This window comes from Glycine soja, chromosome 15, assembly GCF_004193775.1.
Source record: "Glycine soja cultivar W05 chromosome 15, ASM419377v2, whole genome shotgun sequence".
In the NCBI taxonomy this organism is placed as follows: domain Eukaryota; kingdom Viridiplantae; phylum Streptophyta; class Magnoliopsida; order Fabales; family Fabaceae; genus Glycine; species Glycine soja.
In genome coordinates this window covers 16,275,511-16,347,599 of record NC_041016.1, presented here as the reverse complement: position 1 = coordinate 16,347,599, position 72,089 = coordinate 16,275,511, and the positions used below count along the sequence as shown (strand labels likewise).

The following is a 72,089-nucleotide window of genomic DNA, read 5'->3' as shown; positions in this document are numbered from 1 at the left end:
ATTTTCAAGTTATTATAGAAGACTCTAACTAATTCAGGATAATGAAGCAGTTTTAGAGACAAAAATTTAGTTAAACCAGAGTTTCGAAACACTTGATAACAATCAAATGTTTCATCATCAATGAAAGCAAGGTCTAGGTACTTAGGGTCTCAAATGACTCGATTGGAAAATTGGGAAGAGTGCCTTTGGCGTTGATAATATGAAGAAAACAAGTTAGATGATCGTGGAGATGAAAGAGAAAAAGGAATTGGTGTTATGGGTGCTCAAGAAGGTTCGTGGCGGCGGTGGCCAGCAGCAGCGGTGGTGGAGGAAGATCCTTTGCGCTTCTTCGATGATTCTGTCATTTGATGAAGTATTAATGAATTTCAATTGGTGGGTTTAAAAGAGGAGTGAAAATGATGATGGTCGCCTGTTGGTCGGCCATGTGTCGTAGGCAACGCTCCAGCCTTTTTGTGGATGAGTTGAGGTGAACTTTGGAGGTGGTGGCGGTGCGTCTGTTGCCCACTACTATGATGCCTCACCCTGTTCCTGCCTGATGGTGTAGTACTTCTCGATGAAAGCCTTGTTAATAGGGGCCTCATGACCCTATTAGGGGCGACGGGCACTCCGTAGAACTGACGGAGGCTCGTAATCAAACCTGGAAACCCTAGGACCCTGTTGGACTTCTCTAGGCACACTGAGTGTCTTGTAGGCGTGATCCCTACAAACAGTAGATGGCATCAGAAATCAGTTGAGCCACGTGCATACTTACCTATGTCTTGATGGCATAAACCAACTGACATTTCGGCAGGGGGAGATCAGAGTGGTGGTCACTTCGTAGAACCGACAGAGGCCTGTAATCAGAGCTAGAACCCCAAGGCCCTATTGGACTTCTTCGGGTCCACTGGGTGTCTTGCGGGCGTGATCCCTACAAATAATAGATGGCATCAGAGACCAGTTGAGCCATGTGCATGCTTACTTATGTCATGATGGCATAAACCAGCTGACACTTCGGCAGGGGGAGATCGGAGTGGTGGTCACTGGGAAGAAGGTTGCTAAGTAGCAACATCATCCATATGTTGATGCACATGATCCACACTCGTCTCCTTGCAGCGTCTGGGTGAAATCTTGCCCCGGCATGCATAGTAGTTGTGCGATAGTCTCCTCTTCTGGTTGTGCTTGCACAGTTTGTCGCCCTCCAATATCAGGGGGTGGCCCAAGAACTGATAAAAGCAAACTACTAGCCCCTCACCCGGGAGCGCAAGCCTCGATTAAGCATTAAGGGCAGAGGACCTTGAGTTCTCTGAAGGCGCAGATGTGGAGCCCTCTAAAAGCGAGGATGTGCAGTCCTCTGAAGGCGAGGACGTGTAGTCCTCTGAAAGTGAGGGCGTGTAGTCCTCTGAAGGCGAGGGTGTGTAGTCCTTTGAAGGTGAGGACGTGTAGCCCCCTGAAGGCGAGGGCGTGTAGTCCTATGAAGGCGAGGACGTGTAGTCCTCTGAAGGCGAGGGCGTGTAGCCCTTTGAAGGCGAAGAGGTGTAGTCCTCTGAAGGTGAGGGCGTGTAGCCCCCTGAAGGGGAGGACGTGTTGTCCTCTGAAGGTGAGGGTGTGTAGTCCTCTGAAGGCGAGGACATGTAGTCCTCTGAAGGTGAGGATGTGTAGTCCTCTGATGGTGAGGACATGTAGTCCTCTGAAGGCAAGAGACCTGTACTCCTTTGAAGGTGAGGACCTGTAGTCCTCTGAAGGGGAGGACGTGTACTCCTCTGAAGGCGAGGACGTGTAGTCCTCTGAAGGTGAGGACGTGTAGTCCTCTAAAGGCGAGGACGTGTAGTCCTCTGAAGGTGAGGACGTGTAGTCCTCTGAAGGCGAGGGCGTGTAGCCCTTTGAAGGCGAGGGCGTGCAGCCCTCTAAAGGCAAGGGCGTGCAGCCTTCTGAAGGCGAAGGCATGTAGCCCTCTGAAGGTGAGGGCGTGCAACCCTCTGAAGGCGAAGACATGTAGCCCTCTGAAGGTGAGGGCATGCATCCCTCTAAAGGCAATAGGTACTAGTACCCAAGGGTCCACCCTTATGAGAAAGTAAGAGATTGACTCATCAAGAAGGCCGGTCATCCCAAATTCAAAAGATTGGACACTAGATGTAGGAAATCAATGTAGTTAACATGATTTTTAGGGATGCAGATGCATGCAACCTTTGTCTTGAAATGCGGACTTCGTATGCAACAATGCAATGTAATGGAAAGTTGTACAATGTTCATGACATTCTTTTCCTATTTTGTGATTTGATTTTTTGGAAGACACAGATTAACTGTCCTTTTGAAAGGGGTGATAATTCATGCAACCTCATCCTATCTTTGCAAATCTCTTCGGGAACTCCCTCAGAGTATATGTCTTGTTTGATTTATTCACTTGACAATTTTGGAGTGACGGCGATGGAGCCGTTTAATCAATCCACTGAAATCCCAGAGTTTGTCACTCTTTTTTTTGTTGTTTAAAAACATCGACGGGTGAGAACTTTTGACCTGCCTCTAGGTTCGCCTAAGGCTCATGCACAGTGCCCTTCATTGCCCCAATGTAGGGCTTTGAGATATCAATCGTTGTTTTATTTCCACTACCTTGTAGCAAGGAAGAATAAAAGAAGTGGCTGATTTTCCAAAAGGATTTTCAAGGATGAGAAACAGTTGAAGGATTTTTCAGTTGATGGATTAAGTCAAACGACTCCTATTTTTTATAACTCACTTCTCTCTCAAAAAGACAAACTTTCAGGAATGATAAAATGAGGTCACATGAATGTTTATATTTTTACTTGAAAACACAGTCAATCAAATGCTTTTTCTTTTTCTTTTTGAACTTTTTTGCTTTACTCGTTGTTTATGGCATCCTCACCCAATGTGTAGCACGAGTAATTTCTAATTGAACGGTCTTGGAAGTCCAAACTCAGGAGGGCAGGTCACTTGAGCAAACAAACCAATGGCTTACACTCATATTCTGGTGGAAGTTGAATAAGCAAAGATGTAATTGTGAGAGGATGAAAGAGACAAGGATGTCAAATTTATCCATATTATTTAGCATTGTAACTGTGGTTTACAATAATGGCATAAACTTGAAAATCCTAATAAGTCATTAGAGACATCTAGAATCAACCTTCAAATTGCCCCATGTGTGGCATCTCTTGTGAATGTCAGGATTCACAAGCGATTCTCCTCAAATTTCAGCCAGCCCGCATCAATTAGACCTTGCACCTTATGCTTTAGGGTCCTACAATGCTCAATGGAATGCCCCGGGGCCCCTCCATGATAAGCACATGTTGCATTCGAGTCGTATCCTCAGAAACATAGAGGTTGAGGAACCTTGGCTGGGATTATGGCAACCATTGAATTATCAAGTAGATATGGGAGCAAGTCAGCATAGGACATCGGAATTGGGGTGAATTCTACAGGCTTTTTCGCTACAAAATTTATTTCTTGGTTGGTGTTTTGGTTTGCGCTTGGCATTGGATGTGCGGCCAACAAACTTTGTGGATGATTTAGGGATAGCCTTTGTGGATGACTGGGTGGTGAGTAAGGAGAAAGGCCGATATTGGCTGAGCGATGACATTGTTGGGTTGGTGGGAAGTTTGGCCATGTAGGAATGGCTACCTCAACATGGGTTCCTTCCTCATTCTAATCCTCTTCATTTGCCCCAGTTTTCTCATTCATCAAAGCAACATGATCAAATTTTCCTCTTTTCAGACCTGCTTCGATCCTTTTGCCGACGAAGACCAAGTCTGCAAAGCTTGAAGGTGCGAACCCCACCATTTTTTCATAGTAAAACACGGGTAATGTGTCTACTATTATTGTGACCATCTCTTTCTCTGTCATTGGAGGTTCTTGGGGCAAGTAGTCCCCTTGTACTTGTCAAAGTCTGGCACCTTGAACTTGGGAGGGGTGATGATATTGGGTACTAGGAACAACTCTTCTAGGTTAGCAAAGGCATAATCTTTGCCTCCTTCAATGGCCCTGAGCCTTTCCTCATGATGATCCTACTTTCCCATATCTGCCATAGCATGAGAGTTTTTACCCGCTGTAGAATGTAAGGGGTGTGGTTGTGGGTGATACTAAGGGCCTTCCAAAGTGTTTTGCAGGGGTATACCACCAACTGCTTGCCCTTCAGTGGCATATCTGAAGCAAGGCTGGAAGTCGGCTAGATTATGGTGGCGCATTTCATGTGTCTCACCCATGGGTTGAGAGACATGTGCATGATCAGATTGAGGTTGTTGGCTCTCAATGGGTATAGAAGTGAAGTTATTGACATTCTCATTGGGTGAAGTATAGTTTGGAGGCAAACCATATGGCGGGAAAACCTGCTTGTTCTGGGCTTGCACAAAATGGGGGTCTCCCGTATCTGCGGTTGGATGATTTATTAGGTTGAGGCAAGATGGGGGAGTCGGGTCCACCCCAGAAACAACGCTAATAGCGGCAACTGCAGTCGCATTGACCTCCATTATCTTCTTCATGCTCATCATGGCCTCCATCATTGTGGCCATCTCTTCTTTCATGGCCTCCATGTCGGCCTTCATCCCTCTTGCACCTCGTCTACTTCAGCCATTACTCCAGCTCTAGCATGCATTCAGTAAGGGTGTCGTAAAGTGCATTCTTCCCTTATGATAACAATGATTAAAGTTTGGTTTTCAGGGAAAGAATGTAATGAGCAATGCAACCAATGAAAAGCACGGATGTATGCGAATGATGCATTGTTTGAGCTTTATCGTGACTTTCTTTGTTTTGCAGAGGAAAATGCAAGGATCATGCATGAGCGAACATGAAAATAGAAGGTGTACAAGAAACATGTTAGATGCAGATGCACGGTGAAGAAATGACTTATGCAAAATGCAATGCATGAAATGATAAGTGACAAATGCAGGAACGATACGTCTATTACGATGCCATGAAGAGATGCTTATGTAGAAGCAAGCTTCATGATGATAAACCAAACAATTTTGATGATGCCAAAAGCCTAAATGATTGATTCAAGACTTCAAGATCAAGCATCAAGAATCCAATCCAAGATTCAAGAGAAGAAATCAAGAAGCAATAAGTCAAGACTTCATATAGGATAAGTATTAAAATATTTTTTTTTCAAAAATCAAATAGCACAGTTTTGTTTTACAAAAGAATTTTCTCAAATTTTCTAAGATACCAGAGTGATTACTCTTTGGCAATCGATTACCAGTTATCAGTTATCGATTACCAATGACCAGTTTGTTTTTCAAAATATTTTCAAATGGTTTGCAACGTTCCAAAATGATTTTTAAATAGTGTAATCGATTACACTATATTAGTAATCGATTACAAGTGAATCTGAACGTTAGAATTCAAATCCAATTGTGAAGAGTCAAAGCTTTTCATAAAATACATTATGTAATCGATTACACCTTTGTGGTAATCGATTACCAGTGAACGGTTTTGAAGAAAAACTTAAGAGTTATAACTCTTAACATGGTTTTCTCTAAAGTCACAACTCTTCCAATGGTTTCTTTGACCAGATATGAAGAGTCTATAAAAGCATGACTTTAGCACACATTTAACATATGTATGATATTCTTCCAAACAATTCTTTTTCACAATCTTTCTCTAACCATTGCCCATTGCTTTTTTTTTTCCAAAAAGCTTTCTAAACTTCGTTTTTTCTGCTAGTAGAAATTCTGTAGAAAACAAAAGTGTGCTATCTTTTCTTCCTTCTCCCTCTTTCCAAAAGATTCAAAGGACTAACCGCCTGAGATATCTTTTGTTTCCCCTTACAAAGATTTAAGAGACTAACCGCCTAATAATTCTTTGTCATAACACATTGGAGGGTACATCCTTTGTGGTACAAGTAGAGCGTACATCTACTTAGGTTGTAATACTGAGAACAAGAGAGGGTACATCTCTTGTGGATCAGTTCAAGTGGAGTGTACATCCACTTGGTTGTTCAAAGAGAACAAGCGAGGGTACATCCCTTTTGGATCTTTGCTTGTAAAGGATTTTCCAAGGTTATTGGAAATCTCAAAAACCGATGGTTGCTTGGGGACTGGACGTAGGCACGGGTTGTTGCCGAACCAGTATAAATCTTGTGTTTGTTTTCTTCTTCCCTACACTCGTTATCTTTCCACTGTGTATTGTTTATTTCCGCTTTACTTTTGTCTAAGTTATTGTTTCTGTTCTTTACTTTCCCATAACGTAGTAGTAAAGCCTAACTGAATCTAGTAACATTAAGAAGGATAAATTTTTAATTAGTCAAGACACATTAATAATTAATTCAACCCCTCCTTCTTAATTATTTTGAGGCTACTCGTTCCAAAGGTTTATGCGATGCATGATATGAATGCATTTATGGACACGAGAGCCCGAAAAATCATCTCTTCTTACTTGCACATTTGGGGAAGCAGTGCCCCATGTGTGCAATTAAGAAGGTGATATGGTCCATTCGGCTTCCCGTGACAAAAGACAAGACCAACATACAACGCATGTGTGACGACATGATGCAGACGCGCAAAAGCACAACATGGGGATGTACACAGTATGGCAATATCCACAAATAATCATACAACAAAGACGTACATGACATTTAGGTTATATGCATAGCAGTGTTTAAAAGGCACACAGCGTGTTCGCTTCGTGTCCCTATTTTAGGGACCTAAACGGGAGGAACTAAAAGGCTTTTAGTGATAATTCCCAAGGTGGTCATATCTCTCTTGATGGTTTCTAGAGGTATCATCCCCTTCGAAAAACATATTGCGGCAGTAGGGACTACCAACAACAATATGTTATCAAAGAGAAAAACTCTAGATGAGGGTTCATTGTTATCAAGCAAGTCGAAGACCCAGCATGACCATAGATTCACTTCCACTCCTTATGTTTCCATGGACCCGGGTATAAGGCCCCTTTTCAACTCACTGTGTGTGCAAAAAGGTATTGGTGTTGTGTGCATCAAATGAATACATATTTATCTCATGCATACATTAAAACACGCTTACAACATCGAAAAAGTTTATACAAGAACATAAAGCAAAAGGGAAACCCATGAAAGGGAAAACACAACTTTTGCACAAAAGATTAATATGCCTAACTCTCTAAAAATAGTCCGCAGTGGAGTCGCTAACTGTCGCAACCTACCCTTCGGCGGAAGGGCGACGCGGGGCTCACGGGTACGTCTTCCAAGGGAGGAAGGCGCGCGGAGTCGCCACCTACATTTATTCGAGGAAAACGTTGGAAAAACCGGAATGTGTGGTCTACGAACTTTAAGTGTGAAAGGTTCGGGAGTTGTTTTTACGCACGGGAAAGGTATTAGCACCCCACACGTCCGTCACAAGGGACGACAACCTCTAATCAAGTGTGCAAGACATGACTTCAAAATTTGTATTTTTCCCTTTTTATGTTTTTTATCTTTTTATGGGCCTTTTTGTATTTTTTCCTTTTTGTGGTCGACAAGGGTGTTTCCCTCGCTCCTACGTATTCCTAATTGCGATGAGAAAATCATACCTACGTAGTTCTTTCAAAACAAAACGTTGGTTCAGTTGTTTTGATCTTTTTCCGCAAGATCGATTTAAATCGAACAAAAGTCGTTTTAAGGCGTTGGACCATTAAACAATCTTTTGATTTTTTTTGAAAGGAGAGAAACGTTAAGGCGTTGGACCATTAACGATCTCTTAGGGTGAAAGAAGAGAAACGTTAAGGCATTGGACCATTAACTGTGGAAGCAAGTTTCATGATGATGAACCAAGCAATTTTGATGATGCCAAAAGCCCAAGTGATTGATTCAAGACTTCAAGATCAAGCATCAAGAATCCAATCCAAGATTCAAGATTCAAGAGAAGAAATCAAGAAGCAACAAGTCAAGACTTCATATAGGATAACTATTAAAAGATTTTTTCAAAAATCAAATAGCACAGTTTTGTTTTACAAAAGAATTTGCTCAAATTTTCTAAGTTACCAAAGTGATTACTCTCTGGTAATCGATTACCAGTGACCAGTTTGGTTTTCAAAATGTTTTCAAATGATTTATAACGTTCCAAAATGATTTTCAAATAGTGTAATCGATTACATTATATTAGTAATCGATTACAAGTGAATCTGAACATTGGAATTCAAATCCAATTGTGAAGAGTCACAACTTTTCATAAAACACATTGTGTAATCAATTACACCTTTGTGGTAATCGATTACCAGTGAACAGTTTTGAAGAAAAAGTTAAGAGTTATAACTCTTAACATGGTTTTCTCTAAAGTCACAACTCTTCCAATGGTTTCTTTGACCAGACATGAAGAGTCTATAAAAGCATAACTTTGGCACACGTTTAACATATGTATGATATTCTTCCAAACAATTCTTTTTCACAATCTTTCTCTAACCATTGCCCATTTTTTTTTCTTTGCCAAAACGGTTTCAAAACTTTGTTTCAAAACTTTGTTTTTTCTGCCAGTGGAAATTCTGTAGAAAACAAAAGTGTGCTATCTTTTTTCCCTTCTCCCTCTTGCCATAAGATTCAAAGGAATAACCGCTTGAGAATTCTTTTGATTCTTCCATTTCCCTTTAAACAAAAGATTTCAAAGGACTAACCGCCTGAGATATCTTTTGTTTCCCCTTACAAAGTTTCAAGGGACTAACCGCCTAAGAATTCTTTGTCTTAACACATTGGAGCGTACATCCTTTGTGGTACAAGTAGAGCGTACATTTACTTGGGTTGTGATACTGAGAACAAGAGAGGGTACATCTCTTGTGCATCGGTTCAAGTGGAGCGTACATCCACTAGGTTGTCCAAAGAGAACAAGGGAGGGTACATCCCTTGTGGATCTTTGCTTGTAAAGGATTTTACAAGGTTATTAGAATTCTCAAGAACCGGTGGTTGCTTGGGGACTGGGCGTAGGCACGGGTTGTTGCCGAACCAGTATAAATCTTGTGTTTGTCTTCTTCTTCCCTACACTCTTTAATTTCCGCTGTGTACTTTTTATTTCTGCTTTACTTTTGTCTAAGTTATTGTTTCTATTCTTTACTTTCTCATAACTTAGTAGTAAAGCCTAATTGAATCTAGTAATATTAAGAAGGATAAATTTTAATTAGTCAAGACACATTAATCATTAATTCAACCCCCTTCTTAATTATTCTGAGGCCACTCGATCCAACATTAACGATCTCTTGTTTTTCTGAAAGGAGAGAAACGTTAAGGTGTTGGACCATTAACAATCTCTTGGGGTGGTCGACAAAAGTGGGGTTTTTGCTCCTACGTATCCTCAATTGCGATGAGGAACTCAGACTTACGTAGTTCTTGCAAAAGCGGTAAAGTTATGGGTTGATTTTATACTTTTGAATGGTCCATGATAACCGATAAAAGCAAAGAGGACCGTTTAAGGCGTTGGACCTTAAAACGGTTTTAAGTGACTTTTGCGGACAAAACTTGATTTGTGAGTTGATTTTAGCCTTAGTTTCACTTTGGTTATTAGTCAATTCATTCAAGGAAACTTCCAAAGAAAAATGTCCGATTGATTTTTTTGATTACTTTATTCAAAGATATTTTGATTATTTTATTATTATTTTACATTTTTTTTATTTAACTGAGGTTACAACATGAACGATCGGTTGGATTTTATTTTAACAGTGATTAAACGAGATTACAACACAAATGATCGGTTGAAATTCATTTTATTAGGCGAGATAACGACTTAAACGATCAGTTAAAGCTCGTTAAAAATGGAAGAAAAGAAAATCGAAAGTGAACGAGATAAGATGAAAGCAAACAAAATAAGAAATGAATTGAAAGTCTCAGATTCGAACACTTACCGATTGAAGACCGAAGAACGAACGAAGAACGGTGAAGAACGATGGAAAATCTTCACGGATTTGTTCACGAAAACGTCTCGGAACTGTTATGGAAGCACCTCGGCTTGGATTTTCTTCATGGAAACACATTTTTTTTCCACCAAAAACAGCTGAAATGCATAGCATAGGGGTCAGGGACCCTTGAAACTCAGCCTCCTCCCCCTATTTATAGGAGAAATGGGGAGGTGCTTGCCGCCCAGAGGCTTCTTGAGGAAGATTTCTGAGCGCACTCAATTACTAAGTTCACCCCCCTTTTCGTACTTTACAGAAAAGTTATGGAAGCCTTACGGAAGCATTTTGGACTTGATTTTCCTCTTTTTTCTCTTCCCTTTCACCAATATTAAGTGAAATATGTTAACCCAAGATTTTCGGAAATTTTACGGAAGCATTACGGAAGCCCCAAATGCCCCAGACGCCATTGTTTGAATAAATGGAGGTGGTTGCCGCCCAAAAGCTTCTTGAGAAAGATTTCTGAAAGCACCCCATAATTTATAAGTTCACCCCCCTTCTAGAATGTTCTGGATGAAGTTTCCTGAGTGCACCCCCATGTTTGATAAATTCACTCCCACTTTTGTGTTTTTGGCTGTTTTCTTTTTGAAAGGTCCCGAAACTTTACGGATCCCATGACAATGGGTATTAAACATTTTGAAGTGGTCAAACAGATGTCGCATGCCGACAAACAATGGTCCCCAGACGAAATTAGTGTATGACAACACCTTAGCTAACATCGGCTGAAAAATAATCCTGCCCGATATTGGCTAAAAAATAGCTTTGGCTAATGTTGACTGGAAAACCTAGTTAACCTTGGCTGAAAAGCTAGCCATGACCGATGTCAGTAGAAAAAATTTAGTCAATATCGGGCAAAACACCATTTGTCGACATCAACTGAAAAAACTTGGATGACAATGGCCAAAAAAATCCTTGGTCGACGTCAGCAAAAAATTCCCATGAATGACGTCAGCGAGAAAATAACCCTAACCAACATCATCTAAAAAAAATCTTAGTCGATATCGGCAAAAAATAGCTTAGGTTGACATGATACAAAAAAATTCTGACCGAAAAATCCTCAGCCAACGTAAGTGAAAAACAACTTATGTTGATGTCGACCGTAAAAAATTTGGTCACCCGTAGTTGCGAGTGTTGAGCGAGAATCAGTCGCAAGCAAGAACGTCGTGAGTTAGAGTGAGCATCTCCGAAAAAAGAATTTCAAATTCTATAATTTTTTAGAGAATTTAAAATCTCACTATTTTAGTCAATCAAATTGATTCATAAAAATACCAAAAATTAAATGTCCTTTCAAATATTCTATCCAAATCAGACATTTTATCATGAATCCTTTAAAATTCCTTGAAAAAATGAATTCTCCTGTTGAATTGCTCCATCCAAACACACTACTGAATTTATAATTCATGTTATTTTCTTCCATGAAAGTTGCTTATAATTTCATTTCTAATATATTTATTTCTTAAATTCTATAATTATAGTGCTTGGGGAGTCTAAATTGAAAACGGGATCAAAATAGCGCACCAAGTACACTGAAAAATATCACAAAAGGTTAAAATATTTAAATGTCTGATTAAATAAGGGAAATAAAATCCCATATTTAATAAAATAGAATGACCAAAAAATGCATTTTAGCCTTAATTCAAAGGAGGGTGTGTTAAGTAGAACGAAGAATCCGTGTAATATTTTTTCAAACAATAAGAAGAGATTTGTCCCAGAGTTACAAAAAAAAAAACAAAAATATTTGTATAATTTGACCAAATCTTAAAAATGTTATTATAATTTTGTTCATATTTAACTTATATAGTATACATTATAATTTTAATTTTGATAAATTATTTTAGGATTCTGGTCCTTGTCACTATTAACGGATTATGTGATAATCGTCTGTTAGAAAATACTAATACCACGTACGCATGATGTTTCTATAAAAATATATATGAGAACTAAAATGAAGTTCACTCGAATATGACAGTGTAAAGTTTTTACGTTACAAAAACTTCAAGCACCAGCAGCTTTCAACGTGTATAGTATACTTAGGACGACATACGTTTTTAGCTATGCAATATCTTTGTTCCATTGCTTTCATATTCTCGGAATAATAAGAAGAAAAATCAAGCTTTCCAAAGCTTTCTATAACCCATCAAACAAAATTGAGAACTTGAAGCTTCCAAAAGTGTATAGTAAAACTATGAAGACATGCTTATTTGCAGTGCAATATTTTTCTTGGTTTAATTTTTATATTCATGGGATAATAACAAGAAACATATAGAAGGTTTAAAATAATTTTCTGAACGTAAACTGAGCTAGGCAGCTCTACACGGCTGTTTCTCTACTTGCTCCCTCGTCTAAGCTTCTCAGGAGTGAAACAATATTTTGACATAATAATATGAATATGACATGGTAACTTTCCAAAGAAACTGGGCCACAAGGGACAATGGTTCAAAGAATATCACAAGATCCTGCTATGTTAATACAAATTCATTTCAATCATTAACACCCGGACAGAATTACTGGAAACAGTCTACATTGTAACTGAAAAACCACTGCTTTATATGGAGTCTCAATTTCCCCTTCCTGTTTTCTTTCCACAACTATAGGCCTCTAATGCTTACAATGGCATGGGTGACAGGAGATCCTCTAGGGTTCATCAGGTAGGTGGAAGTTAATTCATCTGGTTCTTCTCTTGAACAAAAGATGAAGATGTTGTCCAGACAGATGGAGATTATGATGAAGGCTCAGGTGTAGATGATGACACCCACGCCCCCACACTCCTCCAAAATATATGTATTGAATTACAATAACAGTAATGCCAAAATAATTGAATTACAATAACGATTTTTAACAAGTAAGAAAAACTATATTTTGGGTCGAACTTATATTTGGACTCCAAATATGTATTCTTTGATAATGATGGAAACAATTTGAAAACAGACTTCATTACAAACCATGTTACTTACAATAGTAATATATTTATCAAAGCAGGAGAAGATTACATCTGCTGGGAAGAATATAAAAGAATGAAATTGGTATTTCTATAAAATTGTCAATTTCTATACAATTGTTTTTACAGTGAATTTACGGCTCAGACAAATAAATTCATCCTTATCACCATCTGCTTCAAGAGGAAATAGATGGGATAATACAACTCCAACGTTGAAAGGAAACATGTCAAGAGGATGCCACCTTGGGTACCTCCAACCATTTCCACACCATCAGCAAACCACTCTCATCTCCAGTGAAGAAGAGGCCACCAGGACCTAACTCAATCAATGCCACATCTTTCTTGGCAAATAAACGTCCCCTCTCTGAAAATCTGTTGAAAAAACATCATCAGAGGATGCAACAAAAAAATAAGAAATATTACCATGACGGAGGTACAGTAAGAAAAAGAAACGTGAATAATTTAGATTTACTTACGATGGCAATTCATACATGTGAACTGAATTGTCTCTGCACGAGGAAAATAATATTGGCTTTCCCTCTGCATCAGGCATCCCAAAAAGTGAAACAACACCCTGTAATATAAAAAAATCATCAACTTAGGAGATTGACCAACTCGTCAGCAATATAAGAAATATCAGCTTGACTTCTTACACATGAAAATAAAACCAAATGATATTTCAACACATAAGATTAAGTCAACGCTTACATTTTCTTCGGTGTGTGTATATATCACTTCCAAAGATCCTGCTTCAATGCAAGCCCAGACTTTAATTGTGCGGTCAGATGAACTTGACAACAGATATTGATCCCAACAGATAAGGGATGTGACTGCGTCAGTATGATCATTTAGTGTCATTGTACACTGTAATGTATCCATGTCCCAGACCTGAAGAAGACAAAATAACAACATCCGGTCGTTATAGGACAGTTCAAAGAAAATTACATATCCTTTTCTCAGAAAAAATTCTCATGTTAATAAAGAAAAATAGAATCCTCAACAACAGACATACCTTTATGCTTTGGTCCATGGACCCGGAGTACAGCATCTTGCATCCAACCGCCAGACAAACCACTGCTTTAGTGTGGCCAGTGAGTGACGCAACCAGTTCAAAAGGAGAATCGGCTTTAGAGCTTCCTCTCCAAGCAAAAATGACACCATCCTGAAATTTTAAATAAAACAAATTTTAACTCACCGCAGAAAAAAAGAATTCGGTTAGGGGAATATCATTGGACAATATTAATAACATGGTTAGTTACCTCTGCACCAGCAAAGAGTGTATTGTTGCCAACAGTCATGGCACGGACTCGGCCTTTGGGTCCATCAAGAGTAAACTCTAACATGGTCTGGATATTCCAAGCCTTCACAACAACCACAGCCACATAATCAGTTTGCATGTACTACTCCTATGATTAGACATTATCATACATCAAAACAAAACAATGACAGATAAGAGCTTACCTTGACAGCATTTTGCAGACCAACAAAAATCCATGACCCCTCACTGATCAAAGAGGTAACCTCAGCACCAAGATTGATGACTTTAGCACATTGACCAGTATGGCAGTCCCATATCCTAACTGTCCCATCAGTGCTGCCAGAATAAAGTTTGTCGGATCCAACAGGAAGTGCGATGCCAGTGATAACCTGTTGTCAAAAGCTTTAATTTAACTACTACAAAAAATATTAACATGATGCGGAGGCTCACAAATTCTAGCATTTCCTAGGAAACTAGAGAAGAGAATGCTTTTTCAAAAAACACTTATTCCGTTATTCTAGCATATAGTTACATTATAAAACTCTATGACTGTAATCAATAATTGTTAAAACATTAGTCAATTATTAAGTCAGATATCAATTTTGATTTAATCATTATGCTAAAAATGAACTATGAAAGAACTTTAAATATAATTTTGGTGTGTTAAATACTAAATGGAGGTTCAAGAGTCAAGTACCTTCTTATGTTCTTGAAGTTTCGTTACTGTGGAAAACCCATCACCACGAAACCATGAATGCAGATACAGGCATTGTTCACCATGTACACAATTGTTGTTGATCCAGTATTTACATATCCTTGGTGATGATTTCTTGAAAGCCTTAGCAACCCTTGTTGCATCTCCTCTATCTCCATTATCTCCAAGCAATGCTTTCTTTGAACCATATTTCGGGGTATTCTCAGAGGAGGAATGGGGCTTTTTTCCGTAGCTATATGCAGTATTGCCATAACCACAAGCAGCAGGTGGAGATGGTGTCTCTATGTGCAAAAATCTGCATGGATTTCTGTTACATTTTCCAGCTCTCCTATAAGAGCATGTTGTTCTACCAATGCGCTCAGTTCTTCGTGCAAACTTTGTATCCATGATATTCTAAAAAACAAACATGGCATTGTAATGACATCCCAGATCAGGTACTGTATCCTATCAATAAAATTCTCCATGGCTCATGCTTTCAGTCATTAACTCAATGATTGAATCCCAGCCATAGACTTAATTCTTCATCCAAAACCCAAAACCTTTTGGCTCCCAAATTTTCCATTCCCAAAATAACAATCGTAAAGCAAGTGATGAACAGCAACAAAACTATGTTGATCGAGGAAGATCAACAACATCAATATCAAAACCCATTGAAGACTTGGATCAAAGACCAATAATTTAACCCTGATCAGCAACGTCAATAGAGACTCTCCCAAAACCCCAAATTATGGTATCGCCGATCCTTATGAAAACTACGATAATAAATAAATTGAAAGGAACCCTAAACGCGAAACCCTATATTTGCATCGTGGAAGCGCAGAAAACTTCACTGAGATAAATGAAGTTGGATAGAACATAGATTCTCGCAGATCATCCATCACAAACCCTAAAAGAAGTATTAGATTTTCGCGTTCGGAGAAACAAACCTGAGTGGTAGAAACGTAGCAAAAGCTTCAGAATTCAACTCTCTTGATTTGTTGGAACGATTGTTGAGAGAAAGAACAGAGAGAAAGAACAGAGAGCAAAATAAGGCTTCTATTTTCTTAATCAATCGTTGGTGTATGTTGCCAATGTTGTGTGCTTATTTATAGTTTCTCTGTTAGCTTGTAAAGCACGCAACAATAAGATGAGATATAGGATTTTTTTTTTGTTTTTTTTTTATAAAAAGACATTTGCAGTCATATAAGGAAAAATTAAGGCTTAAAAAAAGATAGTTATTTTCTTTCAAAAAAATAATTATTTCTGAAATTTAATATTTTGAAGATAGTTTGAATTTACTTATGAAAATATTTGTTGAGTTTCAATTTATAAAATTATTTCTAGTGTGTGAAGTTACCTTTTGTTTGGATTAAAAATTTTAAAATTCTAGGGATTTTGGAATGTCTAGAATTTAACTTGTTTTGATTTTAATTTCTTTTATTTTTTAAATGCTTTGTTTAGATAAATCAATTCATACTTCTTCAATTTTAAATTCTTTGTTTTGATAACGCAATTTAATTTTCTCCATATGCAAAATTTCAATTTTATATTTTAAATAGATGAAATTTTAATATTAAACTTTATAGAAAACAAACACAATCTAATTTTGAAATATTAATTAAAAAATATTTTTCAATTTTTAATAATTTAAAAATACAAAATATTTATAATTTTAACTATGGTTGTTTTGTCTGACCACAATCGGTGATGCTTTAAAATTGACATCAACCAAGACTATTTTTTGACTAATATCAACTGGGATTTTTTTGTCAAAGTATGCCGGAAATATTTGTCTGTTAGGCAAGTGACCTCAGATATCTTAAGAAGTGAGATTGAATTAAGATATCAAAAACTATTTCCCTAATTAAAATTTTAACTCTCCATTTTAAAATTCTCAATGTACCCTTATTATGAATTACTTAACAAGACAATTTAAAATAAACTTCTTTATTGCAAAAGACAAAAAAACAATAAATAAAAGAAGTTTAAGGGAAGAGAAAGTGCAAACTCAGTTAGTTTATACTGGTTCGGCCACGCCTTGTGTCAACGTCCAGTCTCCAAGCAACCCGCTTGAGATTTCAACTATCTTATAAAATTCCTTTTACAATGTCTGAACCATACAAGGACAACTCTTCCTTTGTGTTCAGATAACCTTACAACAAGAGACCCTTGGTCTCTTAATCAATTCTCGTGAATAAGAAAAGGAAGAAGAAGAATTATCTCTTTTAAGAGAAAAATGATATAATGAAGATCACTCAATGATTCCTTATTGAATTTGCAAGTGTTTTGGCCAAGGAATGTTTTAGAGGATAAGACAATTTTGTTTTTGAGAGGATGAGACTCTTTGTGTAGAAAAACTCTAAGGAAATTCGTGTCCCAAGTCACCTATTTATAGGCCTTTGAAAGCTATTAAAAAAACTCTTGAACAGATGTGACTCTTGAGAGTTATTTTCGAAAATTCCTCCTGGTAATCGATTACAAGCATTGTGTAATCGATTACAGGCTTTAAATTTTGAATTCAAATTTTTAATAGCTGTTATAAACAGTTTCAACTGCTGGTAATTGATTAAAAGAATTGTGTAATCGATTACATGCTTTCAAAAATATTTAAAAACATTTCAGAAAGCGTTTTGGCCACTGATAATCGATTACATCCTCTGGTAATCGATTACCAGAGAGTAAATACCATATTTTAAAATTTCAAACAAGCATCCTTTGGCCAAATCTTTGCATCATCAATTAGTGAAAGCTTTCTAAGACTCTTAAGGACTAACTTCAACATTTATATTGGATTTCTTGGAGTCTTGTCTTGGATCAACCATAAGAAGCGCGTTTCTTTGGCATCATCAAAACTTCATGATATATTTGCTTATACAATCTCCTCCTTTTTGATGATGACAATATCCTGAAATCAAGATAAACTACATACAATTGATAATGCGTTCACACAACCCTTACTCCCCCTAACTTTTGGAATTTATGCCTAAGTTTATAAATCTTACCCTTGTTCTCTCCCCCTTTGGCAACATCAAAAAGCCAAAAATGGTTAATGAAAAAAACTAAGTAAATATCTAAACAAAGCACAAGTCATTCATAAACTAAATCAATCCAGAGAATAATCCACACAAGTCTTAATTAACCAATTCAAAGTCTAGAAATAATCAAACACAAAGTCTAGAAATATCCAACACAATGGTAAAAGTCCAAGAGAACCATAACTAAAGCAACAAAAAGCCAAAATACACAACTGAAATAAATAACTACTTAAGATAGTAGAGATAACTAAGGGTTGGCTGGTGGATCGAAGCAACGCCTAATGAAGCTCATATCGTCCTCAAGTCGAGTAATCCTCGTATCCATCCCATCGAAGTGAGCATCCATGGCATCCAGGGGAGTATCCATAGCATCAAATCGGTCACCCACAAAAGCTCGAAGACTGTGGAGTTCAGAGAGAACATCGTTCAGAAGTGAAGAGGAATCAACCCTTTGCGGTGGAGGAGAAAGAGTACGTTCGTCAGGGATTGGCTGAGGTAAGTCATGTTTTCGAACCCACTGACCATCATCATCCTTACGATAACCAAACAAGATAACCGCACCAGCACCAATAGCAAAAGACCTTTTTCCTTGAACAAATGGTTCATCTTCCAAAGGAATTTTGAAATGATGAAGAAAAAGGGTGACGAGGTGAGGATAAGAGAGAGGTGCATTGGCCCGTAATGCCTTATGCATCCGGTACCGAAGCAAGTGAGCCCAGTCGATCTGACGACTGGTAAGAAAAGCCCACATAAGAATCAAATCCTCCTCGAAGGCTTGAGCAAGGTTAGAAGAACGGAAAAGTAAAATACGAACAATAATATAGTGCATGATGCGACAATCAAAGGTTAATGACCCAACAAGTAATTTGCCGGTCATATCAGCCTGGTCATTGCAGACCATACACCGAGCATCATGACTAGAATAATCAAACTTCCAGTCATCAACAATGGTGCCCTCAAAAGGAACACCTTCACTGGGTAATTTTGTCAATGAAAAGAACAAAGATTGATCAATAAACCAGCTGACACTTCGGTAGGGGGAGATCGGAGTGGTGGTCGCTGGTAAGAAGGTTGCTAAGTAGCAACATCATCCATATTTTGATGCACACGATCCACGCTCGTCTCCTTGCAGCGGCTGGGTGAAATCTTGCCCCGGTATGCATAGTAGTTGTGCGATAGTCTCCTCCTCTGGTTGTGCTTGCACAGTTGGTCACCCTCCAATATCAGGGGGTGGCCCAAGAACTGATAAAAGTAAACAACTAGCCCCTCACCCGGGAGCGCAACCCTCAATTAAGCATTAAGGGCAGAGGACCTTGAGTTCTCTGAAGGCGCAGATGTGGAGCCCTCTAAAAGCGAGGACGTGTAGTCCTCTGAAGGCGAGGACGTGTAGTCCTCTGAAGGTGAGGGTGTGTAGTCCTCTGAAGGTGAGGACGTGTAGCCCCCTGAAGGCGAGGGCGTGTAGCCCCCTGAAGGCGAGGGCGTGTAGCCCTATGAAGGCGAGGATGTGTAGTCCTCTGAAGGCGAGGGCGTGTAGCCCTTTGAAGGTGAAGATGTGTAGTCCTCTAAAGGCGATGGTGTGTAGTCCTCTGAAGGTGAGGACGTGTAGCCCCCTGAAGGCGAGGGCGTGTAGCCCTATGAAGGCGAGGACATGTAGTCCTCTGAAGGTGAGGATGTGTAGCCCCCTGAAGGCGAGGGCGTGTAGCCCTATGAAGGCGAGGACGTGTAGTCCTCTGAAGGCGAGGACGTTTAGCCCTTTGAAGGCGAAGAGGTGTAGTCCTCTGAAGGTGAGGGCGTGTAGCCCTCTGAAGGGGAGGACGTGTAGTCCTCTGAAGGTGAGGATGTGTAGTCCTCTGAAGGCGAGGACATGTAGTCCTCTGAAGGTGAGGACGTGTAGTCCTCTGAAGGTGAGGACATGAAGTCCTCTAAAGGCAAGGGACCTGTAGTCCTTTGAAGGCGAGGACCTGTAGCCCTCTGAAGGGGAGGACGTGTACTCCTCTGAAGGTGAGGACGTGTAGTCCTCTGAAGGCAAGGGCGTGTAGCCCTTTGAAGGAGAGGGCATGCAGCCCTCTGAAGGCAATGACGTGTAACTCTCTGAAGGGGAGGATGTACAGCCCTCTGAAGGCGAGGACGTGTAGCCCTCTGAAGGCGAGGACGTGTAGTCCTCTAAAGGCGAGGATGTACAATCCTCTGAAGACGAGGACGTGCAATCCCATGAAGGCGAGGACATGCAGTCCTCTGAAGGCGAGGGCGTGTAGCCCTCTAAAGGTGAGGGCATGCAGCCCAGAAACTGATAAAACCTGCGGTCACAAAATGGGGGGAAAACCTGCTTGTTCTAGGCTTGCAGAAAATGGGGGTCTCCCGTATCCGCGGTTAGATGATTTATTTGGTTGAGGCCAGATGGGGGAGTCGGGTCCACCCCAGAAACAGCGCTAATAGCGGCAACTGTAGTCGCATTGACCTCAATTATCTTCTTCATGCTCATCATGGCCTTCATCATTGTGGCCATCTCTTCTTTCATGGCCTCCATGTCGGCCTTCAACCCTATTGCACCTCGTCTACTTCAGCCATTACTCCAGCTCTAGCATGCGTTCAGTAAGGGTATCATAAAGTGCGTTTTTCCCTTATGATAACAATGATTAAAGTTTGGTTTTCTTGGAAAGAATGCAATGAGCAATGCAACCAATGAAAAGCACGGATGTATGCGAATGATGCATTGTTTGAGCTTTATTGTGACTTTCTTTGTTTTGCAGAGGAAAATGCAAGGATCATGCATGAGCGAACATGAAAATAGAAGGTGTACAAAAAACATGTTAGATGCAGATGCATGGTGAATAAATGACTTATGCAAAATGCAATGCATGAAATGATAAGAGACAAATGCAGGAACGATACGTCCATTACGATGCCATGAAGAGATGCTTATGTAGAAGCAAGCTTCATGATGATGAACCAAACAATTTTGATGATGCCAAAAGCCCAAATGATTAATTCAAGACTTCAAGATCAAGCATCAAGAATCCAATCCAAGATTCAAGAGAAGAAATCAAGAAGCAACAAGTCAAGACTTCATATAGGATAAGTATTAAAATATGTTTTTTCAAAAATCAAATAGCACAGTTTTGTTTTACAAAAGAATTTTCTCAAATTTTCTAAAATACCAGAGTGATTACACTCTGGTAATCGATTACCAGTTGGCAGTAATCGATTACCAATGACCAGATTGGTTTTCAAAATATTTTCAAATGTTTTACAACGTTCCAAAATGATTTTCAAATAGTGTAATCGATTACACTATATTAGTAATCGATTCCAAGTGAATCTGAACGTTGAAATTCAAATCCAATTGTGAAGAGTCACAATTTTTCATAAAATACATTTTGCAATCGATTACACCTTTGTGGTAATCGATTACCAGTGAACAGTTTTGAAGAAAAAGTTAAGAGTTATAACCCTTAACATGGTTTTCTCTAAAGTCACAACTCTTCCAATGGTTTCTTTGACTAGACATGAAGAGTCTATAAAAGCATGACTTTAGCACACATTTAACATATGTATGATATTCTTCCAAACAATTATTTTTCACAATCTATCTCTAACCATTGCCCATTGCTTTTTCTTTGCCAAAAAGCTTTCTAAACTTCATTTTTTCTGCTAGTGGAAATTTTGTCGAAAACAAGAGTGTGCTACTTTTAACCGCCTAAGAATTCTTTGTCTTAACACATTGGAGCGTACATCCTTTGTGGTACAAGTAGAGCGTACATTTACTTGGGTTGTGATATTGAGAACAAGAGAGGGTACATCTCTTGTGGATCAGTTCAAGTGGAGTGTACATCCACTTTGTTGTTCAAAGAGAACAAGGGAGGGTACATCCCTTGTGGATCTTTGCTTGTAAAGTATTTTACAAGGTTATTGCAAATCTCAAGAATCGATGTACCCACCATAGTAGATGCAAGTACAAGCACAACAACAGAAAAACCTATAGATAAATGGACTGAAGAGGATAGAAGAAGATTCCAATATAATCTTAAAGCCAAAAACATAATCACTTCTGCCCTAGGAATAAATGAATATTTTAAAGTGTCAAACTGTTCAAATGCAAAGGAGATGTGGGATACTCTCCAACTTACACATGAAGGCACCACTGATGTGAAAAGATCTAGAGTCAATACCCTTACACATGAATATGAATTATTTAGGATGAACACTAATGAGAACATCCAAAGCATGCAGAAAAGATTCACACACATAGCCAATCACCTTGCCTCCTTAGGAAAAACCTTTCCTAATAAAGTTTTGAGATGCTTAAGTAGGGAATGGTAGCCCAAGGTAACTGCCATTTCTGAAATTAAAGATCTTTCTTCTATGTCTCTTGCCACTCTTTTTGGCAAACTGCAGGAACATAAAAATGGAACTTCAACGTCTCAACCAAAATGAAGAGACCGACAAAAGGAAAAAAAAGCATAGCACTCAAAGCCTCCTCCTCAATGCAAGAAGAAGAAGAAGAAGAAGAAGAAGAAGAAGAAGAAGAAGAAGAATCTGATGATGAAGAAGACTTCTCACTCTTTGTGAAGAAGTTTCAGAAATTCATCAAAAATAGAATGTAAAAGCAAAGCTTCATGATGAATCAAGAGTGATTCAAAGATGTTTTGATGATAACAAAAGATGATGACAAAGGTGATGACAAAAAGCTCAATGGTCAATCAAAGAATGAGTTCAAGATATTCAAGATAGAATCAAGAAGACTTCAAGATTCAAGAGGAAAGTTGAAGAACACTTCAAGACTCAAGAGGAAAAGTTGAAGAACACTTCAAGATTTAAGAGGAAAGTTGAATTCAAGAATCAAGATTCATGGATCAAGCTTCAAGAATCAAGATCAAGATTCAAGACTCAAGATTCAAGAATCAAGAGAAGACTTAATCAAGATAAGTATGAAATGGTTTTTTTCAAAAACGGAGTAGCACATGGATTTTTCTCAAAACAAGTTTACCAAAGAGTTTTTACTCTCTGGTAATTGATTACCAGATTGTTGTAATCAATTACTAGTAGCAAAATGAATTTGAAAAAGTTTTCAAATGAATTTACAACGTTCCAATTGATTTCAAAAAAGTTGTAATCGATTACAATGTTTTGGTAATCGATTACTAGTGCCTTTGAACGTTGAAATTCAAATTCAAATGTGAAGAGTCACATCCTTTCACATAAAAGCTTTGTGTAATCGACTACACTGATTTGGTAATCGATTACCAGTGATTATTTCTGAATAAATCAAAAGATGTAACTCTTCAAATGGATTTTGACTTTTTCAAATTGGTTTTAAGTTTTTCTAAAAGTCATAACTCTTCTAAATGGTTCTCTTGACCAGACATGAAGAGTCTATAAAAGCAAGGCTTTGTTTTGCATTTTCAATCAATCTTTCTATCAATCCAATCAATTCATTACAATCCTTTACAAGCCTTGAATCTTTGTGAACTTCATCTTCTTCTTTGTGCCAAAAGCTTTCCAAAGTTTTCTGGTTTTCTAAACCTTGAAAACTTGTGCTATTCATTCTTTTCATCTCTTCTCCCTTTGCCAAAAAGAATTGGCCAAGGACTAACCGCCTAAATTCTTTTTGTGTCTCTCTTCTCCCTTTCCCAAAAGAACAAAGGACTAACCGTCTGAATTCTTTTGTGTCTCCTTTCTCCTTTGTCAAAGAATTCAAAATGACACAGTCTGAGAATTCTTTTGATTCTTCCCATTCCCTTATACAAAAGTGTTCAAAGGACTAACCGCCTGAGAATTCTTTTGTATCCCCATTCACAAAGTATCAAAGGTTTAACCGCCTGAGATCTTTGTCTTAACACATTGGAGGGTACATCCTTTGTGGTACAAGTAGAGGGTACATCTACTTGGGTTGTTGAGTGAGAACAAGAGAGGGTATATCTCTTGTGGATCAGTTCTAGTGGAGGGTACATCCACGAGGTTCAAAGAGAACAAGGGAGGGTACATCCCTTGTGGATCTTTGCTTGTAAAATGATTTTTACAAGGTTGAAAGAAATCTCAAGGACCACAGGTCGCTTGGGGACTGGATGTAGGCACGGGTTATTGCCGAACCAGTATAAAAACTTTTGTGTGTTTGTCTCCTTCTTCCTTACTGTTTTACTTTCCGCTGTGCATTTTAATTTCTGCTTTTACTTTTGGTTAAGTTTATCTTCTACTCTTTATTCACTTAACAACATAGTAAAAGCCTTAGAAGAGTAATTTTTTAATTAGTAAATGTTTAGGAATAATTAATTCAACCCCCCCTTCTTAATTATTCTGAGACCACTCGATCCAACATAGAAGAATGGAGAGACGCCATAACTTTGACAATGGGAAGAGATCTCAAGAAGGTTCCCCAACACTTAAATGCTATAAGTGTAATCGACCCGGTCACATACATAAAGGCACACTGCCCCACAAATGAATCATGGCCAGAGAAGAAAAGTCATGAAGAAAGAAGATCCAAGAAGGCATATATTGCTTGGGATGACAATGACTCATCCGATGGTTCGGAGAAGGAGATCAACCTTCTATCCAAGGACTATGAGATTGATGAGAACATCTCTCAAGAAGATTAAGCAAAAAGCAAAAGTCTGACTTCCATCTTTGAAGATCTAAGCACTTAAATCATGAAAAAGGTAACATCAAAATCATTCTCTTTTAAATTAAGTTGGTTGAAACTTTCCTTTCAATTAACTTGTTTATATGATGACTAACAAAATTTTATTTGTTTGTCTTAATTGATTGCTATTATAAGTATGTGCTTATATGTTTGATTGAGTTATTTTCTTTCTCGAAGCATGAAGTTTATTATTAAAACAAATACTTGGTAGTGCCTATGATTCTTGCATGATTTTTAGTATGATATGTGAATTACTTGCTTAAAAGTTATTCATAAAGCTTTTTCAAAAATCTATTATGTAATATATATATATATATATATATATATATATATATATATATATATATATATATATATATATTTTCGTATAAGAGTTTTTAGATATAAAGTATTTTGACCCCCTTTCAAATCTGTTCACCCTATGAATTCATTCAACACTTAGTTCTCCTAAAATGCTCTCTGGTAATCGATCACCACAATGTGTAATCGATTATAACAAGGCACACTAAGTGTAATCGATTACAAAAAAATGTAATCAATTACAACACGTCCCTGATGCTTATAAATTCAAATTTAAGAATTCACGAAACTGCAACTTCGTCTTTCTCGCGAAACCCTTATTCCCAAATTTTCTTTCTGCCATAACTAACTCATTTCTTATCCAAATCACGTCCCACAAAGCCCAAAATTCATCTTTTTTCATTCTCTTTCATTTCAACTGATTGAAATTTCGAATAAGTCTCTCAAATGGAAGAACCATCAAAGAAGTGCAAATGTTCTTCGAGTAGAAGCCAACGACACTCTAAGGCTCAGGATACTCCAATTCCTTCCTCCATTTCCTCCTCCTCATTGTTCTCATCGGAAGAACAACGTACACGATACACTAACCTCTTCTCCTCTCGTTCTATCATTGACCCTAAGTTCATAGATATGGATTTCTTTTCTGATGAGAGTTTCAAATGCATTCAAGCATTTCATAACTCAAATCTCATTCCCTTTATGTCTTTAAAACTGCCTGTGTATTCTGAATTGGTAAAAGCCTTTTATTCTAACCATGAAATTCAAGAAAGTACCTTGATTTCTAAGGTCTATGGGATAAAGATGGTCATTGACCAATCCCTCTTTTATGATTTGACCCAATTGTCTAGTGACGGTGTACCATTTGAAGGTGCACTGGATGATGATTGGAAGTTTGATTTTCTGTGCATGATGCCCGTCGGTTGGTTTGCACCAACCAAGCGGATATGATCGGAAGGCTGTTTGCCGGTTCATTGGTTCCTGAAAGCTGCATCCTCCATTATCTAATTGTCTGTATCTTACTCCCCAGATCTTCAAACCTTGCACATGTTTCTGAAGAAGATCTAATAGTAATGTGGGCCTTTCATACCGGCTGACAAATTGATTGGGCACATCTAGTCTGGTATCGCATGCTTAAGGCATTGCGATTAAATGCTCCTTTGCCCTATCCTCACTTAGTTACTTTGTTCCATCAACATTTTAACACCCCTATTGATTCTGAACCTTATGTTCCAATCAAGAGATCTTTCTTGATCGGTGCTGTTGTGGTTTCCTCCTTTGGTTACCGCAAAGAGCGTGATGGCTCTTTGGTAAAAAATGGTGCTCAACCAAATGATGATGAAAGACACTAACCGGTTGAAGGAGACTCTTCTCTCCTTCAGAGTATTTTGGACAGGTTTGATGGACTTCAAACCTATGTTGGTGAGAGGTTTGACTCCTTGGAACGTCAAGTGGACACACGATTCGAGGAGATGAACTCAAGGATTGCAAAGGTTGAAGAAGATGTCACCATCATTCGTGATTGGCTTGATTTACCTCCACCACCACCATCAGTTTAGACATTACTATTATTATTAGTATTTTGATTTCTAGCCGTGTATTTGGCTATGTTTTGAAACACTTATTAGTATGTTACTTTCTAATTTAGTTGTTTTAATTAAGTTATCTTGGATGACTCTCTAAATTATCTGACATTATAGTTTATGAATGAATTATTATCATACTTGCTTAGTTTATGTATGCATTATTGTCTTCCTTGCTTGGATGATTATGGATGAATGTATGATTTTATGTCTCTATACGCACTTTGGCTTTTTGTTGATGCCAAAGGCGAAGAGAAAGTTGGGATTAAATCAAGAACTCATATAATTAAATAACTTAATTTCAAGTAAAGCTTAAACTCAAAAACAAAGGGGGAGAATTATGTGAGTGATCGATTAGAAGATAGAGCTTGCATGTGTTTCTTGATTTCAGGTTTGTCATCATCAAAAAGGGAGAGATTGTAGAAGCAAGTTTCATGATGATGAACCAAGCAATTTTGATGATGCCAAAAGCCCAAGTGATTGATTCAAGACTTCAAGATCAAGCATCAAGAATCCAATCCAAGATTCAAGATTCAAGAAAAGAAATCAGGAAGCAACAAGTCAAGACTTCATATAGGATAAGTATTAAAAGATTTTTTCAAAAACCAAATAGCACAGTTTTGTTTTACAAAAGAATTTTCTCAAATTTTCTAAGTTACCAGAGTGATTACTCTCTAGCAATCGATTACCAGTGACCAGTTTGGTTTTCAAATGATTTATAACGTTCGAAAATGATTTTCAAATAGTGTAATCGATTACACTATATTAGTAATCGATTACAAGTGAATCTGAACGTTGGAATTCAAATCCAATTGTGAAGAGTCACAACTTTTCATAAAACACATTGTGTAATCAATTACACCTTTGTGGTAATCGATTACCGGTGAACAGTTTTGAAGAAAAAGTTAAGAGTTATAACTCTTAACATGGTTTTCTCTAAAGTCACAACTTTTCCAATGGTTTCTTTGACCAGACATGAAGAGTCTATAAAAGCATGACTTTTGCATACGTTTAACATATGTATGATATTCTTCCAAGCAATTCTTTTTCACAATCTTTCTCTAACCATTGCCATTGCTTTTTCTTTGCCAAAAAGCTTTCTAAACTTTGTTTCAAAACTTTTTTTTTCTGCAAGTGGAAATTCTGTAGAAAACAAAAGTGTGCTATCTTTTCTTCCTTCTCCCTCTTGCCAAAAGATTCAAAGGACTAACCGCCAGAGAATTCTTTTGATTCTCCCTTCTCCCTCTTGACAAAAGATTCAAAGGAGTAGCCGCTTGAGAATTCTTTTGATTCTTCCCTTTCCCTTTAAACAAAAGATTTCAAAGGACTAACCGCCTGAGATATCTTTTGTTTCCCTTTACAAAGATTCAAGGGACTAACAGCCTAAGAATTCTTTGTCTTAACACATTGGAGCGTACATCCTTTGTGGTACAAGTAGAGCGTACATCTACTTGGGTTGTGATACTGAGAACAAGAGAGGGTACATCTCTTGTGGATCAGTTCAAGTGGAGCGTACATCCACTGGGTTGTTCAAAGAGAACAATGGACGGTACATCCCTTGTGGATCTTTGCTTGTAAAGGATTTTACAAGGTTATTAGAAATCTCAAGAATCAGTGGTTGCTTGGGGACTGGACGTAGGCACGGGTTGTTGCCGAACCAGTATAAATCTTGTGTTTGGTTTCTTCTTTCCTACACTCTTTAATTTCCGTTATGTACTTTTTATTTCCGCTTTACTTTTGTCTAAGTTATTGTTTCTGTTCTTTACTTTATCATAACTTAGTAGTAAAGCCTAATTGAATCTAGTAATATTAAGAAGGATAAATTTTAATTAGTCAAGACACATTAATCATTAATTCAACTCCCCTTTCTTAATTATTCTGAGGCCACTCGATCCAACATTAACGATCTCTTGTTTTTTTAAAGGAGAGAAACGTTAAGGCGTTGGACCATTAACGATCTCTTGGGATGGTCGACAAAAGCGGGGCTTTTGCTCTTACGTATCCTCAATTGCGATGAGGAACTCAGACCTATGTAGTTCTTGCAAAAGCGGTAATGTTATGGGTTGATTTTATACTTTTGAACGGGGCTTTTGCTCCTACGTATCCTCAATTGCGATTGATTTTTTTGATTACATTATTCAAAGATATTTTGATTATTTTATTATTATTTTTTTCAAGATATTTTGATTATTTTATTATATTTTTTTTCAAGATATTTTGATTATTTTTTTATTATTTTGCATTTTTTTATTTAACCGAGGTTACAACATGAACGATCGGCTGGATTTTATTTTAACGGTGATTAAACGAGATTACAACACAAATGATCGGTTGAAATTCATTTTATTAGGCGAGATAGCGGCTTAAACGATCGGTTAAAGCTCGTTAAAAACGGAAGAAAAGAAAATCGAAAGTGAACGAGATGAAGATGAAAGCAAACAAAATAAGAAATGAATTGAAAGTCTCAGATTCGAACACTTATCAGTTGAAGACCGAAGAACGAACGAAGAACGGTGAAGAACGACGGAAAATCTTCATGGATTTGCTCACGAAAACGTCTTAGAAGTGTTACGGAAGCACCTCGGTTTGGATTTTCTTCATGGAAACACATTTTTTTTTCACCCAAAACTGCTGAAATGCTTAGCATAGAGGTCAGGGACCCTTGAAACTCAACCTCCTCCCCCTATTTATAGGAGAAATGGGGAGGTGCTTGCCGCCCAGAGGCTTCTTGAGGAAGATTTCTGAGCGCACTCAATTACTAAGTTCACCCCCCTTTTCGTACTTTACAGAAAAGTTATGGAAGCCTTATAGAAGCATTTTGGACTTGATTTTCCTCTTTTTTCTCTTCCCTTTCACCAATATTAAGTGAAATATGCTAACCCAAGGTTTTTGGAAATTTTACGGAAGCATTACGGATGCCCCTGATGCCCCAAACGCCATTGTTTAAATAAACGGAGGTGGTTGCCGCCAAGAGGCTTCTTGAGAAAGATTTCTGAATGCACCCCATAATTTATAAGTTCACCCCCCTTCTAGAATGTTCTGGATGAAGTTTCTTGAGTGCACCCCTATGTTTGATAAGTTCACCCCCCACTTTTGTGTTTTTGGCTGTTTTCTTTCCGAAAGGTCCCGAAACTTTACGGATCTCATGGCAATGGGTATTAAACATTTTGAAGTGGTCAAACAGATGTCACATGCCGACAAAAAATGCTCCCCAGAGGAAACTAGTGTATGACAACACCCTAGCTAACATCGGCTGAAAAATAATCCTGCCCAATATTGGCTAAAAAATAACTTTGGCTAATGTTGGCTGGAAAACGTAGTTGACGTTGGCTGAAAAGTTAGCCATGACCGATGTCAGTAGAAAAAATCTAGTCAACATCGGGTAAAAAAGCATTTGTCGACATCAACTGAAAAAACCTGGATGACAACGGCCAAAAAAATCCTTGGCCGACGTCAGCAAAAAATTCCCATGAATGACGTCAGTGAGAAAATAACCCTAACCAACATCATCTAAAAAAAATCTTAGTCGATATCGGCAAAAAATAGCTTAGGTTGACATGATACAAAAAAAGTCTGACCGAAAAATCCTCTGCCAACGTCAGTGAAAAATAACTTATGTTGTTGTCGACCGTAAAAAATTTGGTCACCCGTAGTTGCGAGTGTTGAGCGAGAATCAGTCGCGAGCAAGAACGTCGTGAGTTAGAGTGAGCATCTCCGAAAAAAGAATTTCAAATTCTATAATTTTTTAGAGAATTTAAAATCTCACTGTTTTAGTCAATCAAATTGATTCATACCTAAAATTAAATCTCATTTCAAATATTCTATCCAAACAAGACATTTTATCATGAATTCTTTAAAATTCTTTGAAAAAATGAATTCTCCTGTTGAATTGCTCCATGCAAACACACTACTGAATTTATAATTCATGTTATTTTCTTCCATGAAAGTTGCTTATAATTTCGTTTCAAATATATTTATTTCTTAAATTCTATAATTATAGTGCTTGGGGAGTCTAAATTTAAAACGGGATCAGAATAGTGCACCTAGTAAACTAAAAAATATCACAAAAGGTTAAAATATTTAAATGTCTGATTAAATAAGGGAAATAAAATCCCATAATTAATAAAATGGAATGACCAAAAAATGCATTTTAGCCTTGATTCAAAGGAGGGTGTGTTAAGTAGAATGAAGAATCCGTGTAATATTTTTTCAAACAATAAGAAGAGATTTGTCCCAGAGTTACAAAAAAAAACAAAAATATTTATGTAATTTGACCAAATCTTAAGAATGTTATTATAATTTTGTTCATATTTAACTTATGTAGTTACATTATAATTTTAATTTTGATAAATTATTTTATTATCGTTGTTGTCACTATTTATTATTTTACGATTCTGGTCCTTGTCATTATTAACGGATGATGTGATAATCGTCTATTAGAAAATACTAATACCACGTACGCATGATGTTTCTATAAAAATATATATGAGAACTAAAATGAAGTTCACTCGAATATGACACTGTAAAGTTTGTACGTTACAAAAACTTCAAGCACCAGCAGCTTTCAACGTGTATACTATACTTAGGACGACATACGTTTTTAGCTATGCAATATCTTTCCTCCATTGTTTTCATATTCTCGGAATAATAAGAAGAAAAATCAAGCTTTCCAAAGCTTTCTATAACCCAACAAACAAAATTGAGAACTTGAAGCTTCCAAAAGTGTATAGTAAAACTATGAAGACATGCTTATTTGCAGTGCAATATTTTTCTTGGTTTAATTTTTATATTCACGGGATAATAACAAGAAACATATAGAATGTTTAAATAATTTTCTGAACGTAAACTGAGCTAGGCAGCTCTACACGGCTGTTTCTCTACTTGTTCCCTCGTCTAAGCTTCTGAGGAGTGAAACAATATTTTGACATAGTAATATGAATATGACATGGTAACTTTCCAAAGAAACTGGGCCACAAGGTACAATGGTTCAAAGAATATCACAAGATCCTGCTATGTTAATACAAATTCATTTCAATCATTAACACCCGGACAGAATTACTAGAAAAAGTCTATATTGTAACTGAAAAACCACTGCTTTATATGGAGTCTCAATTTCCCCTTGCTGTTTTCTTTCCACAACTATAGGCCACTAATGCTTACAATGGCATGGGTGACAGGAGATCCTCTAGGGTTCATCAGTTAGGTGGAAGTTAATTCATCTGGTTCTTCTCTTGAACAAAAGATGAAGATGTTGTCTAGACAGATGGAGATTATGATGAAGGCTCAGGTGTAGATGATGACACCCACGCCCCCACACTCCTCCAAAATATATGTATTGAATTACAATAGCAGTAATGCCAAAATAATTGAATTACAATAACGATTTTTAACAAGTAAGAAAAACTATATTTTGGGTCGAACTTATATTTGGATTCCAAAAATGTATTCTTTGATAATGATGGAAAGAATTTGAAAACGGACTTCATTACAAACCATGTTACTTACAATAGTAATATATTTATCAAAGCAGGAGAACATTACATCTGCTGGGAAGAATACAAAAGAATGAAATTGGTATTTCTATAAAATTGTCAATTTCAATACAATTGTTTTTATAGTGAATTTACTGCTCAGACAAATAAATTCATCCTTATCGCCATCTACTTCAAGAGGAAATAGATGGGATAATACAACTCCAATGTTGAAAGGAAACACATGTCAAGAGGATGCCACCTTGGGTACCTCCAACCATTTCCACACCATCAGCAAACCACTCTCATCTCCAGTGAAGAAGAGGCCACCAGGACCTAACTCAATTAATGCCACATCTTTCTTGGCAAATAAACGTCCCCTCTCTGAAAATCTGTTGAAAAAACATCATCAGAGGATTCAACAAAAAAATAAGAAATATTACCATGACGGAGGTACAGTAACAAAAAGAAACGTGAATAATTTAGATTTACTTACGATGGCAATTCATACATGTGAACTGAATTGTCTCTGCACGAGGAAAATAATATTGGCTTTCCCTCTGCATCAGGCATCCCAAAAAGTGAAACAACACCCTGTAATATAAAAAAATCATCAACTTAGGAGATTGACCAACTCGTCAGCATTATAAGAAATATCAGCTTGACTTCTTACACATGAAAATAACACCAAATGATATTTCAACACATAAGATTAAGTCAACGCTTACATTTTCTTCGGTGTGTGTATATATCACTTCCAAAGATCCTGCTTCAATGCAAGCCCAGACCTTAATTGTGCGGTCAGATGAACTTGACAACAGATATTGATCCCAACAGATAAGGGATGGGACTACGTCAGTATGATCATTTAGTGTCATTGTACACTGTAATGTATCCATGTCCCAGACCTGAAGAAGACAAAATAACAACATCCGGTCGTTATAGGACAGTTCAAAGAAAATTACATATCCTTTTCTCAGAAAAAATTCTCATGTTAATAAAGAAAAATAGAATCCTCAACAGCAGACATACCTTTATGCTTTGGTCCATGGACCCGGAGTACAGCATCTTGCATCCAACCGCCAGACAAAGCACTGCTTTAGTGTGGCCAGTGAGTGACGCAACCAGTTCAAAAGGAGAATCGGCTTTAGAGCTTCCTCTCCAAGCAAAAATGACACCATCCTGAAATTTTAAATAAAACAAATTTTAACTCACCCCAGAAAAAAAGAATTCGGTTAGGGGAATATTATTGGACAATATTAATAACATGGTTAGTTACCTCTGCACCAGCAAAGAGTGTATTGTTGCCAACAGTCATGGCACGGACTCGGCCTTTGGGTCCATCAAGAGTAAACTCTGACATGGTCTGGATATTCCAAGCCTTCACAACAACCACAGCCACATAATCAGTTTGCATGTACTACTCCTATGATTAGACATTATCATACATCAAAACAAAACAATGACAGATAAGAGCTTACCTTGACAGCATTTTGCAGACCAACAAAAATCCATGACCCCTCACTGATCAAAGAGGTAACCTCAGCACCAAGATTGATGACTTTAGCACATTGACCAGTATGGCAGTCCCATATCCTAACTGTCCCATCAGTGCTGCCAGAATAAAGTTTGTCGGATCCAACAGGAAGTGCGATGCCAGTGATAACCTGATGTCAAAAGCTTTAATTTAACTACTAACAAAAATATTAACATGATGCAGAGGCTCACAAATTTTAGCATTTCCTAGGAAACAAGGGAAGAGAATGCTTTTTCAAAAAAAAACTTATTCCGTTATTCTAGCATATAGTTAGATTATAAAACTCTATGACTGTAATCAATAATTGTTAAAACATTAGTCGATTATTAAGTCAGATATCAATTTTGATTTAATCATTATGCTAAAAATGAACTATGAAAGAACTTGAAATATAATTTCGGTGTGTTAAATACTAAATGGAGGTTCAAGAGTCAAGTACCTTCTTATGTTCATGAAGTTTCGTTACTGTGGAAAACCCATCACCACGAAACCATGAATGCAGATACAGGCATTGTTCACCATGTACACAATTGTTGTTGATCCAGTATTTACATATCCTTGGTGATGATTTCTTGAAAGCCTTAGCAACCCTTGTTGCATCTCCTCTATCTCCATTATCTCCAAGCAATGCTTTCTTTGAACCATATTTCGGGGTATTCTCAGAGGAGGAATGGGGCTTTTTTCCGTTGCTATATGCAGTATTGCCATAACCACAAGCAGCAGGGGGAGATGGTGTCTCTATGTGCAAAAATCTGCAAGGATTCCTGTTACATCTTCCAGCTCTCCAATAAGAGCATGTTGTACTACCAATGCGCTCAGTCCTTCGTGCAAACTTTGTATCCATGATATTCTAAAAAACAAGCATGGCATTGTAATGACATCCCAGATCAGGTACTGTATCCTATCAATAAAATTCTCCATGGCTCATGCTTTCAGTCATTAACTCAATGATTAAATCCCAGCCATAGACTTAATTCTTCATCCAAAACCCAAAACCTTTTGGCTCCCAAATTTTCCATTCCCAAAATAACAATCGTAAAGCAAGTGATGAACGGCAACAAAACTATGTTGATCGAGGAAGATCAACAACATCCAGATCAAAACCCATTGAAGACTTGGATCAAAGACCAATAATTTAACCCTGATCAGCAACGTCAATAGAGACTCTGCCCAAACCCCAAATTAGGGTATTGCCGATCCTTATGAAAACCCCGAAATAAATAAATTGAAAGGAACCCTAAGCTTCACTGAGATAAATGAAGTCGGATAGAACATAGATTCTCGTAGATCATCCATCACAAACCCTAAAAGAAGTATTAGATTTTCGCGTTCGGAGAAACAAACCTGAGTGGTAGAAACGTAGCTTGATTTGTTGGAACGATTGTTGAGAGAAAGAACACAGAGCAAAATAAGGCTTCTATTTTCTTAATCAAACGTTGGTTTTTGTTGCCAATGTTGTGTTAGGCTTATTTATAGTTTCTCTGTTAGCTTGTAAAGCACGCAACAATAAGATGAGATACAGGATTTTTATTTTTTATTTTTTAGAAAAAGGACATTTGCCGTCATATAAGGATAAATTAAGGCTTAAAAATAGATAGTTATTTTCTTTCAAAAAAATAATCATTTCTGAAATTTAATATTTTGAAGATAGTTTGAATTTACTTATGAAAATATTTGTTTTGAGTTTCAATTTATAAAATTATTTCTAGTGTGTGGAGTTACCTTTTGTTTGGATTAGAAATTTTAAAATTTTAGAGAATTTTAAATGCGTATAATTTAAATTGTTTTGATTTTAATTTATTTTATTTTTCAGATGCTTTGTTTGGATATATTAATTCAAATTTCTTGAATTTTAAATTATTTGTTTAGATAAGGCAGTTCAATTTTTTACATATGCAAAATTTCATTTTTATATTTTAAATCGATGAAATTTTAATATTAAACTTTATAGAAAACAAACACAATCTAATTTTGAAATATTAATTAAAAAATATTTTTTAATTTTTAATAATTGAAAAATACAAAATATTGATAATTTTAACTAGGATTGTTTTGTCTGACCATAATTGGTGATGTTTTAAATTCAACATCAACCAAGACTATTTTTCGGCTGATATCAAATGGAGTTTTTTTTTTGTCAAAGTATGCTGGAAATATTTGTCAGCTGACGTGAGTCGGGATTATTACATTTGAAAGCTTGAATGACCTAAACATTATGGTACTTATCTATGAAAGCTTAAGTATTTTGGTTTATGGTGTGAAAGCTTATGGTACTTAACTAGCATGCAGTGGTGCGTGTGCGCATCATATGCTTTAGTCTGAAATGAAATTATGGTCGTGTCATGTTGGTTCTTTGGTTTAGGAAGTGTCAAATGAAATTTGCTAGTAGTTTTCTGCTCAGGTGTTGGAGCTTTTATGCAGACTTTGGAGGAATTCGTGCTAGCAATTTTCTCTGCATTTGTACAATTTCCATAATAGTAAGGAACTATTCATATGGACCAGGATCACTGTTAAACCTTAAAGCAGCTTGTAGTGTTTGAAAAATAATCACATGATTTAATGTCCTATTATTCTCTTTCTCTTGTAATTTACACATTGTTTTGGAGCTGGTATTTGAACTTTGAATTAGAGAGAACAAGGAATGACCATTACTAAAAGCAAAAAAATATGTCAGCAAAAAGATCGTTGAAAGTATCAAGAGAGAATTGGAACGATGTGAAGCAGAAAAGAAGGCATTGGAAAAAAAGAGACTGCGTGCAAGGAATCACTGGCCATAGCACAGGATGAGTCTACCAAGATATCTGAAACTATCACAAATGCTAAATCTAAAGTGAGACACTTTTATAATTGCTCTCTGGTGGATGGTTTGCTTTAGTTTTATCATTTCTTCAACCAATTTGTAGGCTTCTTCCATGGTAATGATTTTAGGATAATTTAATGACTTATATAGATTTTTTAGATAATTATGCTTTAAATGTATGCAATCAACACCAGAAAAGTATAACCAATTATATGATATTTGATCATGTTGAGAATCACTCTATTGTTCTGCAAAGTAATTGACAGTAGATAGACCCAAATCAAATTTCAACTGAAAAACTTGAGGAACTGCAAAGTAATTGACAGTAGCAACAAAACCTTGAGGAACTTCATTCACAATATTTCTTCAGCAAAACAACACTTATAATATCAAAAGATGTTACTACAAATTTTTCCTAAAATATATTTCCCCTAAAACTAACATTATAATTAAAATTGAAAAACCTAACAACACAATGTTTGCTAAATTTCTCATTTTCTTCTGCAATGCTTCAATTTGTAAGTTCAAATTAGTCACTATCATTGATTCTCTTGTGACAGAAGAAGGATTAGAAACTTAGTTTTCTTCTTGGGTTTCTCCTTGTTCTTGCAGTTAGAATAGCTGTACGTCTTCCATGGTGGCAACGACGAATGATTCTACCAGAAAATGTAGAAGAACTGTCACTTGCAGACATGGAGAAATCAAAGCCCACTAGGAAAAAAGATGAAGTGAGGAGAGGAAAAAGATGGAGCGAGGGGAACAAATAAGACTAGGGAGAAACACACACTTAAGACTCCACCATGTTGGAATTGAGAGGAGAGAAGCTTTAGAAACCCTAATTTGAGGAAGAAGAAGCAAGTGAAGAAGAAAATATTGGACAACTTTTTAAATTTTGTATCAAAGTCCAGTCTACGTGTCACAATCTGAGATAATTTGTCACGTTGGATAGTCTATGTGGGATTAAAATTGCCAATAATGTACCTCACTAACGACGTTACTTTCAAATTTAATGGCAATGACTATTTTGTAAAACTTATGCAAAGATAGGGACTATTTTTAACATTTCAAAAAGATAGGGACTGCAAAAAGGGTCAAAAGTCAGGAACCAAAATGTCTATTTATAAAATTATTTCTAGTGTGTGACGTTACCTTTTGTTTGGATTAGAAATTTTGAAATTCTAAGGAATTTGAAATGTTTAGAATTTAACTTGCTTTGATTTTAATTTCATTTATTTTTTACATGCTTTGTTTGGATAAATCAATTCAAATTTCTTCAATTTTAAAGTTTTTATTTGGATAAGACAATTCAATTTTCTCCACATGCAAATTTTCAATTTTATATTTTAAATAGATGAAATTTTAATATTAAACTTTATAGAAAACAAACACAATCTAATTTTGAAATATAAATTAAAAAAATATTTTTCAATTTTTAATAATGTAAAAATACAAAATATTTATAATTTTAAGTATGATTGTTTTGCCTGACCATAATTAGTGATGTTTTAAAACCTACATCAACCAAGACTATTTTTCGGTCGACATCAAATAGGTTGCATCAACTGAAAAAACCTGGATGACAACGGCAAAAAAAATCATTGGCCGACATCAGCAAAAAAATTGTTGGACAAGTGGCCTCAATAACTTAAGACGGTTGGTGAATTAAGTCTCACTAACACACTTTTAATCCCCTTCTAAATGAAAGGCTCAGAATGCAGAAGAAGAAGAAGCAATCAATTTAAAAATGTTCTTTAAACATAAAAGGAAAAATTGATAGCAATAACATAAATGAGATAAGGGAAGAGAGAAATGCAAACTCGATTTATACTCGTTCAACCACTTCCCTTGCCTACGTCTAGTCCTCAAACAACCCACTTGAGATTTTCCACTATCTTTGTAAAAATCCTTTTTACAACTTCTGAACACCCAATGAATCTCTTTCCCTTGTGTTCAAGAAACTCATAATTCAAGAAACAACCAGTCTCTTGATTACAATTGACTTTTTGAGAAGAACAGAAAGATTGCTCTCCTTTAGAGTGGATAATACAATTTGAAGTTCCTGGATAAACTTTCAATAGATTTGCAAGTGTTTGCCCAAGAGTTGTTGAGAAAGCATTTGACAATGAAGTTCTCTTGGAATATCTCTTACTTTTTTATGTCAGACACACATATATATAGGCCCTTCGTACCTTTTCAAAATGCTTTGAAGAGATATGTATTTTCAAAAAGCTTTTTCGGAAAATTTTCATTGGTAATTGAATACACAGTTATATTTTGAACGGTTATGACTTTTGAATTTGAATTTCAAGAATTTTGTTTCCGGTAATCGATTACAAACATATGATAATCGATTACAGGTTCAAAATTCAAATTCAAAACCCTTTCTAACAGCTATTTTCCAAAATTGTCTTTTGGTAATCGATTACACTGCCTAATAATCGATTACCAGAGTCTTGGATGTCTTGAAAACACTTTATTTTGAGGCAAGGCTTGATCTTGAGTTAATCTTGAAGCAAGACTTTTTTTGTTGGAGAAACCTTGTATTAATATTGAAGCAATTCTTAACCTTTGAAGCAACCTTGTTTGATTCTTTTTTGGCATCATCAAAATCATGTATTCATATATTCACATTCTCCCCCTTTTTGATGATGACAATCATTATCAAGTGATTTCTTTTTAGCATCATCAAAACATCCATGATTCACAAAATTCCCATGATTGACGTCAGCGAGAAAAAATATTCTTACCGAAAAAACATCGGGCAACGCCAGTGAAAAAAAACTTATGTCGATGTCGGTCGTAAAAACATTAGTCACCTGTAGTTGCGAGTGTTGAACGCGAATGAGTTGCGAGCAATAACGTCGTGAGTTCAAGTGGGCATCTCCGAAAAAAGAATTTCAAATTCTATAGTTTTTTAGAGGATTTGAAATCTCACTGTTTTTGGTCAATCAAAATGATTTATAAAAGTATCAAAAATTAAATCTCATTTCAAATATTTTATCCAAACAAGTTATTTTATCCAAACAAGTTATTTTATCATGAATCCTTTTAAATTCCTTGAAAAAATGGATTTCCTTGCTGAATTGCTCCATCCTAACACACTACAAAATTTATAATTCATGTTATTTTCTTTCCATGAAAGTTGCTTATAATTTCATTTCAAATATATTTATTTTTTAAATTCTATAATTATAGTGCTCCAAACGGGAGTCTAAATTTAAAACGGGATCGAAAGAGTGCACCAAGTACACTTAAAAATATCACAAAAGGTTAAAATATTTAAATGCTTAAGTTATTATATATTATCATTTACTAATATTTTTAAAAAATAAAAACAAATTTATTATTTGAAAAAGCCACACACATATAATTTAGTCAATATGAACGTCACGGGCTATATTTTGTTTTTATATATATTAGTAATATATTAATATATTGATGCCACGTACACAAAAATTTGAGTGTTGAAATTACTCAAATGAGTGAAAATAGAATAGAATGGTAAATGAAACTAAAAAACTGAAAATAGCGACGGTCGAAATTTGAAGTGGACCATGAAAAAAAAAACTATGATAACTCATGATAGGTTCCTTCAACAAGTTTTTCTTTTAAGAGAAAAAAATTATAAACTTAAATTAATTCATTGACCATCATATCAAATTGTCAAGTAGTATTCCATAAATAAAAGTTATTATTCCCACAAGAACTTGATAATACTTAACAAATATTAGAAATTTTTACTAATTAAACTAAAAAATGAACAATGATGATTTGAACACGATATTCAATAATAAAGATAAATTAAAACAAAGGTACAAGTTATAATATTTTTGGGATTTTTTTACAAGCACTCAATAAAATGATATGAAATTCCAATGACAAAAATTATCGGAATTAGATTTCACCAAATCAAACTCTCCTTGCACTAAGATAACATACTCAACTTGTTATTCAATGTTAATATAAGACATAGTTCAAAAATGATATTTTAATCCTTAATTCCTTAGGTGATAATATCTAAGTTCTTCCATTAAAAGTCAATCTCTTGCATATTTAACAAAGAAATTGTTTTAAGTTCCATGACCAAAAGATAATCATTATCCTTCATCATATTCCTAGCTCTAAGGTTTAATGGATATTTTACCACAGTTCAAGTTCAAGATAAAAGAAAACATTTTTCAATCGCAATCTTATCTAAAAATTAAGGTACGGGTCACCAACCAATCGATAACAAGCATAAAACATAAAAGTAAAAGGCTAACATTGAAGAACAATGAAATATATAACAATATTTCAATAAAAACATAAAAGAATAAGGGTCAATACATAGATGAACATTTGAAATTGGACAAAAGACTAAAATTGTGAATCTTTTAAAAGTTACTGATGAAATATCTCAATTAAGAAATAAAAGACTAAAATAACCAACATTTTAAAAGGAGATGAAATGTCTAATTAAACAAGGGAAATAAAATCCCATATTTAAGAAAATGGAATGACCAAAAAATGCATTTTAGCCTTGATTCAAAGGAGGGTGTTAGAATGAAACATCCATGTAATATTTTTTCAAACAATAAGAAGAGATTTGTCCGAGAGTTAAAAAAAACAAAAATATTTGTATAATTTGACCAAATCTTCATAATGTTATTATAATTTTGTTCATATTTTACTTATATAGTATACATTATAGTTTTAATTTTTATAAATTATTTTATTTTCGTTGTTGTCACTATTTATTGTTTTACGATTCTGATCCTTGTCACTATTAACGGATGATGTGATAATCATCTATTAGAAAATACTAATACCACGTACCCATGATGTTTCTATAAAAATATATATGAGAACTAAAATGAAGTTCACTCGAATATGACAGTGTAAAAGTTTGTACGTTACAAAAATTTCAAGCACCAGCAGCTTTCAACGTGTATAGTATACTCAGGACGACATACGTTTTTAGCTATGCAATATCTTTCTTCCATTGCTTTCATATTCTCGGAATAATAAGAAGAAAAATCAAGCTTTCCAAAGCTTTCTATAACCCAACAAACAAAATTGAGAACTTGAAGCTTCCGAAAGTGTATAGTAAAACTATGAAGACATGCTTATTTGCATTGCAATATTTTTCTTGGTTTAATTTTTATATTCACGGGATAATAACAAGAAACATATAGAAGGTTTAAAATAATTTTCTGAACGTAAACTTAGCTAGGCAGCTCTACACGGCTGTTTCTCTACTTGCTCGCTCGTCTAAGCTTCTGAGGAGTGAAACAATATTTTGACATAGTAATATGAATATGACATGGTTACTTTCCAAAGAAAGTGGGCCACAAGGGACAATGGTTCAAAGAATATCACAAGATCCTGCTATGTTAATACAAATTCATTTCAATCATTAACACCCGGACAGAATTACTAGAAACAGTCTACATTGTAACTGAAAAAAGAAAAAACCACTGTTGCGGAGTCAACAAAATATGGAGTCTCAATTTCCCCTTCCTGTTTTCTTTCCACAACTATAGCCCTCTAATGCTTACAATGGCATGGGTGATAGGAGATCCTCTAGGGTTCATCAGGTAGGTGGAAGTTAATTCATCTGGTTCTTCTCTTGAACAAAAGATGAAGATGTTGTCTAGACAGATGGAGATTATGATGAAGGCTCAGGTGTAGATGATGACACCCACGCCCCCACACTCCTCCAAAATATATGTATTGAATTACAATAACAGTAATGCCAAAATAATTGAATTACAATAACGATTTTTAACAAGTAAGAAAAACTATATTTTTGGTCGAACTTATATTTGGATTCCAAATATGTATTCTTTGATAATGATAGAAAGAATTTGAAAACAGACTTCATTACAAACCATGTTACTTACAATTGTAATATATTTAGCAAAGCAGGAGAAGATTACATCTGCTGGGAAGAATATAAAAGAATGAAATTGGTATTTCTATAAAATTGTCAATTTCTATACAATTGTTTTTACAGTGAATTTACTGCTCAGACAAATAAATTCATCCTTATCACCATCTGCTTCAAGAGGAAATAGATGGGATAATACAACTCCAATGTTGAAAGGAAACACATGTCAAGAGGATGCCACCTTAGGTACCTCCAACCATTTCCATACCATCAGCAAACCACTCTCATCTCCAGTGAAGAAGAGGCCACCAGGACCTAACTCAATCAATGCCACATCTTTCTTGGCAAATAAACGTCCCCTCTCTGAAAATCTGTTGAAAAAACATCAGAGGATGCAACAAAAAAATAAGAAATATTACCATGACGGAGGTACAGTAACAAAAAGAAACGTGAATAATTTAGATTTACTTACGAAGGCAATTCATACATGTGAACTGAATTGTCTCTGCACGAGGAAAATAATATTGGCTTTCCCTCTGCATCAGGCATCCCAAAGAGTGAAACAACACCCTGTAATATAAAAAAATCATCAATTTAGGAGATTGACCAACTCGTCAGCATTATAAGAAATATCAGCTTGACTTCTTACACATGAAAATAAAACCAAATGATATTTCAACACATAAGATTAAGTCAACGCTTACATTTTCTTCGGTGTGTGTATATATTACTTCCAAAGATCCTGCTTCAATGCAAGCCCAGACTTTAATTGTGTGGTCAGATGAACTTGACAACAGATATTGATCCCAACAGATAAGGGATGTGACTGCATCAGTATGATCATTTAGTGTCATTGTACACTGTAATGTATCCATGTCCCAGACCTGAAGAAGACAAAATAACAACATCCGGTCGTTTATAGGACAGTTCAAAGAAAATTACATATCCTTTTCTCAGAAAAAATTCTCATGTTAATAAAGAAAAATAGAATCCTCAACAACAGACATACCTTTATGCTTTGGTCCATGGACCCGGAGTACAGCATCTTGCATCCAACCGCCAGACAAACCACTGCTTTAGTGTGGCCAGTGAGAGACGCAACCAGTTCAAAAGGAGAATCGGCTTTAGAGCTTCCTCTCCAAGCAAAAATGACACCATCCTGAAATTTTACAACAACAACAACAACAATAACAACGCCTTATCCCACTAGGTGGGGTCGGCTACATGGATCAACTTCCGCCATAATGTTCTATCAAGTACCATACTTCTATCCAAATCATTAAGTTCGAGATCCTTTTTTATAACCATCCTGAAATTTTAAATAAAACAAATTTTAACTCACCCCAGAAAAAAAGAATTCGGTTAGGGGAATATCATTGGACAATATTAATAACATGGTTAGTTACCTCTGCAACAGCAAAGAGTGTATTGTTGCCAACAGTCATGGCACGGACTCGGCCTTTGGGTCCATCAAGAGTAAACTCTGACATGGCCTGGATATTCCAAGCCTTCACAACAACCACAGCCACATAATCAGTTTGCATGTACTACTCCTATGATTAGACATTATCATACATCAAAACAAAACAATGACAGATAAGAGCTTACCTTGACAGCATTTTGCAGACCAACAAAAATCCATGACCCCTCACTGATCAAAGAGGTAACCTCAGCACCAAGATTGATGACTTTAGCACATTGACCAGTATGGCAGTCCCATATCCTAACTGTCCCATCAGTGCTGCCAGAATAAAGTTTGTCGGATCCAACAGGAAGTGCGATGCCAGTGATAACCTGTTTTCAAAAGCTTTAATTTAACTACTACAAAAAATATTAACATGATGCGGAGGCTCACAAATTCTAGCATTTCCTAGGAAACTAGGGAAGAGAATGCTTTTTCAAAAAACACTTATTCCGCTATTCTAGCATATAGTTACATTATAAAACTCTATGACTGTAATCAATAATTGTTAAAACATTAGTCAATTATTAAGTCAGATATCAATTTTGATTTAATCATTATGCTAAAAATGAACTATGAAAGAACTTTAAATATAATTTCGGTTTGTTAAATACTAAATGGAGGTTCAAGAGTCAAGTACCTTCTTATGTTCATGAAGTTTCGTTACTGTGGAAAACCCATCACCATGAAACCATGAATGCAGATACAGGCATTGTTCACCATGTGCACAATTGTTGTTGATCCAGTATTTACATATCCTTGGTGATGATTTCTTGAAAGCCTTAGCAACCCTTGTTGCATCTCCTCTATCTCCATTATCTCCAAGCAATGCTTTCTTTGAACCATATTTCGGGGTATTCTCAGAGGAGGAATGGGGCTTTTTTCCGTAGCTATATGCAGTATTGCCATAACCACAAGCAGCAGGTGGAGATGGTGTCTCTATGTGCACAAATCTGCATGGATTTCTGTTACATTTTCCAGCTCTCCAATAAGAGCATGTTGTTCTACCAATGCGCTCAGTCCTTCGTGCAAACTTTGTATCCATGATATTCTAAAAAACACACATGGCATTGTAATGACATCCCAGATCAGGTACTGTATCCTATCAATAAAATTCTCCATGGCTCATGCTTTCAGTCATTAACTCATTGATTAAATCCCAGCCATAGACTTAATTCTTCATCCAAAACCCAAAACCTTTTGGCTCCCAAATTTTCCATTCCCAAAATAACAATCGTAAAGCAAGTGATGAACGGCAACAAACTATGTTGATCGAGGAAGATCAACAACATCAAGATCAAAACCCATTGAAGACTTGGATCAAAGACCAATAATTTAACCCTGATCAGCAACGTCAATAGAGACTCTCCCCAAACCCCAAATTAGGGTGTTGCCGATCCTTTTGAAAACCCCGATAATAAATAAATTGAAAGGAACCCTAAACGCGAAACCCTATATTTGCGTCGTGGAAGCGCAGAAAACTTCACTGAGATAAATGAAGTCGGATAGAACATAGATTCTCGCAGATCATCCATCACAAACCCTAAAAGAAGTATTAGATTTTCGCGTTCGGAGAAACAAACCTGAGTGGTAGAAACTAGCAAAAGCTTCAGAATTCAACTCTCTTGATTTGTTGGAACGATTGTTGAGAGAAAGAACAGAGAGCAAAATAAGGCTTCTATTTTCTTAATCAAACGTTGGTGTATGTTGCCAATGTTGTGTGCTTATTTATAGTTTCTCTGTTAGCTTGTAAAGCACGCAACAATAAGATGAGATATAGGATTTGTTTTTTTAAAAAGACATTTGCCGTTATATAAGGATAAATTATGGCTTAAAAAAAGATACTTATTTTCTTTAAAAAAAAATTATTTCTGAAATTTAATATTTTGAAGATAATTTGAATTTACTTATGAAAATATTAGTCTTGAGTTTCAATTTATAAAATTATTTCTAGTGTGTGAAGTTACCTTTTGTTTGGATTAAAAATTTTAAAATTTTAGGGAATTTGGAATGTCTAGAATTTAACTTGTTTTGATTTTAATTTCTTTTATTTTTTAAATTCTTTGTTTAGATAAATCAATTCAAATTTTTTCAATTTTAAATGCTTTGTTTTGATAAGGCAATTCAATTTTCTCCATATGCAAAAATTTCGATTTTATATTTTAAATAGATGAAATTTTAATATTAAACTTTATAGAAAACAAACACAATATAATTTTGAAATATTAATCAAAAAATATTTTTCAATTTTTAATAATTTAAAAATACAAAATATTTATAATTTTAACTATGGTTGTATTGTCTGACCACAATTAGTGATGTTTTAAAATTAACATCAACCAAGACTATTTTTCAACTAATATCAAATGGGGTTTTTTTTGTCAAAGTAAGCCGGGAATATTTGTCTGTTAGACAAGTGACCTCAGATATCTTAAGAAGCGGGGTTGAATTAAGATATCAAAAACTATTTTCCTACTTAAAATTTTAACTCTCCATTTTAAAATTCTCAATGTACCCTTATTATGAATTACTTAACAAGACAATTTAAAATAAACTTCTTTAATGCAAAAAACAAAAAAACAATAAATAAAAGAAGTTTAAGGGAAGAGAAAGTGCAAACTCAGTTAGTTTATACTGGTTCGGCCACGCATTGTGCATACGTCCAGTCCCCAAGCAACCCGCTTGAGATTTCAACTATCTTGTAAAATTCCTTTTACAATGTCTGAACCACACAAGGACAACTCTTCCTTTGTGTTCAGATAACCTTACAACAAGAGACCCTTGGTCTCTTAATCAATTCTCTTGAATAAGAAAAGGAAGAAGAAGAATTATCTCTTTTAAGAGAAAGATGATATAATGAAGATCACTCAATGATTCCTTATTGAATTTGCAAGTGTTTTGGCCAAGGAATGTTTTAGAGGATAAGACAATTTTGTTTTTGAGAGGATGCGACTCTTTGTGCAGAAAAACTCTAAGGAAATTCGTGTCCCAAGTCACCTATTTATAGGCCTTTGAAAGCTATTAAAAAAACTCTTGAACAGATGTGACTCTTGAGAGTTATTTTCGAAAATTCCTCCTGGTAATCGATTACAAGTCTTGTGTAATCGATTACAGGCTTTAAAATTTGAGTTCAAATTTTTAATAGGTGCTATAAATAGTATCAACTGCTGGTAATTGATTACAAGAATTGTGTAATCGATTACATGCTTTCAAAAATATTTAAAAATATTTCCGAAAGCGTTTTGGCCATTGATAATCGATAACATCCTCGGGTAATCGATTACCAGAGAGTAAATACCATATTTTAAAATTTCAAACAAGCATCCTTTGGCCAAACCTTTGCATCATCAATTAATGAAAGCTTTCTAAGACTATTAAGGACTAACTTCAACATTTATCTTGGATTTCTTGGAGTCTTGTCTTGGATCAACCATAAGAAGCGCGTTTCTTTGGCATCATCAAAACTTCATGATATATTTGCTTATACAATCTCCTCCTTTTTGATGATGACAATATCCTGAAATCAAGATAAACTACATACAATTGATAATGCGTTCACACAACCCTTACTCCCCCTAACTTTTGGAATTTATGCCTAAGTTTATAAATCTTACCCTTGTTCTCTCCCCCTTTGGCAACATCAAAAAGCCAAAAATGGTTAAAGAAAAAAACTAAGTAAATGTCTAAACAAAGCACAAGTTATTCAAAAACTAAATCAATCCAGAGAATAATCCACACAAGTCTTAATTAACCAATTCAAAGTCTAGAAATAACCAAACACAAAGTCTAGAAATATCCAACACAATGGTAAAAGTCCAAGAGAACCATAACTAAAGCAACAAAAAGCCAAAATACACGACTGAAATAAATAACTACTTAAGATTGTAGAGATAACTAAGGGTTGGCTGGTGGATCGAAGCAACGCCTAATGAAGCTCATATCGTCCTCAAGTCAAGTAATCCTCATATCCATCCCATCGAAGCGAGCATCCATGGCATCCTAGCGAGTATCCATAGCATCAAATCGGTCACCCACAAAAGCTCGAAGACTGTGAAGTTCAGAGAGAACATCGTTCAGAAGTGAAGAGGAATCAACCCTTTGCGGTGGAGGAGAAAGAGTATATTCGTCAGGGATTGGCTGAGGTAAGTCTTGTTTCCGAACCCACTGACCATCATCATCCTTACGATAACCAAATGAGATAACCGCACCAGCACTAATAGCAAAAGACCTTTTTACTTGAACAAATGGTTCATCTTCCAAAGGAATTTTGAAATGATGAAGAAAAAGGGTGACGAGGTGAGGATAAGGGAGAGGTGCATTGGTCCGTAATGCCTTATGCATCCGGTACCGAATCAAGTGAGCCTAGTCCATCTGACGACTGGTAAGAAAAGCCCACATAAGAATCAAATCCTCCTCGGAGGCTTGAGAAGGGTTAGAAGAACGGGAAGTAAAATACGAACAATAATAAAGTGCATGATGCGGAAATCAAAGGTTAATGACCCAACAAGTAATCTGCCGGTCATATCAGCCTGGTCATTACAGACCATACGGCGAGCATCATGAATAGAATAATCAAACTTCCAGTCATCAATAAGGGTGCCCTCAAAAGGAACACCTTGATTGGGTAATTTTGTCAATGAAAAGAACAAAGATTGATCAATAAGAATAGACACATTATGCACCTCACAGTAAATAATACCATCCTGAATTTTCAAGTTATTATAGAAGACTCTAACTAATTCAGGATAATGAAGCAGTTTTAGAGACAAAAATTTAGTTAAACCAGAGTTTCGAAACACTTGATAACAATCAAATGTTTCATCATCAAATAAAGCAAGGTCTAGGTACTTAGGGTCTCAAATGACTCGATTGGAAAATTGGGAAGAGTGCCTTTGGCGTTGATCATATGAAGAAAACAAGGTAGATGATCGAGGAGATGAAAGAGAAAAAGGAATTGGTGTTGTGGGTGCTCCAGAAGGTTCGTGGCGGTGGTGGCCAGCAGCAGCGGTGGTGGAGGAAGATCCTTTGCGCTTCTTCGATGATTCTATCATTTGATGAAGTTTTAATGAATTTCAATTGGTGGGTTTAAAAGAGGAGTGAAAATGATGATGGTCGCCAGTTGGTCGGCCATGTGTCATAGGCAACGCTCCAGCCTTTTTGTGGATGAGTTGAGGTGAACTCTGGAGGTGGTGGTGGTGCGTCTGTTGCCGACTACTATGATGCCTCGCCCTGTGCCTGCCTGGGGGTGCAGTACTTCTCGATGAAAACCCTGCTAATAGGGGCCTAATCACCCTATTGGGGGCGACGGGCAATCCGTAGAACTGACGGAGGCTCGTAATCAAACCTGGAAACCCTAGGACCCTGTTGGACTTCTCTGGGCACACTGAGTGTCTTGTAGGCGTGATCCCTACAAACAGTAGATGACATCAGAAATCAGTTGAGCCACGTGCATACTTACCTATGTCTTGATGGCATAAACCAACTGACATTTCGGCAGGGGGAGATCAGAGTGGTGGTCACTTCGTAGAACCGACAGAGGCCTGTAATCAAAGCTAGAACCCCAGGGCCCTATTGGACTTCTTCGGGTCCACTGGGTGTCTTGCGGGCGTGATCCCTACAAATAATAGATGGCATCAGAGACCAGTTGAGCCATGTGCATACTTACTTATGTCATGATGGCATAAACCAGCTGACACTTCGGCAGGGGGAGATCAGAGTGGTGGTCGCTGGGAAGAAGGTTGCTAAGTAGCAACATCATCCATATGTTGATGCACACGATCCACACTCATCTCCTTGCAGCGTCTGGGTGAAATCTTGCCCCGGTATGCATAGTAGTTGTGCGATAGTCTCCTCCTCTGGTTGTGCTTGCACAGTTGGTCGCCCTCCATTATTAGGGGGGTGGCCCAAGAACTGATAAAAGCAAACTACTAGCCCCTCACCCGGGAGCGCAAGCCTCGATTAAGCATTAAGGGCAGAGGACCTTGAGTTCTTTGAAGGCGCAGATGTGGAGCCCTCTAAAAGCGAGGATGTGCAGTCCTCTGAAGGCGAGGACGTGTAGTCCTCTGAAGGTGAGGGCGTGTAGTCCTCTGAAGGCGAGGGTGTGTAGTCCTTTGAAGGTGAGGACGTGTAGCCCCCTGAAGGCGAGGGCATGTAGTCCTATGAAGGCGAGGACGAGTAGTCCTCTGAAGGCGAGGGCGTGTAGCCCTTTGAAGGCGAAGAGGTGTAGTCCTCTGAAGGTGAGGGCGTGTAGCCCTCTGAAGGGGAGGACGTGTTGTCCTCTGAAGGTGAGAGTGTGTAGTCCTCTGAAGGCGAGGACATGTAGTCCTCTGAAGGTGAGGACGTGTAGTCCTCTAATGGTGAGGACATGTAGTCCTCTGAAGGCAAGAGACCTGTACTCCTTTGAAGGTGAGGACCTGTAGCCCTCTGAAGGGGAGGACGTGTACTCCTCTGAAGGCGAGGACGTGTAGTCCTCTGAAGGTGAGGACGTGTAGTCCTCTGAAGGCGAGGACGTGTAGTCCTCTGAAGGTGAGGACGTGTAGTCCTCTGAAGGTGAGGGCGTGTAGCCCTTTGAAGGCGAGGGCGTGCAGCCCTCTAAAGGCAAGGGCGTGCAGCCTTCTGAAGGCGAAGGCATGTAGCCCTCTGAAGGTGAGGGCATGCAACCCTCTGAAGGCGAGGACATGTAGCCCTCTGAAGGTGAGGGCATGCATCCCTCTAAAGGCAATAGGTACTAGTACCCAAGGGTCCACCCTTATGAGAAAGTAAGAGATTGACTCATCAAGAGGGCCGGTCATCCCAAATTCAAAAGATTGGACACTAGATGTAGGAAATCTATGCAGTTAACATGATTTTTAGGGATGCAGATGCATGCAACCTTTGTCTTGAAATGCGGACTTCGTATGCAACAATGCAATGTAATGGAAAGTTGTACAATGTTCATGACATTGTTTTCCTATTTTGTGATTTGATTTTTTGGAAGACACAGATTAACTGTCCTTTTGAAAGGGGTGATAATTTATGCAACCTCATCCTATCTTTGCAAATCTCTTCGGGAACTCCCTCAGAGTATATGTCTTGTTTGATTTATTCACTTGACAATTTTGGAGTGACAGCGATGGAGCCGTTTAATCAATCCACTGAAATCCCAGGGTTTGTCACTCCTTTTTTTGTTGTTTAAAAACATCGACGGGTGAGAACTTTTGACCTGCCTCTAGGTTCGCCTAAGGCTCATGCACAGTGCCCTTCATTGCACCAATGTAGGGCTTTGAGATATCAATCGTTGTTTTATTTCCACAACCTTGTAGCAAGGAAGAATAAAAGAAGTGGCTGATTTTCCAAAAGGATTTTCAAGGATAAGAAACAGTTGAAGGATTTTTCAGTTGATGGATTAAGTCAAACGACTCCTATTTTTTATAACTCACTTCTCTCTCAAAAAGACAAACTTTCAGGAATGATAAAATGAGGTCACATGAATGTTTATATTTTTACTTGAAAACGCAGTCAATCAAATGCTTTTTCTTTTTCTTTTTGAACTTTTTTGCTTTACTCGTTGTTTATGGCATCCTCACCCAATGTGTAGCACGAGTAATTTCTAATTGAACGGTCTTGGAAGTCCAAACTCAGGAGGGCAGGTCACTTGAGCAAACAAACCTATGGCTTACACTCATATTCTGGTGGAAGTTGAATAAGCAAAGATGTAATTGTGAGAGGATGAAAGAGACAAGGATGTCAAATTTATCCATATTATTTAGCATTGTAACTGTGGTTTACAATAATGGCATAAACTTGAAAATCCTAATGAGTCATTAGAGACATCTAGAATCAACCTTCAAATTGCCCCATGTGTGGCATCTCTTGTGAATGTCAGGATTCACAAGCGATTCTCCTCAAATTTCAGCCAGCCCGCATCAATTAGACCTTGCACCTTATGCTTTAGGGTCCTACAATGCTCAATGGAATGCCCCGAGGCCCCTCCATGATAAGCACATGTTGCATTCGAGTCGTATCCTCAGAAACATAGAGGTTGAGGAACCTTGGTTGGGGTATGGCAACCATTGAATTATCAAGTAGATATGGGAGCAAGTCAGCATAGGACATCGGAATTGGGGTGAATTCTACAGGCTTTTTCACTACAAAATTTATTTCTTGGTTGGTGTTTTGGTTTGCGCTTGGCATTGGATGTGCGGCCAACAAACTTTGTGGATGATTTAGGGATAGCCTTTGTGGATGACTGGGTGGTGAGTAAGGAGAAAGGTCGATATTGGCTGAGCGATGACATTGTTGGGCTGGTGGGAAGTTTGGCCATGTAGGAATGGCTACCTCAACATTGGTTCCTTCCTCATTCTAATCCTCTTCATTTGCCCCAGTTTTCTCATTCATCAAAGCAACATGATCAAATTTGCCTCTTTTCAGACCCGCTTCGATCCTTTTGCCGACGAAGACCAAGTCTGCAAAGCTTGAAGGTGCGTACCCCACCATTTTTTCATAGTAAAACACTGGTAATGTGTCTACTATTATTGTGACCATCTCTTTCTCTGTCATTGGAGGTTCTTGGGGCAAGTAGTCCCCTTGTACTTGGCAAAGTCTGGCACCTTGAACTTGGGAGGGGTGATGATATTGGGTACTAGGAACAACTCTTCTAGGTTAGCAAAGGCATAATCTTCGCCTCCTTCAATGGCCCTGAGGCTTTCCTCTTGATGATCCTACTTTCCCATATCTGCCATAGCATGAGGGTTTTTACCTACTGTAGAATGTAAGGGGTGTGGTTGTGGGTGATACTAAGGGCCTTCCAAAGTGTTTTGCAGGGGTATACCACCAACTGCTTGCCCTTCAGTGGCATATCCGAAGCAAGGCTGGAAGTCGGCTAGATTATGGTGGCGCATTTCATGTGTCTCACCCATGGGTTGAGAGACATGTGCATGATCAAATTGAGGTTGTTGGCTCTCAATGGGTATAGAAGTGAAGTTATTGACATTCTCATTGGGTGGAGTATAGTTTGGAGGCAAACCATATGGCAGGAAAACCTGCTTGTTCTGGGCTTGCACAAAATGGGGGTCTCCTGTATCCGCGGTTGGATGATTTATTAGGTTGAGGTAAGATGGGGGAGTCGGGTCCACCCCAGAAACAACGCTAATAGCGGCAACTGCAGTCGCATTGACCTCCATTATCTTCTTCATGCTCATCATGGCCTCCATCATTGTGGCCATCTCTTCTTTCATGGCCTCCATGTCGGCCTTCATCCCTCTTGCACCTCGTCTACTTCAGCCATTACTCCAGCTCTAACATGCATTCAGTAAGGGTGTCGTAAAGTGCGTTCTTCCCTTATGATAACAATGATTAAAGTTAGGTTTTCAGGGAAAGAATGCAATGAGCAATGCAACCAATGAAAAGCACGGATGTATGCGAATGATGCATTGTTTGAGCTTTATCGTGACTTTCTTTGTTTTGTAGAAGAAAATGCAAGGATCATGCATGAGCGAACATGAAAATAGAAGGTGTACAAGAAACATGTTAGATGCAGATGCACGGTGAAGAAATGACTTATGCAAAATGCAATGCATGAAATGATAAGTGACAAATGCAGGAACGATACGTCCATTACGATGCCATGAAGAGATGCTTATGTAGAAGCAAGATTCATGATGATAAACCAAACAATTTTGATGATGCCAAAAGCCCAAATGATTGATTCAAGATTTCAAGATCAAGCATCAAGAATCCAATCCAAGATTCAAGAGAAGAAATCAAGAAGCAATAAGTCAAGACTTCATACAGGATAAGTATTAAAATATTTTTTTTTCAAAAATCAACTAGCACAATTTTGTTTTACAAAAGAATTTTCTCAAATTTTCTAAGATACCAGAGTGATTACTCTCTAGCAATCGATTACCAGTTATCAGTAATCGATTACCAATGACCAGTTTGGTTTTCAAAATATTTTCAAATGGTTTGCAATATTCCAAAATGATTTTTAAATGGTGTAATCGATAACACTATATTAGTAATCGATTACAAGTGAATCTGAACGTTAGAATTCAAATCCAATTGTGAAGAGTCAAAGCTTTTCATAAAATACATTATGTAATCGATTACACCTTTGTGGTAATCGATTACCAGTGAACAGTTTTGAAGAAAAACTTAAGAGTTATAACTCTTAACATGGTTTTCTCTAAAGTCACAACTCTTCCAATGGTTTCTTTGACCAGATATGAAGAGTCTATAAAAGCATGACTTTAGCACACATTTAACATATGTATGATATTCTTCCAAACAATTCTTTTTCACAATCTTTCTCTAACCATTGCCCATTGCTTTTTTTTTTTTCCAAAAAGCTTTCTAAACTTCGTTTTTTCTGCTAGTAGAAATTCTGTAGAAAACAAAAGTGTGCTATCTTTTCTTCCTTCTCCCTCTTGCCAAAAGATTCAAAGGACTAACCGTCTGAGAATTCTTTTGATTCTTCCTCTTCCCTTTAAACAAATGATTTCAAAGGACTAACCGCGTGAGATATCTTTTGTTTCCCCTTACAAAGATTTAAGAGACTAACCGCCTAATAATTCTTTGTCTTAACACATTGGAGGGTACATCCTTTGTGGTACAAGTAGAGCGTACATCTACTTAGGTTGTAATACTGAGAACAAGAGAGGGTACATCTCTTGTGGATCAGTTCAAGTGGAGTGTACATCCACTTGGTTGTTCAAAGAGAACAAGCGAGGGTACATCCCTTTTGGATCTTTGCTTGTAAAGGATTTTCCAAGGTTATTGGAAATCTCAAGAACCGATGTTTGCTTGGGGACTGGACGTAGGCACGGGTTGTTGCCGAACCAGTATAAATCTTGTGTTTATTTTCTTCTTCCCTACACTCGTTATCTTTCCGCTGTGTACTGTTTATTTCCGCTTTACTTTTGTCTAAGTTATTGTTTTTGTTCTTTACTTTCCCATACCGTAGTAGTAAAGCCTAACTGAATCTAGTAACATTAAGAAGGATAAATTTTTAATTAGTCAAGACACATTAATAATTAATTCAACCCCTCATTCTTAATTATTTTGAGGCCACTCGTTCCAAAAGTTTATGCGATGCATGATATGAATGCATTTATGGGCACGAGAGCCCGAAAAATCATCTCTTCTTACTTGCACATTTGGGGACGCAGTGCCCCATGTGTGCAATTAAGAAGGTGATATGGACCATTCGGCTTCCCGTGACAAAAGACGAGACCAACATACAACGCATGTGTGACGACATGATGCAGACGCGCAAAAGCACAACACGGGGATGTACACAGTATGGCAATATCCACAAATAATCATACAACAAAGACATACATGACATTTAGGTTATATGCATAGCAGTGTTTAAAAGGCACACAGCGTGTTCGCTTCGTGTCCCTATTTTAGGGACCTAAACGGGAGGAACTAAAAGGCTTTTAGTGATAATTCCCAAGGTGGTCATATCTCTCTTGATGGTTTCTAGAGGTATCATCCCCTTCGAAAAACATATTGCGGCAGTAGGGACTACCAACAACAATATGTTATCAAAGAGAAAAACTCTAGATGAGGGTTCATTGTTATCAAGCAAGTCGGAGACCCAGCATGACCATAGATTCACTTCCACTCCTTATGTTCCCATGGACCCGGGTATAAGGCCCATTTTCAACTCACCCTGTGTGCAAAAAGGTATTGGTGTTGTGTGCATCAAATGAATACATATTTATCTCATGCATACACTAAAACACGCTTACAACATCGAAAAAGTTTATACAAGAACATAAAGCAAAAGGGAAACCCATGAAAGGGAAAACACAACTTTTGCACAAAAGATTAATATGACTAACTCTCTAAAACCAAATAGCACACAACAAATCAAGAATCAAGACGCGCAAAAGCACAAGATCAAGCATCAAGAATCCAATCCAAGATTCAAGATTCAAGAGAAGAAATCAAGAAGCAACAAGTCAAGACTTCATATAGGATAAGTATTAAAAGATTTTTTCAAAAACCAAATAGCACAGTTTTGTTTTACAAAAGAATTTTCTCAAATTTTCTAAGTTACCAGAGTGATTACTCTCTAGCAATTGATTACCAGTTATCAGTAATCGATTACCATAAACCAGATTGGTTTTCAAAATATTTTCAAATGATTTATAACGTTCCAAAATGATTTTCAAATAGTGTAATCGATCACACTATATTAGTAATCAATTCCAAGTGAATCTGAACATTGGAATTCAAATCCAATTGTGAAGAGTCACAACTTTTCATAAAACACATTGTGTAATCGATTACACCTTTGTGGTAATCGATTACCGGTGAACAGTTTTGAAGAAAAAGTTAAGAGTTATAACTCTTAACATGGTTTTCTCTAAAGTCACAACTCTTCCAATGGTTTCTTTGACCAGACATGAAGAGTCTTTAAAAGCATGACTTTGGCACACGTTTAACATATGTATGATATTCTTCCAAACAATTCTTTTTCAAAATCTTTCTCTAACCATTGCCCATTGCTTTTTCTTTGCAAAAATCTTTCTAAACTTTGTTTCAAAACTTTGTTTTTTTTCTGCAAGTGGAAATTCTGTAGAAAACAAAAGTGTGCTATCTTTTCTTCCTTCTCCCTCTTGCCAAAAGATTCAAAGGACTAACCGCCAGAGAATTCTTTTGATTCTCCCTTCTCCCTCTTGACAAAAGATTCAAAGGACTAACCACTTGAGAATTCTTTTGATTCTTCCCTTTCCCTTTAAACAAAAGATTTCAAAGGACTAACCGCCTGAGATATCTTTTGTTTCCCCTTAAAAAGATTCAAGGGGCTAACCGCCTAAGAATTCTTTGCCTTAACACATTGGAACGTACATCCTTTGTGGTACAAGTAGAGCGTACATCTACTTGGGTTGTGATACTGAGAACAAGAAAGGGTACATCTCTTGTGGATCAGTTCAAGTGGAGTGTACATCCACTTGGTTGTTCAAAGAGAACAAGGGAGGGTACATCCCTTGTAGATCTTTGTTTGTAAAGGATTTTACAAGGTTATTGGAAATCTCAAGAATCGGTGGTTGCTTGGGGACTGGATGTAGGCACGGGTTGTTGCCGAACTAGTATAAATCTTGTGTTTGTCTTCTTCTTCCCTACACTCTTTAATTTTCGTTGTGTACTTTTTATTTCCGCTTTACTTTTCTCTAAGTTATTGTTTATGTTTTTTACTTTCTCATAACTTAGTAGTAAAACCTAATTTAATCTAGTAATATTAAGAAGGATAAATTTTAATTATTCAAGACACATTAATCATTAATTCAACTCCCCCTTCTTAATTATTCTGAGGCCACTCGATCCAACAAGTGGTATCATAGTAGGTTTCTTTAGAAAAGTTTCACAACCTCAAGATTCATGGCCTCCTCAAATTCTCTGTTTCCCGAAGGAAAATCCATCCATAGGCCACCTATCTTTAATGGTGAGGGTTACCACTACTGGAAAACCCGAATGCAAATATTTATTGAAGCCATAGATTTAAACATTTGGGAAGCAATAGAAATAGGACTCTATGTACCCACCATAGTAGATGCAAGCACAAGCACAACAACAGAAAAACCTATAGATAAATGGACTGAAGAGGATAGAAGAAGATTCCAATATAATCTTAAAGCCAAAAACATAATCACTTCTGCCCTAGGAATAAATGAATATTTTAAAGTGTCAAACTGTTCAAATGCAAAGGAGATGTGGATACTCTCCAACTTACACATGAAGGCACCACTGATGTGAAAAGATCTAGAGTCAATACCCTTACATATGAATATGAATTATTTAGGATGAACACTAATGAGAACATCCAAAGCATGCAGAAAAGATTCACACACATAGCCAATCACCTTGCCTCCTTAGGAAAAACCTTTCCTAATGAAGATTTAATTAATAAAGTTTTGAGATGCTTAAGTAGGGAATGGTAGCCCAAGGTAACTGCCATTTCTGAAATTAAAGATCTTTCTTCTATGTCTCTTGCCACTCTTTTTGGCAAACTGCAGGAACATAAAAATGGAACTTCAACGTCTCAACCAAAATGAAGAGACCGACAAAAGGAAAAAAAAGCATAGCACTCAAAGCCTCCTCCTCAATGCAAGAAGAAGAAGAAGAAGAAGAAGAAGAAGAAGAAGAAGAAGAAGAATCTGATGATGAAGAAGACTTCTCACTCTTTGTGAAGAAGTTTCAGAAATTCATCAAAAATAGAATGTAAAAGCAAAGCTTCATGATGAATCAAGAGTGATTCAAAGATGTTTTGATGATAACAAAAGATGATGACAAAGGTGATGACAAAAAGCTCAATGGTCAATCAAAGAATGAGTTCAAGATATTCAAGATAGAATCAAGAAGACTTCAAGATTCAAGAGGAAAGTTGAAGAACACTTCAAGACTCAAGAGGAAAAGTTGAAGAACACTTCAAGATTTAAGAGGAAAGTTGAATTCAAGAATCAAGATTCATGGATCAAGCTTCAAGAATCAAGATCAAGATTCAAGACTCAAGATTCTAGACTCAAGATTCAAGAATCAAGAGAAGACTTAATCAAGATAAGTATGAAATGGTTTTTTTTCAAAAATGGAGTAGCACATGAATTTTTCTCAAAACATGTTTACCAAAGAGTTTTTACTCTCTGGTAATTGATTACCAGATTGTTGTAATCAATTACTAGTAGCAAAATGAATTTGAAAAAGTTTTCAAATGAATTTACAACGTTCCAATTGATTTCAAAAAAGTTGTAATCGATTACAATGTTTTGGTAATCGATTACCAGTGCCTTTGAACGTTGAAATTCAAATTCAAATGTGAAGAGTCACATCCTTTCACATAAAAGCTTTGTGTAATCGACTACACTGATTTGGTAATCGATTACCAGTGATTATTTCTGAATAAATCAAAAGATGTAACTCTTCAAATGGATTTTGACTTTTTCAAATTGGTTTTAAGTTTTTTGAAAAGTCATAACTCTTCTAAATGGTTCTCTTGACCAGACATGAAGAGTCTATAAAAGCAAGGCTTTGTTTTGCATTTTCAATCAATCTTTCTATCAATCCAATCAATTCATTACAATCCTTTACAAGCCTTGAATCTTTGTGAACTTCATCTTCTTCTTTGTGCCAAAAGCTTTCCAAAGTTTTCTGGTTTTCTAAACCTTGAAAACTTGTGCTATTCATTCTTTTCATCTCTTCTCCCTTTTCCAAAAAGAATTGGCCAAGGACTAACCGCCTAAATTCTTTTTGTGTCTCTCTTCTCCCTTTCCCAAAAGAACAAAGGACTAACCGTCTGAATTCTTTTGTGTCTCCTTTCTCCTTTGTCAAAGAATTCAAAATGACACAGTCTGAGAATTCTTTTGATTCTTCTCATTCCCTTATACAAAAGTGTTCAAAGGACTAACCGCCTGAGAATTCTTTTGTATCCCCATTCACAAAGTATCAAAGGTTTAACCGCCTGAGATCTTTGTCTTAACACATTGGAGGGTACATCCTTTGTGGTACAAGTAGAGGGTACATCTACTTGGGTTGTTGACTGAGAACAAGAGAGGGTACATCTCTTGTGGATCAGTTCTAGTGGAGGGTACATCCACGAGGTTCAAAGAGAACAAGGGAGGGTACATCCCTTGTGGATCTTTGCTTGTAAAATGATTTTTACAAGGTTGAAAGAAATCTCAAGGACCGCAGGTCGCTTGGGCACTAGATGTAGGCACGGGTTGTTGCCGAACCAGTATAAAAACTTTTGTGTGTTTGTCTCCTTCTTCCCTACTGTTTTACTTTCCGCTGTGCGTTTTAATTTCTGCTTTTACTTTTGGTTAAGTTTCTCTTATACTCTTTATTCACTTAACAACATAGTAAAAGCCTTAGAAGAGTAATTTTTTAATTAGTAAATGTTTAGGAATAATTAATTCAACCCCCCCTTCTTAATTATTCTGAGACCACTCGATCCAACATAGAAGAATGGAGAGACGCCATAACTTCGACAATGGGAAGAGATCTCAAGAAGGTTCCCCAACACTTAAATGCTATAAGTGTAATCGACCCGGTCACATAAAGGCACACTGCCCCACAAATGAATCATGGCTAGAGAAGAAAAGTCATGAAGAAAGAAGATCCAAGAAGGCATATATTGCATGGGATGACAATGACTCACCCGATGGTTCGGAGAAGGAGATCAACCTTCTATCCAAGGACTATGAGATTGATGAGAACATCTCTCAAGAAGATTAAGCAAAAAGCAAAAGTCTGACTTCCATCTTTGAAGATCTAAGCACTTAAATCATGAAAAAGGTAACACCAAAACCATTCTCTTTTAAATTAAGTTGGTTGAAACTTTCCTTTCAATTAACTTGTTTATATGATGACTAACAAAATTTTATTTGTTTGTCTTAATTGATTGCTATTATGAGTATGTGCTTATATGTTTGATTGAGTTATTTTCTTTCTCGAAGCATGAAGTTTATTATTAAAACAAATACTTGATAGTGCCTATGATTCTTGCATGATTTTTAGTATGATATGTGAATTACTTGCTTAAAAGTTATTCATAAAGCTTTTTCAAAAATCTATTATGTTATATATATATATATATATATATATATATATATATATATATATATATATTTTCGTATAAGAGTTTTTAGATATAAAGTATTTTGACCCCCTTTCAAATCTGTTCACCCTAAGAATTCATTCAACACTTAGTTCTCCTAAAATGCTCTCTGGTAATCGATCACCACAATGTGTAATCGATTATAACAAGGCACACTAAGTGTAATCGATTACAAAAAAATGTAATCAATTACAACACGTCCCTGATGCTTATAAATTCAAATTTAAGAATTCACGAAACTGCAACTTCGTCTTTCTCGCGAAACCCTTATTCCCAAATTTTCTTTCTGCCATAACTAACTCATTTCTTATCCAAATCACGTCCCACAAAGCCCAAAATTCATCTTTTTTCATTCTCTTTCATTTCAACTGATTGAAATTTCGAATAAGTCTCTCAAATGGAAGAACCATCAAAGAAGTGCAAATGTTCTTTGAGTAGAAGCCAACGACACTCTAAGGCTCAGGATACTCCAATTCCTTCCTCCATTTCCTCCTCCTCATTGTTCTCATCGGAAGAACAACGTACACGATACACTAACCTCTTCTCCTCTCGTTCTATCATTGACCCTAAGTTCATAGATACGGATTTCTTTTCTGATGAGAGTTTCAAATGCATTCAAGCATTTCATAACTCAAATCTCATTCCCTTTATGTCTTTAAAACTGCCTGTGTATTCTGAATTGGTAAAAGCCTTTTATTCTAACCATGAAATTCAAGAAAGTACCTTGATTTCTAAGGTCTATGGGATAAAGATGGTCATTGACCAATCCCTCTTTTATGATTTGACCCAATTGTCTAGTGACGGTGTACCATTTGAAGGTGCACTGGATGATGATTGGAAGTTTGATTTTCTGTGCATGATGCCCGTCGGTTGGTTTGCACCAACCAAGCGGATATGATCGGAAGGCTGTTTTCCGGTTCATTGGTTCCTGAAAGCTGCATCCTCCATTATCTAATTGTCTGTATCTTGCTCCCCAGATCTTCAAACCTTGCACATGTTTATGAAGAAGATCTAATAGTAATGTGGGCCTTTCATACCGGCTGACAAATTGATTGGGCACATCTAGTCTGGTATCGCATGCATAAGGCATTGCGATTAAATGCTCATTTGCCCTATCCTCACTTAGTTACTTTGTTACTTCAACATTTTAACACCCCTCTTGATTCTGAACCTTATGATCCAATCAAGAGATCTTTCTTGATCGATGCTGTTGTGGTTTCCTCCTTTGGTTAACGCAAAGAGCGTGATGGCTCTTTGGTAAAAAATGGTGCTCAACCAAATGATGATGAAAGACACTTACCGGTTGAAGGAGACTCTTCTCTCCTTCAGAGTATTTTGGACAGGTTTGATGGACTTCAAACCTATGTTGGTGAGAGGTTTGACTCCTTGGAACGTCAAGTGGACACACGATTCGAGGAGATGAACTCAAGGATTGCAAAGGTTGAAGAAGATGTCACCATCATTCGTGACTACCTTGATTTACCTCCACCACCACCATCAGTTTAGACATTACTATTATTATTAGTATTTTGATTTCTAGCCGTGTATTTGGCTATGTTTTGAAACACTTATTAGTATGTTACTTTCTAATTTAGTTGTTTTAATTAAGTTATCTTGGATGACTCTCTAAATTATCTGACATTATAGTTTATGAATGAATTATTATCATACTTGCTTAGTTTATGTATGCATTATTGTCTTCCTTGCTTGGATGATTATGGATGAATGTATGATTTTATGTCAATATACGCACTTTGGCTTTTTGTTGATGCCAAAGGCGAAGAGAAAGTTGGGATTAAATCAAGAACTCATATAATTAAATAACTTAATTTCAAGTAAAGCTTAAACTCAAAAACAAAGGGGGAGAATTATGTGAGTGATCGATTAGAAGATAGAGCTTGCATGTGTTTCTTGATTTCAGGTTTGTCATCATCAAAAAGGGAGAGATTGTAGAAGCAAGTTTCATGATGATGAACCAAGCAATTTTGATGATGCTAAAAGCCTAAGTGATTGATTCAAGACTTCAAGATCAAGCATCAAGAATCCAATCCAAGATTCAAGATTCAAGAGAAGAAATCAGGAAGCAACAAGTCAAGACTTCATATAGGATAAGTATTAAAAGATTTTTTCAAAAACCAAATAGCACAGTTTTGTTTTACAAAAGAATTTTCTCAAATTTTCTAAGTTACCAGAGTGATTACTCTCTAGCAATTGATTACCAGTTATCAGTAATCGATTACCATAAACCAGATTGGTTTTCAAAATATTTTCAAATGACCAGTGACCAGTTTGGTTTTCAAATGATTTATAACGTTCCAAAATGATTTTCAAATAGTGTAATCGATTACACTATATTAGTAATCGATTACAAGTGAATCTGAACGTTGGAATTCAAATCCAATTGTGAAGAGTCACAACTTTTCATAAAACACATTGTGTAATCAATTACACCTTTGCGGTAATCGATTACCAGTGAACAGTTTTGAAGAAAAAGTTAAGAGTTATAACTCTTAACATGGTTTTCTCTAAAGTCACAACTCTTCCAATGGTTTCTTTGACCAGACATGAAGAGTCTATAAACGCATGACTTTGGCACACGTTTAACATATGTATGATATTCTTCCAAGCAATTCTTTTTCACAATCTTTCTCTAACCATTGCCATTGCTTTTTCTTTGCCAAAAAGCTTTCTAAAATTTGTTTCAAAACTTTGTTTTTTCTGCAAGTGGAAATTCTTTAGAAAACAAAAGTGTGCTATCTTTTCTTCCTTCTCCCTCTTGCAAAAAGATTCAAAGGACTAACCGCCAGAGAATTCTTTTGATTCTCCCTTCTCCCTCTTGACAAAAGATTCAAAGGAGTAGCCGCTTGAGAATTCTTTTGATTCTTCCTTTTCCCTTTAAACAAAAGATTTCAAAGGACTAACCGCCTGAGATATCTTTTGTTTCCCTTTACAAAGATTCAAGGGACTAACCGCATAAGAATTCTTTGTCTTAACACATTGGAGCGTACATCCTTTGTGGTACAAGTAGAGCGTACATCTACTTGGGTTGTGATACTGAGAACAAGAGAGGGTACATCTCTTGTGGATCAGTTCAAGTGGAGCGTACATCCACTTGGTTGTTCAAAGAGAACAATGGACGGTACATCCCTTATGGATCTTTGCTTGTAAAGGATTTCACAAGGTTATTAGAAATCTCAAGAATCAGTGGTTGCTTGGGGACTGGACGTAGGCACGGGTTGTTGCCGAACCAGTATAAATCTTGTGTTTGGTTTCTTCTTCCCTACTCTCTTTAATTTCCGTTGTGTACTTTTTATTTCCGCTTTACTTTTGTCTAAGTTATTGTTTCTGTTCTTTACTTTATCATAACTTAGTAGTAAAGCCTAATTGAATCTAGTAATATTAAGAATGATAAATTTTAATTAGTCAAGACACATTAATCATTAATTCAACTCCCCCTTCTTAATTATTCTGAGGCCACTCGATCCAAAATTAACGATCTCTTGTTTTTTTGAAAGGAGAGAAACGTTAAGGCGTTGGACCATTAACGATCTCTTGGGATGGTCGACAAAAGCGGGGCTTTTGCTCCTACGTATCCTCAATTGCGATGAGGAACTCAGACCTATGTAGTTCTTGCAAAAGCGGTAATGTTATGGGTTGATTTTATACTTTTGAACGGTCCATGTTAACCGATAAAAGCAAAGAGAACCGTTTAAGGCGTTAGACCTTAAAACGGTTTTAAGTGACTTTTGCGGACAAAACTTGATTTGTGAGTTGATTTTAGCCTTAGTTTCACTTTGGTTATTAGTCAATTCATTCAAGGAAACTTCCAAAGAAAAATGTCCGATTGATTTTTTTGATTACTTTATTCAAAGATATTTTGATTATTTTATTATTTTTTTTTCAAGATATTTTGATTATTTTATTATATTTTTTTCAAGATATTTTGGTTATTTTATTATTATTTTGCATTTTTTTTATTTAACCGAGGTTACAACATGAACAATTAGTTGGATTTTATTTTAACAGTGATTAAACGAGATTACAACACAAATGATCGGTTGAAATTCATTTTATTAGGTGAGATAACGGCTTAAACGATTGGTTGAAGCTCGTTAAAAACGGAAGAAAAGAAAATCGAAAGTGAACGAGATGAAGATGAAAGCAAACAAAATAAGAAATGAATTGAAAGTCTCAGATTCGAACACTTATTAGTTGAAGACCGAAGAACGAATGAAGAACGGTGAAGAACAACGGAAAATCTTCACGGATTTGCTCACGAAAACGTCTCGGAAGTGTTACGGAAGCACCTCGGTTTGGATTTTCTTCATGGAAACACATTTTTTTTCCACCCAAAACTGCTTAAATGCTTAGCATAGAGGTCAGGGACCCTTGAAACTCAACCTCCTCCCCCTATTTATAGGAGAAATGGGGAGGTGCTTGCCGCCCAGAGGCTTCTTGAGGAAGATTTCTGAGCGCACTCAATTACTAAGTTCACCCCCCTTTTCGTACTTTACAGAAAAGTTATGGAAGCCTTACAGAAGCATTTTGGACTTGATTTTCCTCTTTTTTCTCTTCCCTTTCACCAATATTAAGTGAAATATGCTAACCCAAGGTTTTTGGAAATTTTACGGAAGCATTACGGATGCCCCAGATGCCCCAAACGCCATTGTTTAAATAAATGGAGGTGGTTGCTGCCAAGAGGCTTCTTGAGAAAGATTTCTGAATGCACCCCATAATTTATAAGTTCACCCCCTTCTAGAATGTTCTGGATGAAGCTTCCTGAGTGCACCCCTATGTTTGATAAGTTCACCCCCCACTTTTGTGTTTTTGGCTGTTTTCTTTCCGAAAGGTCCCGAAACTTTACGGATCTCATGGCAATGGGTATTAAACATTTTGAAGTGGTCAAACAGATGTCACATGCCGAAAAAAAATGCTCCCCGGACGAAACTAGTGTATGACAACACCCTAGCTAACATCGGCTGAAAAATAATCCTGCCCGATATTGGCAAAAAAATAACTTTGGCTAATGTTGGCTGGAAAACCTAGTTGACGTTGGCTGAAAAGTTAGCCATGACCGATGTCAGTAGAAAAAATCTAGTCAACATCGGGTAAAAAAGCATTTGTCGACATCAACTGAAAAAACATGGATGACAACGACCAAAAAAATCCTTGGCCGACGTCAGCAAAAAATTCCCATGAATGACGTCAGTGAGAAAATAACCCTAACCAACATCATCTAAAAAAAATCTTAGTCGATATCGGCAAAAAATAGCTTAGGTTGACATGATACAAAAAAATTTCTGACTGAAAAATCCTCGGCCAACGTCAGTGAAAAACAACTTTTGTTGTTGTCGACCGTAAAAAATTTGGTCACCCGTAGTTGCGAGTGTTGAGCGAGAATCAATCGCGAGCAAGAACGTCGTGAGTTAGAGTGAGCATCTCCGAAAAAAGAATTTCAAATTCTATAATTTTTTAGAGAATTTAAAATCTCACTGTTTTAGTCAATCAAATTGATTCATACCTAAAATTAAATCTCATTTCAAATATTCTATCCAAACAAGACATTTTATCATGAATTCTTTAAAATTCTTTGAAAAAATGAATTCTCCTTTTGAATTGCTCCATGCAAACACACTACTGAATTTATAATTCATGTTATTTTCTTCCATGAAAGTTGCTTATAATTTCGTTTCAAATATATTTATTTCTTAAATTCTATAATTATAGTGCTTGGGGAGTCTAAATTTAAAACGAGATCAGAATAGTGCACCAAGTACACTAAAAAATATCACAAAAGGTTAAAATATTTAAATGTCTGATTAAATAAGGGAAATAAAATCCCATATTTAATAAAATGGAATGACCAAAAAATGCATTTTAGCCTTGATTCAAATGAGGGTGTGTTAAGTAGAATGAAGAATCCGTGTAATATTTTTTCAAACAATAAGAAGAGATTTGTCCCAGAGTTACAAAAAAAAAACAAAAATATTTATGTAATTTGACCAAATCTTAAGAATGTTATTATAATTTTGTTCATATTTAACTTATGTAGTTACATTATAATTTTATTTTGATAAATTATTTTATTATCGTTGTTGTCACTATTTATTATTTTACGATTCTGGTCCTTGTCATAATTAACGGATGATGTGATAATCGTCTATTAGAAAATACTAATACCACGTACGCATGATGTTTCTATAAAAATATATATGAGAACTAAAATGAAGTTCACTCGAATATGACACTGTAAAGTTTGTACGTTACAAAAACTTCAAGCACCAGCAGCTTTAAACGTGTATAGTATACTTAGGACGACATACGTTTTTAGCTATGCAATATCTTTCCTCCATTGCTTTCATATTCTCGGAATAATAAGAAGAAAAATCAAGCTTTCCAAAGCTTTCTATAACCCAACAAACAAAATTAAGAACTTGAAGCTTCCAAAAGTGTATAGTAAAACTATGAAGACATGCTTATTTGCAGTGCAATATTTTTCTTGGTTTAATTTTTATATTCACGGGATAATAACAAGAAACATATAGAATGTTTAAAATAATTTTCTGAACGTAAACTGAGCTAGGCAGCTCTACACGGCTGTTTCTCTACTTGCTCCCTCGTCTAAGCTTCTGAGGAGTGAAACAATATTTTGACATAGTAATATGAATATGACATGGTAACTTTCCAAAGAAACTGGGCCACAAGGTACAATGGTTCAAAGAATATCACAAGATCCTGCTATGTTAATACAAATTCATTTCAATCATTAACACCCGGACAGAATTACTAGAAACAGTCTATATTGCAACTGAAAAAAGAAAAAACCACTGTTGCGGAGTCAACAAAATATGGAGTCTCAATTTCCCCTTCCTGTTTTCTTTCCACAACTATAGGCCTCTAATGCTTACAATGGCATGGGTGACAGGAGATCCTCTAGGGTTCATCAGTTAGGTGGAAGTTAATTCATCTGGTTCTTCTCTTGAACAAAAGATGAAGATGTTGTCTAGACAGATGGAGATTATGATGAAGGCTCAGGTGTAGATGATGACACCCACGCCCCCACACTCCTCCAAAATATATGTATTGAATTACAATAGCAGTAATGCCAAAATAATTGAATTACAATAACGATTTTTAACAAGTAAGAAAAACTATATTTTGGGTCGAACTTATATTTGGATTCCAAAAATGTATTCTTTGATAATGATGGAAAGAATTTGAAAACGGACTTCATTACAAACCATGTTATTTACAATAGTAATATATTTATCAAACCAGGAGAACATTACATCTGCTGGGAAGAATATAAAAGAATGAAATTGGTATTTCTATAAAATTGTCAATTTCTATACAATTGTTTTTACAGTGAATTTACTGCTCAGACAAATAAATTCATCCTTATCGCCATCTACTTCAAGAGGAAATAGATGGGATAATACAACTCCAATGTTGAAAGGAAACACATGTCAAGAGGATGCCACCTTGGGTACCTCCAACCATTTCCACACCATCAGCAAACCACTCTCATCTCCAGTGAAGAAGAGGCCACCAGGACCTAACTCAATTAATGCCACATCTTTCTTGGCAAATAAACGTCCCCTCTCTGAAAATCTGTTGAAAAAAATCGTCAGAGGATTCAACAAAAAAATAAGAAATATTACCATGACGGAGGTACAGTAACAAAAAGAAACGTGAATAATTTAGATTTACTTACGATGGCAATTCATACATGTAAACTGAATTGTCTCTGCACGAGGAAAATAATATTGGCTTTCCCTCTGCATCAGGCATCCCAAAAAGTGAAACAACACCCTGTAATATAAAAAAATCATCAACTTAGGAGATTGACCAACTCGTCAGCATTATAAGAAATATCAGCTTGACTTCTTACACATGAGAATAAAACCAAATGATATTTCAACACATAAGATTAAGTCAACGCTTACATTTTCTTCGGTGTGTGTATATATCACTTCCAAAGATCCTGCTTCAATGCAAGCCCAGACCTTAATTGTGCGGTCAGATGAACTTGACAACAGATATTGATCCCAACAGATATGGGATGTGACTACGTCAGTATGATCATTTAGTGTCATTGTACACTGTAATGTATCCATGTCCCAGACCTGAAGAAGACAAAATAACAACATCCGGTCGTTATAGGACAGTTCAAAGAAAATTACATATCCTTTTCTCAGAAAAAATTCTCATGTTAATAAAGAAAAATAGAATCCTCAACAGCAGACATACCTTTATGCTTTGGTCCATGGACCCGGAGTACAGCATCTTGCATCCAACCGCCAGACAAACCACTGCTTTAGTGTGGCCAGTGAGTGACGCAACCAGTTCAAAAGGAGAATCGGCTTTAGAGCTTCCTCTCCAAGCAAAAATGACACCATCCTGAAATTTTAAATAAAACAAATTTTAACTCACCCCAGAAAAAAAAGAATTCGGTTAGGGGAATATCATTGGACAATATTAATAACATGGTTAGTTACCTCTGCACCAGCAAAGAGTGTATTGTTGCCAACAGTCATGGCACGGACTCGGCCTTTGGGTCCATCAAGAGTAAACTCTGACATGGTCTGGATATTCCAAGCCTTCACAACAACCACAGCCACATAATCAGTTTGCATGTACTACTCCTATGATTAGACATTATCATACATCAAAACAAAACAATGACAGATAAGAGCTTACCTTGACAGCATTTTGCAGACCAACAAAAATCCATGACCCCTCACTGATCAAAGAGGTAACCTCAGCACCAAGATTGATGACTTTAGCACATTGACCAGTATGGCAGTCCCATATCCTAACTGTCCCATCAGTGCTGCCAGAATAAAGTTTGTCGGATCCAACAGGAAGTGCGATGCCAGTGATAACCTGATGTCAAAAGCTTTAATTTAACTACTAACAAAAATATTAACATGATGCAGAGGCTCACAAATTCTAGCATTTCCTAGGAAGCAAGGGAAGAGAATGCTTTTTCAAAAAAAAACTTATTCCGTTATTCTAGCATATAGTTAGATTATAAAACTCTGACTGTAATCAATAATTGTTAAAACATTAGTCGATTATTAAGTCAGATATCAATTTTGATTTAATCATTATGCTAAAAATGAACTATGAAAGAACTTTAAATATAATTTCGGTGTGTTAAATACTAAATGGAGGTTCAAGAGTCAAGTACCTTCTTATGTTCATGAAGTTTCGTTACTGTGGAAAACCCATCACCACGAAACCATGAATGCAGATACAGGCATTGTTCACCATGTACACAATTGTTGTTGATCCAGTATTTACATATTCTTGGTGATGATTTCTTGAAAGCCTTAGCAACCCTTGTTGCATCTCCTCTATCTCCATTATCTCCAAGCAATGCTTTCTTTGAACCATATTTCGGGGTATTCTCAGAGGAGGAATGGGGCTTTTTTCCGTAGCTATATGCAGTATTGCCATAACCACAAGCAGCAGGGGGAGATGGTGTCTCTATGTGCAAAAATCTGCAACGATTCCTGTTACATCTTCCAGCTCTCCAATAAGAGCATGTTGTACTACCAATGCGCTCAGTCCTTCGTGCAAACTTTGTATCCATGATATTCTAAGAAACAAACATGGCATTGTAATGACATCCCAGATCAGGTACTGTATCCTATCAATAAAATTCTCCATGGTTCATGCTTTCAGTCATTAACTCAATGATTAAATCCCAGCCATAGACTTAATTCTTCATCCAAAACCCAAAACCTTTTGGCTCCCAAATTTTCCATTCCCAAAATAACAATCGTAAAGCAAGTGATGAACGGCAACAAAACTATGTTGATCGAGGAAGATCAACAACATCCAGATCAAAACCCATTGAAGACTTGGATCAAAGACCAATAATTTAACCCTGATCAGCAACGTCAATAGAGACTCTGCCCAAACCCCAAATTAGGGTATTGCCGATCCTTATGAAAACCCCGAAATAAATAAATTGAAAGGAACCCTAAGCTTCACTGAGATAAATGAAGTCGGATAGAACATAGATTCTCGTAGATCATCCATCACAAACCCTAAAAGAAGTATTAGATTTTCGCGTTCCGAGAAACAAACCTGAGTGGTAGAAACGTAGCTTGATTTGTTGGAACGATTGTTGAGAGAAAGAACACAGAGCAAAATAAGGCTTCTATTTTCTTAATCAAACGTTGGTGTTTGTTGCCAATGTTGTGTTAGGCTTATTTATAGTTTCTCTGCTAGCTTGTAAAGCACGCAACAATAAGATGAGATATAGGATTTTTATTTTTTATTTTTTATTTTTTAAAAAAAGGACATTTGCCGTCATATAAGGATAAATTAAGGCTTAAAAATAGATAGTTATTTTCATTCTAAAAAAATAATCATTTCTGAAATTTAATATTTTGAAGATAGTTTGAATTTACTTATGAAAATATTTGTTTTGAGTTTCAATTTATAAAATTATTTCTAGTGTGTGAAGTTACCTTTTGTTTGGATTAGAAATTTTAAAATTCTAGAGAATTTTATAATTTAAATTATTTTAATTTTAATTTATTTTATTTTTCAGATGCTTTGTTTGGATATATTAATTCAAATTTTTTGAATTTTAAATCATTTGTTTAGATAAGGCAATTCAATTTTTTACATATGCAAAATTTCATTTTTATATTTTAAATAGATGAAATTTTAATATTAAACTTTATAGAAAACAAACACAATCTAATTTTGAAATATTAATTAAAAAATATTTTTCAATTTTTAATAATTTAAAAATACAAAATATTGATAATTTTAACTAAGATTGTTTTGTCTGACCATAATTGGTGATGTTTTAAAATCAACATCAACCAAGACTATTTTTCGGCTGATATCAAATGGAGTTTTTTTTTGTCAAAGTATGCTGGAAATATTTGTCAGCTGACGTGAGTCGGGATTATTACATTTGAAAGCTTGAATGATCTAAACATTATGGTACTTATCTATGAAAGCTTGAGTATTTTGGTTTATGGTGTGAAAGCTTATGGTACTTAACTAGCATGCAGTGGTGCGTGTGCGCATCATATGCTTTAGTCTGAAATGAAATTATGGTCGAGCCATGTTGGTTCTTTGCTTTAGGAAGTGTCAAATGAAATTTGCTAGTAGTTTTCTGCTCAGGTGTTGGAGCTTTTATGCAGACTTTGGAGGAATTCGTGCTAGCAATTTTCTCTGCATTTGTACAATTTCCATAATAGTAAGGAACTATTCATATGGACTAGGACCACTGTTAAACCTTAAAGCAGCTTGTAGTGTTTGAAAAATAATCACATGATTTAATGTCCTATTCTTCTCTTTCTCTTGTAATTTACACATTGTTTTGGAGCTGGTATTTGAACTTTGAATTAGAGAGAACAAGGAATGACCATTACTAAAAGCAAAAAAATATGTCAGCAAAAAGATCGTTGAAAGTATCAAGAGAGAATTGGAACAATGTGAAACAGAAAAGAAGGCACTGGAAAAATGGAGACTACATGCAAGGAATCACTGGCCAGAGCACAAGATGAGTCTACCAAGATATCTGAAACTATCACAAATGCTAAATCTAAAGTGAGACACTTCGATAATTGCTCTCTGGTGGATGGTTTGCTTTAGTTTTATCATTTCTTCAACCAATTTGTAGGCTTCTTCCATGGTAATGATTTTAGGATAGTTTAATGACTTATATAGATTTTTTAGATAATTATGCTTTAAATGTATGCAATCAACACTAGAAAAGTATAATCAATTATATGATATTTGATCAAGTTGAGAATCACTCTATTGTTCTGCAAAGTAATTGACAGTAGATAGACCCAAATCAAATTTCAACTGAAAAACTTGAGGAACTGCAAAGTAATTGACAGTAGCAACAAAACCTTGAGGAACTTCATTCACAATATTTCTTCAGCAAAACAACACTTATAATATCAAAAGATGTTACTACAAATTTTTCCTAAAATATATTTCCCCTAAAACTAACATTATAATTAAAATTGAAAAACCTAACAACACAATGTTTGCTAAATTTCTCATTTTCTTCTGCAATGCTTCAATTTGTAAGTTCAAATCAATCACTA

The 72,089-nt window shown here is 36.3% G+C and overlaps 4 protein-coding genes across 4 annotated transcripts; all 4 read right to left on the bottom strand.

Annotated features, from left to right (window-relative positions):
* Nucleotides 1-12,732: 12,732 nt before the first annotated feature.
* LOC114387294 (zinc finger CCCH domain-containing protein 48-like) lies at nt 12,733-15,759 on the bottom strand. Its single transcript, XM_028347450.1, has 7 exons — nt 14,707-15,759; nt 14,213-14,398; nt 14,011-14,112; nt 13,764-13,913; nt 13,460-13,639; nt 13,228-13,325; nt 12,733-13,123 (listed from the first exon to the last, which is right to left on the bottom strand). The coding sequence occupies exons 1-7, from the start codon at nt 15,109-15,111 to the stop codon at nt 12,979-12,981; spliced, it is 1,266 nt and encodes a 421-aa protein (XP_028203251.1). The 5' UTR covers nt 15,112-15,759; the 3' UTR covers nt 12,733-12,978.
* Nucleotides 15,760-31,690: 15,931 nt separating this feature from the next.
* On the bottom strand, nt 31,691-34,699 carry LOC114387199 (zinc finger CCCH domain-containing protein 48-like). The gene is made up of 8 exons (XM_028347342.1): nt 34,611-34,699; nt 33,706-34,116; nt 33,211-33,396; nt 33,009-33,110; nt 32,762-32,911; nt 32,458-32,637; nt 32,226-32,323; nt 31,691-32,121 (listed from the first exon to the last, which is right to left on the bottom strand). Exons 2-8 carry the CDS (start codon nt 34,108-34,110, stop codon nt 31,977-31,979), a joined length of 1,266 nt encoding a protein of 421 aa, XP_028203143.1. The 5' UTR covers nt 34,111-34,116; nt 34,611-34,699; the 3' UTR covers nt 31,691-31,976.
* Nucleotides 34,700-41,996: 7,297 nt separating this feature from the next.
* LOC114387455 (zinc finger CCCH domain-containing protein 48-like) lies at nt 41,997-45,055 on the bottom strand. Its single transcript, XM_028347649.1, has 7 exons — nt 44,038-45,055; nt 43,544-43,729; nt 43,342-43,443; nt 42,945-43,094; nt 42,640-42,819; nt 42,408-42,505; nt 41,997-42,306 (listed from the first exon to the last, which is right to left on the bottom strand). The coding sequence occupies exons 1-7, from the start codon at nt 44,440-44,442 to the stop codon at nt 42,162-42,164; spliced, it is 1,266 nt and encodes a 421-aa protein (XP_028203450.1). The 5' UTR covers nt 44,443-45,055; the 3' UTR covers nt 41,997-42,161.
* Nucleotides 45,056-67,298: 22,243 nt separating this feature from the next.
* LOC114387248 (zinc finger CCCH domain-containing protein 48-like) lies at nt 67,299-70,183 on the bottom strand. Its single transcript, XM_028347399.1, has 8 exons — nt 70,096-70,183; nt 69,191-69,601; nt 68,698-68,883; nt 68,496-68,597; nt 68,248-68,397; nt 67,944-68,123; nt 67,712-67,809; nt 67,299-67,608 (listed from the first exon to the last, which is right to left on the bottom strand). The coding sequence occupies exons 2-8, from the start codon at nt 69,593-69,595 to the stop codon at nt 67,464-67,466; spliced, it is 1,266 nt and encodes a 421-aa protein (XP_028203200.1). The 5' UTR covers nt 69,596-69,601; nt 70,096-70,183; the 3' UTR covers nt 67,299-67,463.
* Nucleotides 70,184-72,089: the final 1,906 nt, after the last annotated feature.

Bases quoted from the DNA above. Each gene is read 5' to 3' on its own strand.
- LOC114387455 (XM_028347649.1), bottom strand. From the start codon at position 44,442: ATGGATACAAAGTTTGCACGAAGGACTGAGCGCATTGGTAGAACAACA. The intron at 43,095-43,341 runs GTAACTAACCAT...GTAAAATTTCAG, and splicing joins CACTCTTTGCTGTTGCAGAG to GATGGTGTCATTTTTGCTTG. The intron at 42,307-42,407 runs GTAAGTAAATCT...TTTTTTCAACAG, and splicing joins CACATGTATGAATTGCCTTC to ATTTTCAGAGAGGGGACGTT.
- LOC114387294 (XM_028347450.1), bottom strand. From the start codon at position 15,111: ATGGATACAAAGTTTGCACGAAGAACTGAGCGCATTGGTAGAACAACA. The intron at 14,113-14,212 runs GTAAGCTCTTAT...GTTGTTGTGAAG, and splicing joins GTCTGCAAAATGCTGTCAAG to GCTTGGAATATCCAGACCAT. The intron at 13,914-14,010 runs GTAACTAACCAT...TTAAAATTTCAG, and splicing joins CACTCTTTGCTGGTGCAGAG to GATGGTGTCATTTTTGCTTG.
- LOC114387248 (XM_028347399.1), bottom strand. From the start codon at position 69,595: ATGGATACAAAGTTTGCACGAAGGACTGAGCGCATTGGTAGTACAACA. The intron at 67,810-67,943 runs GTAAGCGTTGAC...TTTATATTACAG, and splicing joins ATACACACACCGAAGAAAAT to GGTGTTGTTTCACTTTTTGG. The intron at 67,609-67,711 runs GTAAGTAAATCT...TTTTTTCAACAG, and splicing joins TACATGTATGAATTGCCATC to ATTTTCAGAGAGGGGACGTT.
- LOC114387199 (XM_028347342.1), bottom strand. From the start codon at position 34,110: ATGGATACAAAGTTTGCACGAAGGACTGAGCGCATTGGTAGTACAACA. The intron at 33,397-33,705 runs GTACTTGACTCT...TTTTGACATCAG, and splicing joins AACTTCATGAACATAAGAAG to GTTATCACTGGCATCGCACT. The intron at 32,122-32,225 runs GTAAGTAAATCT...TTTTTTCAACAG, and splicing joins CACATGTATGAATTGCCATC to ATTTTCAGAGAGGGGACGTT.